This window comes from Adiantum capillus-veneris, chromosome 4 (genome assembly GCF_014529385.1).
Source record: "Adiantum capillus-veneris isolate H3 chromosome 4, ASM1452938v2, whole genome shotgun sequence".
Classification (NCBI taxonomy): Eukaryota; Viridiplantae; Streptophyta; class Polypodiopsida; order Polypodiales; family Pteridaceae; genus Adiantum; species Adiantum capillus-veneris.
This window is the reverse complement of record NC_140934.1, coordinates 106,924,862-106,996,950: the sequence shown is the minus strand read 5'-3', so window position 1 is coordinate 106,996,950 and position 72,089 is coordinate 106,924,862. Positions and strand designations below refer to the sequence as shown.

Below are 72,089 nucleotides of genomic sequence, written 5' to 3'. Positions count from 1 at the left end.
ATAGAGGGCCAAAATGTTCTTCTTCTTCTTCTCCAAAAACAAGTGACTAATGTACATAAGAAAACCTACTCACACAAATAGCTTGAACCTTGGGCATATTTACATCCAAATCAAACATTCTGCCCACACGTTTACCCTTTGTAACAAGCTTGTAGCCATTCTTGTAGTCTTCCACAAAACAACCATCTGCATTGATTAAACTTTTGGATGAGCTGGTTAACACTGTGTTTGATTTTTGTCTTAGTGAATGCTTCAATGAAGCCAATATCTATCAACTTGAGATCATGGTAAACACTTGTGTCGAACATTTGAAACCACGATATAGATTTCCATGACAGAGTCAATCCAAAGCTCTCTTTGAGGACACGGAGATCTATAACTTCCTCTACTCTTACCACTTGGTTGAATGTTGCCAAATAATCATATGGATTGCCTGATCCATTGAGATTTGCCATCCATTTTTAGAAATGATATGGCCTAGTCTTATTCTTTGATGATCCCCTATCGCTCCACTAGTTTTTTGTAAGATTCTCAATTTTTGGGTCTCTTCTAAAAATAAGAAAAATAACTTTCAATATCTATTTCGTTGAATTTTGATTGACAGTATTGGAAAGTCATGATTATGTCGGGATGTTACGGTGTGGCGTAATTTAGCTACGGTTTTCATTAGTTGGTTAGATACTGTTTGAATGGTCAAATTTAATGTAAAAATTGAATGGTAAGTGGGAGAGTTGACCATCAAAAAGCAAAGGTTTGTTTTTAGGAAAGAAAGACTCTTTTTAGAAAAGAGAGGAAGAGCTTAGTTTATGACTCTTTTCTTGGAGGCCAAACTTCTTCTTGGAGTCTCTAAATCGCGCATCGAAATCCGTATCCTCAAAATTATATATATATATATATTTAAAAAGCCGCAAACGTGCGCAAACTTATCCCTCTTTGTTCACTCTATTCTTAGCTAGTACTTTTGCCTTGAGAGCGTATATATAGACCTCTCTTCTTTCACTTTGAGGATATAGATACACTCTCAGACGCGGAAGCTCTCTTGCCTTGACGTTAGAATTACTTATCTATTATACGGAGTGGTGCAAGCTCTTCATCACCATCTCCATAAACTCTTCTCTCTCGTGAAGAAGAAGAAGAAGGATAGTCTCTCTCTATTTGCTTATTATCTTCTCTCTCGTTTCACGGTGTACACGCTCTTCGGAGGTTTTCGTGGTACGTAACTCTCATCACCGCTCTCTTGCGGCAAATCAAGAAGCCTTTCAACAACCCCAAATCGATTCTAAAAGCACGGTGAGAAACCATAAACTCCATAGTCATCATCGCTCTCTCTCTATGTCGTTTTTTGCGTAGTCACCCTCTCGGTGATTGTTTTTTCGCATACGAGTGCATGAATGGATTAACTAAGTACATACGAGGTTGCCTCATGACTGTTTCATCATGTTTTACACGTTGATTTATGTACATGATGCGTTATGTTCACGCACGTGCATAAAAAAGAATGTCGATTTATGTACATGATGCGTTATGTTCACGCACGTGCATAAAAAAGCGCTTTTCGTTTCACGTCATAGAAGCGGAAGGAATACTGTTTTGGTCATAAATCACAAATCGTTATGAATCAGCCCGAACCCTTTATACCATAGATAAAATACATCGTTTAGAACATTTTCTCTCTTATGTGTCATGTGAAAAACACGCACGAGCTAAGAGATATGGTCAGAAAACAGATTGCTGCCCACTACACAATCAAATTTTTTGACTCCAGCTCCTTGGAGAACTATATATAGATTCATTGGATGGGCAAACCCACTTAAACAATTTAAAATATTGATAAAATTTGATGATAAATGAATTTAGGTCTCCATTATCTCTTCGAAAATGCGAGTTATTAATCACTTTATTATAAGTTCTACCTACACACGTAAGAGTGCTTTGAAAGGGGGATACCATACGGCGTCGTGAGTTAACCGAGACGTTTGGATATGTTTTATGGTTTATTTTGGTGAGTTGATTTCAATTATTAGATGGCCATAAACTTACACAGGAGTATATGGTTAAACATTCCGAACCGCATAGGCAGATATAAATAAAGTGACTTCTTTTGGGTTACCGTTTGTTGTGTGAGTACCATATGGTCAAAAGTGACATGATGGAGTGATAGTCTATATTATGGAGCTGAACTTGATACATTGGTTTGAGGTCAAATACTTTCATTTGCATGTTTTGCACTCCCAAAAATGTCAGAAAGTTGTTTTTGCACATGTGTGAAGTTATGGTTTATGGTTGACCTAAAGGTCGGAGTTGTTTTGCATCATCTTTATGGTGTTGGAATGTTATCATATGATGTATGGGAACTCATGGATCGATGTGGGATGCCTTATATGCACGGTTATGATTGCTTTCCACCTTTCTAGGTCACAACTAGCTCTATGTGCTAGAGTGGTGAAGCGCAGATATGATGTATAACTTTGCATGGTTGTATGTTGTCAAAATTGGATTTTTATATTCATGATTAGTCATTGGTCGGACTCTTTTCATGCATGAAGCAATCACATCTTAAGGGTCACATGTGTGTAGACTCCGATTGATTGCATGGGATGTGTCAAACTCCAAGTGTGGGAGTTAGTCCACTGTGATTATGATTTATGGTTAAGGGCTGGATTATGGTTGATATTTTATGGTGGAAGCCGATGTGGCTTATGGTTTTTTTTTTGGATTGGGTTATGCTACCGAAATTTTTGTAGCCATGTTATGTTCTAAAGTGGTTATGCAGGATTGATTGTACCTCACCCAAGTAGGGTGGAGAGCTCACCTGTGTGATGTGATTGGATTATGGTCTATGGTTTATGGTTTTTGGATTGGATCATGAAGCGATCAAGATGGTTTATGGTAGACGTGTAAGGGTAGAGACCCTGTACAATCTAACTGTTTGAAAAAGGATTGTTTGTGCATCTCGGAAGTGCTATTGTGATTGGACTCATGTGTTATGTTTCTCATGGCAGCGTTGCTATAAGATTAGGATCACCTACATCGCTTAGACTTAGACTAAAGGGTCGTTTACCTGTGGCTTTGTTGGATCGGGGGTGTTGCCTAGGTCTTCTTGTTTTTTTTAGGCTCATCTACACAATGAGTGCATCGGGGGTTGAATGACCTACACGGCTAATGCATCGGGGATCAAAGAGGCGGGGCACCTAAACTGATATGGTTGGTGTTGATACCCTACCACCTGCTGGTATTTGGGATCCTTTCAGAGCTCAGGTTCATGGAGAGAGGCGAAGATGCCTCACCTATGTCTGGCTTAGGTAGGATGGAGGTGTTCTTGCTCACTGTCGGCGAAGTGAAATTCTCTCTGTCTGTAGTAGAGCGGAAGTGGATGGGTGGACCGATTGATCCCTGCAAGGGTCTGGTGCTCTGCTAGTTGTTTTGTCATAAACTATTTGATGTTATGGTATACCCATATTTTGTCATTGCATTAATACATGGGTGCCTGTTCCATTTAGATGGGCATTTAAAGATTCTCTATTGTCAATTTCTCATGTCTCTATGCACTCTATTTCACCCTCCACTATATTCTCTCTCTCTCTCTCTCTCTCTCTCTCTCTCTCTCTCTCTCTCTCTCTCTCTCTCTCTCGCGCAACGCGGTGTACACTTATATTCACCCTCCACAATGTTATATTTTTCTTGAGTACGCTTTCATTCATAATACCCATTCAGGGGCAGCACTAGTCGCTAGGTACCTCTGGATTGCTAGGTACCTCTGGATGCAGTCCGGCTCATGGCCTAAACTCCATGCTTGGTCGGGCGCTGAGAACTCCTCCCCTTTGCAAATGCTTGCGCAACTCTGATGTATATTGGAAATTGTATAAAAGTATAAAATTGTATATTTTGTGCATAGACCCTTGGGGAGGGGTATCTCTCACCTGGTATCAGAGCCAATGCTTAAGGTTATAGGGATAGCCTAAAGCATGATACTAGTTGGGTTAGTTATGCATCATACACGTATTCATGCATGCTGTTTGAGAAAATATACTGTATTCATGATGCATCTATAAGTGACATTTCACGGTGGCACTTGTTTGACTTGTCTTCTTGAGTGGAAGTGTTTGGTTTGAGTTATGATAAAGTGATTGAAGTGTTCAACAACGACGATGTAATTTTATTTGAATGTTTGTTTTGTAGTAACCAATGGCTCCCAGAGGGACGTTTGAATGCTTTAGCCAAGGGAATGAGGTTTTGGCCATAGTGTTCAACAATATGGCGAAACGATTGTCCAGGGATGAACGGGAACTCTTTTACTTAGAAATTCGGACCAAAGTCTTTGGCATACCAGGAAGCACAACTTGTTGGAAGAGTGTTGACCGTAGTTACCTTACCCATCACCAAGAATCCTTCCGTCAGCTCTTTATCTACATTGACCACAGTCCAAGAGATTGGTTTGCCAACCTCAGACTCCTTCAACTCAGAATATGGCTAGGCTTAGAAGACATATTCTACTACTTGGTGATGCATTCCCAAATGTTAAGGATTGCCAAAGTTTGAAGCTCTTGCAGCTGTCATAGGAAAATAAAAGTTAGAGGATAACTACAGACCACGTTGTCGCGTGGGAGGTTTGAGAGAATACCTTGTTATGAGAGTTAATTTTTTTTTTAGAGAATTAGCTCCAAGACACCCATAATATTGTAATAAAATCATAAAGATCAAATTTTGATGAGTAAAAGAAGCATAAAATTAGTTTTGATTCACATGTGTACTAAGTTTTCTCTCTTCGCTTGTTATAGATGGATCTTCTTAATTGTCTTGATGAACTCCCGAGTGATTTGCACAAAGAATCTTTTTCAATTATGCGGTTGGATTCAGTCTCTATTGGGGAATTGAAACGACTTGAGTTTCAAAGGCGAGTAGGGATTTCTTTATATCCAACACTTACGTAGCATGGGAGTTATATGTTGAAACTCAGCCCGAACATCGAACACAAGTACCTGATAGATTTGTGACCAACCCATAGCTTTGGATAAAGGAAAAGATCCAAGAAGGCGATGTTTAAGTACAAGGATATGTCCTTTAGCTTAACTTATGCTCTCTTTTGGACATACCGAGTCGTGAACTCATACTTAGTAAGAAGGTCCTTATGTTAAACCAAAGATACAGTTTTTGTGAGAAGGTCATAATTAGAGTAAGGAAGAAGTCAAATGGTGGCAACCAATTCTATTATGTACACGAGGATTGGTTCAATAGAGTCTATGGACCCATTCTCAAGTACAATCCTCACAATGTTACCATTACCTTTGATGACTACGAGAAACCAAGGTGCATTAGTGACTAGCACAACCAATAGTAGTGAACTCGAGTAGATATTTCTACAGAAATGATGTAAATGAATGACATGCCCATGTAAATTGTTTTAATGGATTATCACCCAAGGATGGGTCACGGGGGGAAGAATGGTATGAAGAGAAAGACACGACTTTTAGTGCACAAGTTGAAGTGCTAAACTTTGACACCCAAGATGTGAACAAATATAGGGGTAGAACCTCAGTTGTAAGAACCAAGAATTGATTCATTGGACCCTTTCGTATTTATCCCAAGAAACACTAGGAAGGAGCATGAGATTCATACATAACTTTCTCATGAAGGGAATGGGTAATACATAGTCTATTGCCATGGAGAAGATAACCATCCTGCAAGGTGAATGGTTCTTCTTTCTTCCCAAAGCAATGTGACTGACATTATGTCTCTAAAATCAGGGTCAATAGCATACTCATCTATCATAGAGAATAGATCATTGTGAGTAGCTATAGACACCGCATTAACTTTTGATAGTCGTGAAAGTGCATCGGCCACTTGATTGTGCTTACCAGCAATGTGAGCAATATGGAAATTAAATTGCGAAAGAAAATTTGCCCATCTCATTTGTTTGTCGGAAAGCTTGGTTTGCATCATGAAGTACTTGAGACTTTGGTGATCAGTTCGTAGAATGAATGGAGTCCCCAATAAGTAGTGCTTCCATGTGTATAGGGCTAAAATATCTTTCTCATAAATGCCCAAGACTCATTCATCAGTATTGAGCCTTTGACTCTCATATGCTATGGCATGCCCTTCTTGAAGCAAAACTGCTCCAAGTCAATCACCACAAGCATCACATTGGACCTCAAATGGCTTTGAGAGATCCGGAAGCATGAGTACTGGTTGAGAGGTAAGCTTCTCCTTGAGCTTGTCAAAAGCATTTTGCTCCTTAGTAGTCCATACATGCATTCTTCTTAGTTAAGTCATGTAGTGGTCCTGCTACTTGAGAGAATTCTGCTATGAAGCGTCTATAGTATACGCACATACCAATAAAGCTTCTTAGCTCATGTAGATTCCTTGGGTTAGACCATGCTTTTACTATCTCTAACTTTGATGGATCCATACGGATACCATCTTGAGAGATAATATGACCTAGGTATTGAATCTCTTGAAGGAAAAATTCACTTTTCTTTTGATTGAGAAAAATCTTATTCTCCCTTGATGCTTGAAAAATCACTTGGAGATGTTGCTTATGTTCCTCCAAATACTTGGAGTAGATGATGATATCATCAAAGAACACTCCAGTGAATTTGCAGTACGGTCTAAAATTTTTCTCCATTAGACGATTGAATGTAACTGGTGCATTAGTCAAGCCAAAAGGCATGACTAGATATTCATAAAGACCAAATGTTGTGCAAAACGCGGTCTTTAGGATATCTTCATCCAATATCCTATTTGATGATAGCCACTCTTAAGGTCAATCCTATTGAAGTAGGTAGAGCCTTGTAGCTTATCAAACAGATCTTCTACCCGAGGCACAGGAAATCTATTTTTGATAGTGATATGGTTTAGTGCTCGATCACACATACGGTATGTACCATCTTTCTTTTGCACTAGAAGGACTGGAGAACAAAAGGGAGAGGAACTAGGCCTCACCATCCCTTTGTCTACCAATTCCTGTACTTGCCTCATGATCTCCTCTTGTTGAGCTTGTGAGAATTGATAAGGAGGCTTGTTAGGCGGTGAGCTTCCTAGAAGGAGCTCAATATGATGGTCATCATCCCCTGTTTTTGGAGGTAAGTCCATAGAAATATAATCGATGAACACATCTTGGAATCCTTTTAGACAATTAGACAATTCTAACTCTTCTTGATTCCTACCATTTACATTTGACGAAACAATAGGAGCTTTTACAGACTCTTTGACAAAATTCATGTACACAGAAACTGAGATCTTCATTGATTTATGAAAAGCAGGAGAATTTACAAGTGGAATGGTGGAACTACACTCACTAGCATCTATATACATATTCTTTCCCCTATAGGTGAAGTAGATTCTCCTTTTAGGGAACTTCATATTGGAAGCCATGCAATCAAACCATGACGCCCCTAAAATAGCATCCTCATGTTGGAGAGGAGAGATGAAAAAGTCTTCTTTGTCGACATAGCTTTGGACATGAAGCCTCAACTTCCCAATCAAGGGAGTAACGGAGGCTTGTTGTCCCTTGAAAGGTGTGTCAGCCATTACTATATCTCCCATCTCAAAAGATTGAATGCCCAACTTGGTGGCCAACTCTGTGGATATGAAGTTGTGAGTAGAGCCAAGGTCAAACAAGATGAAGGCATCATGCTCGCTTACCTTTTCCCAAGCATAGGAAAGTGATGATCCTTTGCAATGAGCATCCTCTTTTTGATCTTCGATGGTGAAAGCCCTAGGAGTCTCACTGCGAGCATTCTTTTTGAGGCAAGAACGATAGCCATGTCCTTGCTCCCTACACTTGAAACACTTATGGTCCTTGCAAAAAGCTTCAAGCTCTTCAGGAGAGAGTTTGTTTTTGCCTTTGTAAACTCCCTTACCCCTTGGACAGATTGTTGTTGGAAGTTCGTTGGAAAGAATTTTGAGCATTGGTTTTCCCCTTTGTATCATTTTTGTCTTTGTTTTCCATGGGCTTGACATTCTATCTAGCCCCTTGATGGAAATTGATGCGTGAAGCAACCATTGTGTTTTAGGGCTAACTACTCCCATGTTCATGCTCACAAGCACAACACAGACAACATACTTATCATCCGATGACACGACTAAACCGTAGATGCACAGAGGAAATCTCGTAAGCTTGTCAGGCTGAGACCAACCTACACATATGCACTTCTATGATACATCAATCAATAACCCTTGTTGACTGCAACCCACTATATCCCTAAACGCTCACAACACCGTTTACACATCAAATGAACTCGGAATCGCTTTAAACTTGCTAGGCACCATCCTCTCACTAAAATATACTTACCTATAAGTCTAATCGCACCAGATTTTAACCCTAGTTATCTCGAATTCAATCGTGATAGACTCACAAGTCATAATCTAAAAGTGTGCGAAACCTAAGTCTATGAGTATCTATACGTAGCTAATCTCTCCCTCATTCCATAAAGTACTTGATTGTTGAAAATAGACACTGTTTGTGCTACTTACAAGCAAAACAAACTCAAGGAAGGATCGCTCGCGAACATTTCAAAAATGCGAATGCGTGATGTGGGCGCGTAGCTCTTGGAGAGGCTACCGCGATGGTGTGGTCGCATCGTGAATCCGGTGAGGGAGATGCACGTAGAGAAGAGGATAAGATCACTCTCTCTCTCTCTCTCTCTCTCTCTCTCTCTCTCTCTCTCTCTCTCTCTCCCTCAGACTCGTACGACACAGGGTTAATTATTCAAATGTTATCTCAAAAATGGTTCTAAGGTGACTTTTATACTTTAGTCACCTTATCTTGTAAAATGTACATGGGGTTCTACTCATCATAATTACAAAGTGGAAACATATCTGGGTCCCGGCGGCGGCTGACTGATTAATCTTTACATAACCTAGACAAGTGGATCAAAATGATAAGACATCTTTGATATAAAAATGGGAATTTGATAGGCTTTACAAGGTGGGTGGGCTCATTACAACAGTTAGACAAGCTGGGCTCCAACACTCCCCCCCTCCTAGTTCATGTCTACCACGACATGACTGTCTTTGTCTTCAATGTCACTATCTTTCTTCCTGGTTTATTTGATGTAGAAATGCATCGTATCGCATAGATTCGCTCGCCATTAATGGGCCAAATTTTTTTGACTTGTACATGAAGAAGCCGATGTAAAATGCTTCTTCGAATTTTTGGAGATGGTAGCTAGGAAAAAACATGAGCCGTCTGAAGTAGGCATACAAAACTGGCTCTGTAGGTGGCCCACTTAGATCATATGATAGCTCTAATATGTTTCTTTCTGTATTCATGTACTCTAAACTCCAACTTTCGGAGAACGCTGTGAGACAGGCCAAAAAAGTTCGAGCTATTTTATAAAGCATCTTGCAGGATAGGTCGGGATAGCCTCCATTCCGCAATGGTGCCCTGAAGGGTTTTCACCATGTAAGAACCGGATATTCTCTCTCCTTCAGGAGGTCCTGGCAATACTGGGTAGTTCAGCCATGTGGGATTTATGCTTTGTAAGGCTTTATGTTGGCTGTAAGTATAAGTTCTGGGCATTGGGCAAAAAGTCCTATCGTCTCTCAGCTCAGGTGGTGCATTGACTAAGTGGATCAGGTTGTTAGGATGATCCAAAAGCCATTGATGCCTCCACTTCGGTTGGCTATCTACTATTTTGCTTTGCTGGTCCCGAACCTGTAATTCTCCTTCAAATAATGGCACTTGTTCTTCCTTTGTGAGTTGTCGTTGATGTGTCAGTGTTTCATATTTCAGCAGATCATAGGGTAACATCGGGGCATTCCACTCTTCCCGTAGCTGTGTTGCTGTTTTTCCTGATATGGAGAGTCCTTGTAGCATCTCCTTCTCTAGTTTCATGGCCTTGTACCACATCATCTCTGATTGCTTTTCCATTTCTTCAGCTAGCTTGTGCTCTTCAAATTTTGTGATTGAATATTCATCTTCTTCTTGGTTGTTGGAGCCAGCTTGATCAATCTGTGTATCTGGGGCCCTATGGTCCTCTGATTCTTCCTCATAGTCATCATCACCCCCATATAGTTCTGCTAATCCAGCCAAATCTGTAGGCGCTTGCATCACGTGCACCCGCACCTGCCCTTGGGGTTGCCTTGCAGTTTGGAGACTTGCAATTTGTGCAGCCATTGTTCGATTATTGATTTGGAGTGTTTGAAATTCCATCTTCTTTTGGGCTGCAGCCTCTTCTAACTCTTTTACCATGATGTGCAAGTTTTCATTCTCTTCCTTGATGGACTTGGAAACAAGCTTTCTATTTCACCGTCATAAGCTGGTCCTTGTTGTTGTTCACTTTATAAGTCCGAGATTCACCTTTGCAATTGATCCTCAGCTCTAAGCGCACTTTCGACTATCATTAATCTTTGTTTTCTTTCCAATTCTAGCTCTCTCTTCAGTGCCGCCAGTTCTTCTTGCGGTTGGACCATTGGTGTTGCTGGTAGCAACGTTTTTTGTTTCTTTGCTCTTTCTATCTCCCTTGCCTGTATGTCTGTTACTACTCTCAAATCCTTCACTTCAATTTGTAAGTCATCGATTATGACTTGAAAATTTTTTATTGTCTCCAGGGCATCTTGCTTTTCTGCCACCAAACTTTGGATTTGTTCATCTCTATCATTGACTTCTTCAAGAAACACATTGATTGTATCTTCACAGATAGCATTGAAACTTTTTGACTCCTGTAAATTTTCCTTAAGGAGGTTTACTCTGCTTTTGAGCCCCAAGATCTCAGTGTCTTTAATGCTGATCAGTTTAAGGTTGTCATCTCTTTGCTCCTGCAACTTCAGAACCTCTTGATGGGTTGTTTCTAATTTTCCTTTTGTTTGCCCTCTTCTGATCGGCTTAACAACCGACTGTGCAGTCTCATTTGGTTTAGGAGAGTCTCCATTGATTGTAAATCCAGGTTTATAGTAGCTTCCAACTCAATTTATTGTGAGGAGGAAGCTTTTTCTCTTGTCAGATCTACCTCTATGTGCTTGCCTTTATCAATGTTTGATATTGTTCCAGTGTTTGGATGGCCATCTATCCTTTCTTCTTCTTCTTCATTGGGTGGTGTAGAAACCCGCTCATCACGATGTGAGCTTTCTGAATGCGGAGGAGAGTCAGCAAGTGGAGTTGATTGCCTTTCACTTGTCTCTGGCCTTGGAGATGGAGGTGGTGTTTCCTGATCTCGTGTAGTTGGCCTCAATTGATCTCTCAAGGTTTGGAGATCCTCCTCTTCAAGTAGCAGTTCTGGTTTATCCGTAGCATTCCTCTCTTGGATGTATCTCTCAAACCAGTCCAACTTCAAAAGCTGGATTGTGTTTATTCTTTGTTCTTAATGTGTAAGTGCTACTAGAGGGTCTCCAAGTGGTGCCTACATCGCCTCGTAAAGATCTCTAGAGTACAAAGCCTTCGAGCATTCTTTCCATCTTTGCTACCTTCTACAATCTGGTGTTGTTCTCCATTTCCGCTTTCTGCTTCTTTAGTCTCAAATCTTCTTTTTCAGCTTTTCTTTCTTCTTCCATCTTTTCCTGTGTACTTCTGTGACTCTTTCCAGCCCTCCTCCTCTAATGGTGTTAGTAAAGGCCAGTACTCACCTTTGTGGTCTGTCTTCAATATTCTCTCTTAACACCAGCCAATCGTTTTGTTGAGGAGAAGGTGGTAGCTAATCTGTCGCGCCTATGGCCTGGTATATTATTCTGGTGAGGAATTCTCCACCTGCAATGTAATTTGGCTTGTCCTACCGTAGCTTTGTGACTTCCTCAAACAGATATGATGCATGATCTATATAGAACTCATGTGTCATTCCCATAGCCCAGGTCATTGTTGTTGAGATGACCCCATGTGGTGTAGTGTATCTAGGCGGTCTCTTCCTGTAGCTCAACAAACATTGACTATATACCTGTGTCAGTTCTCTTACTTCCGGGTTTGCTATGAGTTCAAAAGAAGGAAGTTTGGATCTTTGCAAGTAGACTGTGAGATTCTTCCTTCTTTCTCTCATGTTGGCTCCCTGATCAGACAATTTTAATGCTTCTTTGATGATTTCCTTGGTGATCTAAATCTCCATTATCTCATTATCCATGCCTGCAACCCTGCAAGTTTCGTCTTCTTGAATAGTATCAATTAGTTGTTGTACCCTCTTGAAATCTATCCCCACTGGTGGTAGTGAAACAAAGTTTTACAAGCCAACTTTCTTCAGCCATGACCTTTGCGGTGATCTTTTCAGGTAATTTTGTGCCTCCTTGGGGATCATTACTGTATCCACTAAATTTCCTTTGTCGTCCACATAGGAATCTTGGTAGATTTGGAAGGCTGCTGCATGTTGCACGTCTGCAGGTATGCATGTGGCTGCTTGCTTTAGTGAATTGGGTAGAAGTGTATAGGGTATTACACCTTCCGTTGCAAGGTTCTTGCCTTTTCTTTTTCCCGGAGAAGCGACCATGGATCCTGTATTCACACAAGTAATGGTTAATGTACAAACATAGTACTTCTTTTCTAAATTGATTACCACTTAATCATGCATCTAGGTGAGCCTTCTTAATCCCAAGATGAGTTAAGGTAAAATTTTAGCAGATAGACAAGCTCTTTGAGTGTTTGAATCTGACGGCTTCAAATTAATGTTGTTGATGGAGGAGAACATGTACAAATGCCTTGAAATTTTGTGTGGTGTATGTGCATAGGGCATGTAAGGTCACTCTATAGTCACAAACTGAAAATCTGCTCATTTCCAAATTCTGCCCAGCCTATCGCGATAGACAGGCTATCTTTTGACAGGAGATATATTTTCCACATGTGACTCCACCAGTTGGTTCCTCATGTCTTGTACATGATCTGATCCCATTTCCATCTCAAGTGGATGTCAAGTGACCCCTTTTTGGATCAACTTCCATTTTTTCAGATTCCCTCCAAGGAGATGTTGGTCTATCTCCCTCATGTTGTGTTGTTTTGGGCTCAAACTTAGTGGGTAGCCCTCTTGCATCATGGTGAAGCCAATTGTTGATTCCAATTTTTGATCAGACGGCCCTTTGTCATTCTGCTTAGTCTATCGCGATAGACTAGGACTTAGTGTCATTTTGTTATAGTTTGGCTCTATAGTCATCTGTCTGCCTTCTCCTAGTTGATGTAAGGTTCCTTGACCTCTCACATGTGAATTTTAACTGTCTGCAGTTGAGGTGTCCTGTTCTGACTCTGAGTTGCTGTCAAGTCTATCTCTTCTTGTCATATTAGTCCATCTTGTCTCAAAATTTGGTGTACTACCTCCATATGCTTCCCCAAGTCTATCCTTGTTAAAAATTTTGAAAAGCCTCCTCCCAAAGATAACAGTAGTTGGTCTATCGCGATAGACTCAGTCTCTTGGTCAAGATAGAGCAATTTTGCACTTTGATTTGATATTTGGGGTCATTAGCTTTTGTTAGTACCCTTTATGAAGTCACAATCAAAATTTTACTTGTCTAAGTGTATGAGCAAGTCTATCACGATAGATTCAACTACTAGTCATTTTTACAAGTTTTTTGATGTTAGCTGACCACAATGGTGTTAGTAGGCTCTTCAGAAACACACATTAAGTTTTAATCAATTTGGAAAAGTGTACTCCCTGTTTGCAACACTTAGCTATTTCTGGAGTCGGAGTAGACCACTTAGGTGATGGTAGCCGTTCTTTTTGGTCATTGTATGACTCAGGATGACTTTCCTTTCCTTTTGACCTTCCGTATAAGCAGTCGGTTTCTCTTTTGGTGCTTACATCACCAAGAACGACCATTTGGACTTCTTTCTGGCCTATTGCTGGCGTTTGCCCTAGTGGAAGAGCTTTTTCTTGAGTGGCCACATTCCAACTCGTAGTTGACCTCTTTTGGATGTACCCTGTCACATTTGGTCACTTGGTCAACCCGTTAGAGTATCATGACGCTTTGCGTAGTTTTAGTCAGATAGGGACTTCTCCGTTTTGAAGAAGTTTTTGATGGTCTAACCATTCAGTTGGTTTGTTGAGGTTATTGGCTTGCTGCCTATGAATTTTGGCTCATTTCCAATCACTTTGGGTCAGCTGCCCTTCTGCAGGCCCTGTGAAATTAGGGTTTTTTGGGAAGCTTCCTTCACGCTTTCCGAGGTCATAGGCTTAATCCCTAAGCTATAGGCATTGTGCCTTTCAATTTTGGTTCCATTTGGTGGCCTCTAGGTCTTCATAACAACCGGTCTACAATATGTGTGCACAGGTTGTGATGGTGGTGCTGGTGAGATTTTGCGATTAACTGAGGTAAACAACACTTAGAGTCAGTGTTGACGAGCATACCTCTCATATCTGATGTCGATCTGGTGATTGTGCGTGATGGATGAGCTCCTGGAAGTCTCAGCTGCTATAGGGAGCTCTCTCTCTCTCACAATGGAAAATGACTCAAATGAGAGATTTCTAGCCTAGCCCCTCTATATGTAATCAAGACTCCGACACGAAATTTTCCCATCTTTTACTTGTGGCCATAAATTTTTGCGAGATGCGGTTTAAGCTTGCAAATTTTCTGATTTGGACCTCGTTTGCTCCAGTTCTATAATTTTTGCAGATTTCTCCTTTTGGAGGTCCCATCATGACGGTGGTCATTTTTGCTCTGTCACCTTCGCAGTCCATATTTTTTCTGTGTCTTATTTACCTTGCTCTGATGAGGCGTCTCTTCTGATGTGTTTCCATCTGGATTATGGATTTTAAAAAAAAAATATTTTTTGCTAGAAATTGGCTAAAATAAAGCAAATAAATCCCAAAATAACCCAAAAATAGCAATTCTAACCTATAAAAATATCAATGAATAGCAAAACACTTTGTAGCTCACTTTTCTCTCGTCTATGTACATTAATCGTCAACCTTGGCCTATTTTTTACTGTTTTTCGACGGTTTTTGGCCAATTTTGACTCAGTTTATAGTATATACACATTCCTAGGGGCTCATATATGATCATTTGGTCCCCAATTCTGATTAATTATGAGGGCATATTCTTCTCCCAAAAATAACACAATAAAACGCAAAAAATGGTTGAAAATTAATCACAAACATTTCCCTCTAATATATGACGTGAGTCCTCATTTGGAATGCCTCTCCCCCTCCTACTTGGAGTCCTCCCGGACGACAAGGTATCGTCAAGGGTATGTGTTGTGCATGGGCGTGAACTCGTGCTAATGCAGGCCTAGTAATGTAGCCCTATATGCATGCACAATCAATGCATTTAGAAACAAATTATGCGGTGTAAGAGGAAGGTATAAGCGATTCGCTTATTGGCATTTGTCGTTGAGGTTTCCTGTGGTAGCCTGAGTTGGTTGGTAGATTGTCTTTGCGAGAAGAAGTTGTAAATGTGCCGCTCTTTGTTTGATGGTTTTCCAATGTTTTTGAACTTGTGTTTGTGGCTCCGTTGAAGTCCATATTGTTGTATTCTTTGTTGCATGTTTTGGTTGAACATTCTTTCGTTTCCATATCTTTTTTATTACTTTGGTTGTACAGATCCTTGTGGTTGTTGTTGTGGACGCTGCGTGTTTCCGCGTGATGGATGTATGGTCTAGCTTGTCATTGTCAGTTGTAGACAACTGATCGTTGGTTTTCTTCGTCATCCATACCTATGTTGTTGGCTCGTTCTGAATTGGTAATTTTGGATGCCATACCAGTATAGTCCATTGCGGATTCTGTTGTGTAATAATTTTTCTTTGAAGCTTTGTTGGCTTTTGGTGTTTTTTCCTTTCTTCTGTCAACTGGTTTACCTGAATTAAGCTGTCTTGCTTGAGCCAAACTTGATATTTCCTCCCTTGATGAAATTGTGCCTCGGCTAGATCTGTACGTCGTACCCAGACTTGCCTAGTTCCCTGCATGATTGTTGGTTTTTGATAATACATTTCTTGCCATGTAAACTTTGTTTTTTGTTGATCAATGGTTTGCGGATGTATTGACTCTTGTCTCCACAGTGACATATATTTATCATATGATAAGAAGGGTTCTGAAAAGTTTTCATTTCTGAACAGTGCTTCATTAGTATCCAAATCAATGAATACCCTATTATCTTTCATCCACGACACTGCTAAGATACATGGCATTGCTGATCTAATTGGTGGCAGTACATGAAACTTATGAGTGTATGTGTGTCCCTACACTGTGATTGGTAACATAATAGACCACCATGTGATCACCTCATCACCCGATGCTACTTTCAACCTGTGTGTATCTGGGAATTTCGTCATTGGTCCAAGTTTCTGAAAGAGCTGAAAGCTGATGACACTCAACTTTTCCCTAGTGTCAAGCAATGCATAGATTTAGACTTGTTTTGTCCTTGCATATGCCTTTATGTAAGGACTACACCACGTATTTTCTAACTTGTCAATGGTGCTCTCGTCCTGATCCATAAAGTCTGTTATTGTCTTTACTAATTCTTCGCTTTGTATATCCGCTTCGATTGTTTGGAATGTTGAAAGAGGATATTCTTCAGTCATCATTGGTGTGACCATGTTTATTGTCCTTAGAAACTGCTTTTTCTTAGCAATGCGTTCCTTGGCTTCTTGTTGTGCTTGGTCCTGAATTTGTTGTTGCTCCTGTCTATAGGCTTTGCCATAATGCAATTGAAACAACATTCCCGGAGTTAAAGGTAGATGATACTTTTTCAAACGACACCCACTAATCCAATTCGGCATTTCTTTTCCATCGAGTGTTGACAGTTTTACTGCTCCGCTAGACAAGATTTCTTGGATCAAATAAGGCCCCATTCCTCTTTTCTTTAGCTTCTTGGCATGCTGTTTAAGGGTGTATACCAAGACATAGTCGCCCGTTTTAAAGTCCTTGTTTTTGACATGTTTGTCAAAAAACTCTTTTTGTTGTCTTTTTTTTGCATAAATGGATGCTACCGCATTGAGTCGAATCTCATCTAATTTTTCAAGGTCATCTAACCGTTTTGAAAGCTCATGGCCCGTCCAGCCCAACTGTTTATCTACCCTTAGTGTGGGAATCAAAAATTCAATAGGCAATATTGCATTTAACCCATATACCATATTAAATGGTGTAGCATTGAGTGTTGTTTTATATGCAACTCGATAAGCCCACAATGATGAATATAGCATTTGATCCCAGTCCGTTCTTGTTTCACTAACCAGTTTCGTAAGAACTGTGCACAATATTTTGTTGGTCGCTTCTGCTTGGCCATTGGCTTGTGGATGGTAGGGTGCAGATTTGGGATGAATTACCATAAAATCATTTAAGAGATGTTCGATAAATTCATTTACAAAGTGTTTCCCTCTATCACTCACCAGCTCGATTGGAAGGCCATAACGTGTAAACACATATTCATATAAAAATTGTGTCGTGTTTCTAGCGTCTACTTTTGTTGTGGCTTTTGCTTCCACCCATTTTTTCATGTAATCCGTGGCCACTATGATGTATTGTGCTTGTGAGCGATAAGCTGGTGGAGTAATAGGACCAACAAAGTCCAATCCCCATTTAGCGAATGCTCGAGCACTCATCATTGGTCTTAAAGACATTTCGTCTCTTTTAACTGGCACCTTAGTGCGTTGACATTCATCACACCTTTTTACGAATTCTGTTGCATCTTGAATCATGGTCGGCCACCATATGCCTGCAACTATAATGATTTTTACTGTTCTCTCCGCTGAAAAATGACCTCCTGCTATGCTTGCATGAGCTTGTTTCAATAATGGAAAGTAGTCATTTTCATGAGAAACTAACCTCAATTGGTCATCAGTTCCTCTTTTATACAATTGGTCATTAGTTATGGTATACCTATTCGCTTCGATTTGTAAAGCCTTTTGTCTGGCTTTAGACCAATCTCCTGGTAACTCCTTATTAGTCAAATATTCCACAATAGCATGACTACATGCGGGTGCTATTGCCACTTGGTATAATGTGGCATAATCCACAGTGGTATTGGATGTGCAAAAATTGTATTTCTTGATGTAATTAGCTACATTGCCTGCCATTCTAGGCCAATACACTCCAAGTCTTCTTAATTGTTCATAGGTCATTTGATTTCCTCGATGGAATTCCCTTGTTTGTGTATGGGCCTCCTCTAGATACGCGTCGTACTCTTCTGGGCCTATACACAACCTTAGAATCCCATCGTTTCCATGATGATACATTCTTCCTGCATGGAAAATATTTGACCAATCTGGTGCTTTTAGAATTGGTGCAGATACTAGTGCATCTTTTAGTTTCTGGAATGACTCCTCACATTCGTCGATCCATATGAAGATCGTGATTAGACTATACAAGGTTTTTTCTATTACAACGTACATGTAGATAAAACGTCGGTAGTATCCACAATGTCCCATAAATGATTGTACCTCTCATACAGTGTTTGGTCTTGGCAATTCTATGATCACCTTTACCTTGTTTTCATCAGTGGTAATTCCATTAGCCGATACTATGTGACCTAGGATCTTACCTTGCCATACAATGAATACACATTTTTCTGGGTTGAGGCAAATCCTATACGTTCTGCATTTTTCGAATACCTTTCTAAGATGATCTATATGGTCTTCTCTCAAGAGAGAATAGACACACAAGTCATCCATGTAAATATCCAAGAATATTCGCAAGTATTCTTTAAAAGCATGTGTCATTAATCTTTGAAATGTGGCTGGAGCATTGGTCAAGACAAATGGAATTACCCTAAACGCATATATGCCCCATTCTGTTGCAAACACTGTTTTGTACTGATCTTCTAGTTTGACCCCCAATTGGTTATAACCAGAGAATCCGTCCATAAAGCTATAGGCCTGGTTGCTTGCTACTCCTTCCAGGCCGTGTTCTGTGATAGGAAGAAAATAGTTGTCCCTTATTGTTTCTGCATTTACCTTCTTGAGATTCACACACACTCGCAATTTCCCATTTTTCTTAGGTACCACCACGATTGGCGACACCCAGTTTGTGTGCTCTATCTCATAAATAAATTCAGCCTCCATAAGTTTTTCTATCTCTTCCTTGATCCTTTTGGCGAATGTCTCATTGTACCTGTATGGGCGTTGTTTGCTCGGCTTTGCATCCGACTTTAGAGGGATTGAATGTTCACAAATGTTAGGATCCACCCCCTTCAGATCTTTGTATGACTAGGCAAATACATATATCACGAAATTCTTTAAGCGTTTTGATTAGTAAGTCCTCTTCTTCCTGGCTTAGATCTGTGGCAATGTAAGCAGGTCGATGACTTTGTCCCGTCTCTGCTAGGTCTATTTTCTTAGCGTTCTCTGGCCCATCATAGGACTCATTGGATTTAGGCTCTCTCATCGGTTTCTGGACCACCAATTTTCTTTCCTGAATGGTGTACTTACAATAGTAAGGAGGTACATCTATCTTTTACTTCCATCACTAGCGTTCGATCCATCGCTACTTTCCATTTCAGTTGTCCATACATTTTTCAGCTTTTATTTCAAATCATTGTATTTCTTTTCCTTCTCAACTTTCATTATAATTGGATCTCCAAAGACATCCAATATTTCTGTTGCAACTCTTTTTTTTGCTTTGCTAGTTTTCTTAAGTGTCAACAGTCTTGCCTTAAAACCTGGGTCTTCAGCAACCTTAAAAAATCTTCCTGACAATTTATCCTTAGCACAATCAACAACATGAATGTTCATAAGGAAATGTGTCTTACTCCTGAACTCAGGCATAGGTCTAATCCTAGTTGGTAGACTGTTATGGTGTTGCCTACTCTTGTATTTTTTTTGGCGTCTCACACTTTGGTTCGGGAAGTTGTAGAAGACGTTATTGTCTTGATCCTGATGGTCGTCCTCTTCCCTATTTTCCGACTTCTCGTCATCCGCATTATCTTCGTTTTCACATTGATCAAAAGAATCATAAAATTCTTCTCCATCCTGCTCGATGTCTTTAGTGGGGATGTCCACATAGCCCACCATATCCCACTATCTTAATCTCAAGTTTCGTTTTCGTTTGATTGATCCTCCTATTCTCGGTGTCTCCTTCGTTCTCGTCTTCCTCCACAATTTTGCTCAACATGTAGTATGGTACGATATCATAGCCATTCTCGTCACAAAATTGTCTTCCAATATATAGGCATTGTCTTCCAATACCCTCTCTAGTGTCCTTTCATTGTGGTGGAATTCACTACATTGAGATGCTCCACACATCCATATCTCCTTTTTCTTACAGAGTCACGCTGGGACTTCTGATCCGCTAATGGTGGATGAGTCAAATTCTTCCACAGGTGTTGTTGTGACATCATGGTAGCTATGATTTCTCATATTTACATGTGTAGTGGTTTCAGCATGTCTTAGATACGAATAATCATACCCCCAGTCCTGCACCATCTTAAGTTGCCTCATGAACGGCCTACCAAGGATAATTTCATAATTGTTTTTCTTGCTAAAATCTACTATGGAAAATGTATGTTCGTACTCTATGCCACATGAAGATACCACAATTGCCTCAAGCAATCCTATAGGCCTTTCTATGTGCCCATCCGCTAGTTGCAATTTCATTCTAGTTGTTCGTATTGCTGGTTTTCCCCATTTTTCCCATAGCAATTTGGTCGCAATGGCAATTACAGCTCCGCTATCAAGTATGGCCTTAGTCTCTATGCCGTTATACTCAACTGATAGAGTAGTGTTGCCGTATTCACCCTCACAATACTCTCCCCTCACAATACTCTCCGACCTTGTTGAGAGGCACTGGTCTAGTGTTGACTCTCTTCGGTTCTGTGTCATTAAGCTCAGTTTCGAAGAACTTAAGAGGCGTCCTTATACCAAATTTTTCAAGACATTTGCCCACTTCCGTCCACATGCTTGGCCTAATTTTTAACAATTCTGCCAATGTGATTGTACACTTGACCGGAGTGGACAACAAGTCTGTCAAGATTTTAGTGTCCAATTGATTTGACCCTCCTATTCTTTGAGAAGGTACCCTTCGAATTTCTGACCTTGCCTCGTAGTCTCCCATGTATGGCGGTAAAGTTCTGAGTGATGCTGGTCTGCTATCTTCTGATGCAACTGAACCATTATCCCCTTGAAATGATCTAGCATCTAAATCCCATGGAGGCTTATTCAAGTTCAACTCCAAGAAAGGCGCTGACTCAACTGTTTTTGTCTCATATTTTTCTTGAGCTTTTCTCACCGTTTTCCATAGCTCTTCAGGCCAATTTTCTTCCACAATAGGTGTATATGGTGGAAAATCTTTCAGTGATTCATCAGTGCTATTAGGCACGATTCTTGCATCCTCTACATCAGGCAAGGATTTAACATTTTCTATCTTGTGGTACCCTTTGTTCCGTTTTGATAGGTGTTTCATTGTTTGGTGGTTTGATTTTTCTATCCCTCACTTCCATAGGTGGAGGCTCTAGTAAAGCTTGTGCAGTTTCAATCAACTGCTTGCACATCTCTAGTCTGTGTTTTTCTATTTCTGGATATGGATATGTCATCCACCTTTGCTCTAGAGTCTGTCTGTTTTTCAATCTTGCTTCATATGCTTGCAAGATTGCATCTAAAGGTTCATTGACCTTATCTACCAATACAGACCCTCTTGAGCTTGCGCTCCTTGGTCCCTCCGTTGATTTTAGAGAGTCAGACTCTCTTTGCTGTTTAAGTTGCTCTCAAGCCATTGTTAGCTCAGCTTCTACAGCTTTCTGTTTTCGCTCATGTCTAGCTTTCATTTTTGCTCTTCGTTCTTTCCAAGGATTATCATGACTGACACTAGACTTGTCACTCTTGATTTTCATCGTTACTCTTGGGTTGATTGTCATTTTTCCTTGTTTGGGCTCTCGTCAAGACCTTAACAGGAATCGTAGTTTCGTTTCCTAACCCTCCACTGGAAGGCAATGCTCCCAACATATTCAAAGTAGTTTTTTCTCCTTTGCTTAGGTTCTTAGGGCAATCAAGGATCAAGTGACTAATTCCACACTCGGTGCAATATGCGTTGACCCTAATGATTTCATCATGAGGACAGTCCCTCAGCCAATGGTCTCCACCACAATTGTAGCATGGTCCCTTAGGCTGTTGAGATGCTCTTTGAGATCCTCTTTGTTGGTGTGCATGCCTCTATCCGCTCATGCCTCCGTTGGCTATGAACAACAATGTTCGTTCATCCAAGATATATCTTCCTTCTCCCGCTGCCTGTGCAGCAGTTGGTGGTCCTGTATTTCCTATCATACTCCATGGTTCTGGTGTGGAGGGTTCTTCCTGTGGATAATAGACAGGGTTTGCAGCATATCCATTGGGATCTTTGTAGTATGAATGCATAGGTACCAAATCCTTCTCTTCTGATTCGGTTACTATTGGTGTGTATCTTATGCCGGCTGGTCGTAATCCTGGTAGGGGTGGTTGTTGTCCCAACACTGGTTGTGGTCTTTCTACCCCTACAGTTCCTGGTAGGTTGCCTGTTTGATATCTAGGCATCGGTGGAGCTTGAGGAGATTCCGCCTGATCTTGGGGAGCATATGGTCGTTCTCTCACATATCCCTTGTTATAATAACATTCCTCCGTCCCATGATTTGTCCATTTTTGTTCAATCGCACACCATTTTTGTTCAATCTCACACCATTTTGGCTGTTTAGCTTGTGGTTTGGCATACAAGTTAATCTTTTTTAGCACTTCCTCTACAAGCTGCTCTTGGCTTAAAGCTACTTCTCCTTTCGGTGTTGTCTTAGCAGAGTTTCTTCCACTTTATTGCGAGGAGGAATCATCGTCGAGATCCTTGAACTCACCCTCTTTGTAGACCGCACAATTGTCCACAAGGTATAGATCCTCCTTGGTTAACTCATTCAACGTCGTGCTCCTCTTCATATGTAAGTCCTTCTGGAGATCTGCATTCCTTAGTCCTTGGATAAATATAAGCATAAGTCTGGACTGAGTTGGCAATTCTTCCATAGGGCAAAACTTAACCTATCTTTTTAGTCGTAGGGCTGCTTTTTGCACAGATTCTCCATCTTTCTGTTTGAATTTATGGATTTGTGAGATTGTATTATGAGATGTTCCCCTTTGTGAGAATTCCTCGATAAACTCGTCAAACACTTCCTCCATAGACTCAAAGTCTCTTCACTCCACAGAGTCAAACCAAGTAGCAGCATCATCCTCTAAGGTTAATCCAAACCTTGCAAATTGGGTAGGAAATTCTAACACCTCCTCAGGTCTAATTACACGCACAAAGGCTGCTACATGATCTCTCGGATCCCTGTTTCCCGTGTATTTCTTGTTTACCCATTTTTGCACTTGAGAAGGTCTAATTCTACGATGGTCTACAAATCTCATCATTGGATCTCCACGTCCTAGTTGATATACCTCCTCTGGTCTTCTGTAGTGGCCAGGTTCCTCTCCCAATGGTGCTCCTAAGCCATAATTTCTAACAGTTCTTGCAAGAGATGGTTCATCTCTCCGAACTCGTTCTAGGGGTGGTCTTCCAGGCTCCGTTGACCCTTGAGTCTTTGGATTACTCTCTCCTTGATACTATGAATAGAGTGGTGGTTCTTGTAAATCCCTTAGCCCTCATGCGGTTTGATAACCATCTCGGTTTTGGTATTGTTCTAATGTAGCACTCTGTTGAAGCCATGCCTCCAACGATGGCTGGGTAGCTGGTTGGTCTTGGTAGTTGAACGTCGGTTGTCGGGTAGAATGTGAGGTCGCGTCGTACTCTTCTGAAAATGGATTTGTCGACTTTCTAGGGGTGTAGGTGGATCTTGGTACTTCGTCGGGGGCATATGTTGATGCTCCTAGAACTCTTGCCTTTTCTACCTCCTCTGGGAGAATACGTTTGTATGCTCGCCCGTACCTATCAACAAAAACAATATCCTTCCCCATAGCAATTTCATAAGAGAATAAGTAAAGAACCTTGTCTTTGCTTAATTCGTTTGGGTAGGGTTCCTTACATCGAAAGTAAGAGACTATTCCCTTGCTCTCATGCTTGTAAATCCCCACATTCTCATTATAGGTTGAGACCCTGGTTGTTTTCTTATCATACATAAAAAGCGTTCAAGGTCGATCAATGTTAGGAGAAAGTTCTTGGGTTTCTCAAACCATTTTCCCTTTTTCCACGTTATCTCCATATCTGTTGTAATCCTCAGGGTTACTAACTATCAGATAGTGGTTCCCCTTTTCGTCTCCGAATCTATCTCCATCATCATAGACTCGAATTATCTCCAGTCTCTAAGGCGGTCTTTCTTCAATGCAAATACACTTGCGTCCTCGATAGTCAGAATAAACTAAGGCTCCCCTCGAGTTTGTTCCTTCTAAGAAGATTATAGTAAACTTGGTATCGTTTAAAGGATTTAGGGAGGTGCTTCCCCCTGGCATTGGTCCTTCACCGTAGAAACCTTCTTGCTATTGACGTCCCATCATGAAGAAGGACTTGTCTGACGAAGTGTCAGTATCACTACCCTCCTCAATGATCGGTGCTAATGGGTCTAGTCTTGTCTGAGTTACACTCTCTTCAGTGGACTTGGTACTTACTTGACTTTTGACACTTTTAGCTCCTGACTTAAAAAAGGCTCCTGACCTTAAATACATAAGAATGAAAGCTGGGTTGCAAACTTAAAGCTTACCTGAACTCCTTCTTCCTGTGCGGCTCTGTGATGATCTCCTTCGGGGATCTACACAAGTATGGTTAGTCTGTTCACAAGGGTTTTCCTTGAACCAGGAAAAATCTTTCAATAATGTACAACAACCACTTTTTTTATGACAACTAGTTAGTCTTCTGGTGGTCCAATTTCAAATGTGAAATGATGGTTGGGATCTATGTGAAGAGTATGTCCTAGCAGTATAGTCACAACTTGCAAAACTTGTCTGAATCACCACTTTCCGAGTCTATCGCGATAGACTGATAGATTGCTCATCATAAGTCAATTTAAAATTGTGACTTTACCTTTGAGTTCCTCTTACTCTCTAGAGTCTATCCCTTAAGTTTTATGAAGTTTGGACACTTGGTTTGGATGTTGGTCCAATTTTAGTATTTTTTTTCAGAGCCTGATTCTCTATCTAGGCCTTAGATTCACTTTCAGTGATCTAAATACCTTGAAATTTGGTGTGTATGCTATATAGGCTCTGCTAAATCTCTCCCTAGGGGAAATTTGAAAAATAAGGTCCTCAGCAGCATCTTCATGAGTCTATCGCGATAGACTCAACAAGTTCTCCAATGTTGGCCTTTCACAAGTTATCTCCATAGCTGGTTTCCCCACTCCCTGTATAGTGCATTGACAAGTTTGTGCACTGTTTGGACATTTGGTCTAAGCCTTCTTGCCCCTGTCTCTGAATTTAGACTCTAAAACACTAGTTTTGAGGTTTTGTGGTCAAGATGGTGTTCAAATTTACTCAATTTTTGTGAGCACCCTTGTATTGATGTGTTAAACCTGTGGTATAAAGGGTTTTCGAGTTGTTAGTCAATCTCCAAATTCACCAGTCAAATGTCACTTTTCTATGGCAATTCACAACTCAAATGCACTTAAAGTGATGCAAATTTGATGAAACTTCATCTTAAGCTTGTGAATAACAGTTGTACCACATGACATAATCAGTTTACCCCAGGCTAGTGGTTATATCTCTTCTTTGCCTCTTTAGGTTCACTTAGTGTTTTCTTATGACAATCACATGTTTCTTTTTGTTGGTTTTGGTCGCAATTTTTACGTTTTCTCAAGCGTTGGATCATAATTCAAATGTCTACTCTTTTCACCCCCTTAAAGAGTATATGGTGTGGGTTTTGATTTCAAGGCAAGAAAACAACCTTATTGTTTCTTCTTTTTGTTTGTTTTGCATTTTTACAGTGTTTTTTCTACACTATTTCTACACAACCATAACAAGCACTCAAAACCATAAAACCATAGCTCCACATTATCCTACCTAACTAAATCTAGCTAGTCACAGACCCTTGGCAAGACAGAGGCTTCCTAGCTATCCACTAGACCTCATATACCCTATCCTGAATCTTGTTCTAAAAGTTTAAGCTCTCTCTAGTTGAAACTAAAGTAAGCTAACCATCACACGAGTGAAGTAGATCTCCCTACTTAAGGTCTTGTGTCCCCGGCAGCGGCGCCAATGTTTTAGGGCTAACTACTCCCCTGTTCATGCTCACAAGCACAACACAGACAACATACTTATCATCCGATGACACGACTAACCCGTAGGTGCACAGAGGCAATCTTGTTAGCTTGTGAGGCTGAGACCAACCTACACATACGCACTTCTATGATGCATCAGTCAATAAACCTTGTTAACTGCAACCCACTATATCTCTAAACGCTCACAACACCGTTTACACGTCAAATGAACTCGGAATCGCTTCAAACTTGCTAAGCACCATCCTCTCACTAGGATATACTTACCTATAAGTCTAATCTCACCAGATTTTAACCCTAGTTATCTCGAATTCAGTCGCGATAGACTCACAGGTCATAATCTAAAAGTGTGTGAAACCTAAGTCTATGAGTATCTATACGTAGCTAATCTCTCCCTCATTCCATAAAGTACTTGATTGTTCAAAACAGACATTGTTTGTGCTACTTACAAGCAAAACAATCTTGAGGAAGGATCGCTCGTGAACAGCTCAAAAATGCGAATGCGTGACGTGGGCGCATAGCTCTCGGAGAGGCTACCGCCATGGTGTGGTCGCTTCGTGAATCCAGTGAGGAAGATGTGCATAGCAAAGAGGATAAGGTCACACACTCTCTCTCTCTCTCTCCCTCAGACTCGTACGACACAGAGTTAATTATTCAAATATTATCTTAAAAATGGCTCGAAGGTGACTTTTATACTTTAGTCACCTTAGCTTGTAAAATGTACATGGGGTTCTACTCATCATAATTACAAAGTGGAAACACATCTGGGTCCCGGCTGACTGATTAATCTTTACATAACCTAGACAAGTGGATCAAAATGATAAGACTTCTTTGACATAGAAATGGGAATTTGATAGGCTTTACAAGGTGGGTGGCTCATTACAACAGTTGGACAAGTTGGGCTCCAACACATGGTATAATGGATTACTTTGTTAATAGAACCAAGCCATTGAGAGTTGATATATTTGGCCATCTCTTCAGGTAATCCCGCATAGAATTGCTACCTTTGCTTGGCAAAGTCTATCTTTTGAAAGACCCTAGCCTTGAGATATAAATCCCAGAACTTGTCTATATACTTGTGGATAGACTCATGAGAGAGAAGCTTCAAGCTGAACCATTGATAAGCACTTTGTCCTTTGCATCGCTTCGCAAGGAATTGCTTCATGAAGGAAACTCGTAGAGCTTTCCATGTCCTTGGGGCTTCACCATTGCCACGAAGGCTAGCCCACCATTGACGAGCTGATTTTTGGAAGTGCATAGCTACATGGCATAGCTTGGAGAACTCTGTGAAGCCCTTGTCTCCAAAGGCCGCATCAAATTGCTGGATGAAGGCCAACACTTTGTCAGTACCAAAGGTGCCATTATAGGTGAGAAAAGAGATACTCTTTCCTCCCTCCTTGAACTTCTTTAGATTTTGTGACCTTCTCCATGCAGGGTATGATTTGTGATGTCCTCTCCTCCTGTATTTTCTAGGAGAATAGCCATAGCTTTCATCGGAAGAGGAGGAAGGTGAAGAAGAAGGAGAAGAGGGTGACCTCTTCCTAGCCTTTTTCTTCCTTTGTTTCCTCTCTCCCTTTTTGGAATGACAAGGAGAAGGACTCTGTGTTGATCTTTTCCTCTTGGGAGGAGTGGGCGATCGTCTAGACCGCCGTCTTCATGGAGCCACATCTTCAAAGGAACTTAAACTTTCATTGCTTTCTTTCTCTTTGGATTCCTTCTCTCCTATGGGAGAGAGTCTTCATTTGGGGGTGTCTTCAAGAGGCCTCCTAAGCTCTCTCTCCTCTTGGAGAGGAAGGGGAATCCCACGAGCGCGAAGTTGTTGAGTAAATTTGGCTTGCAAGGCAAGGTTTCCCATAGCTTGCTGCAACCTAGTCACGAGATAATTCACAAACATGGGAGAATCATCATTAGAACCTTCATGTGCAAAATCAAAGCTATCAATGTTCGTTCTACTCTCTTGATTATTGTCAGCCATGTTAACAAAATTTATGTATGTATTTTAGTGTATGCTTTGGCAATTCAAAACTTTAGTTGCCACTTCTCTTAGCCTTTGAAAATTGTCTCTTAAGTATCTACACCCACGGCTCGAAGTGGTTTATTATAGAGAGTAGTGGAGTAAGTCTAACATAGCAGAGTTGCCGAGGGCTAGCTCCTTTCGGACTTCTTATGGCTCAATAATGGTAAAGTCATAGGCAAGTCTAAAAGGACTCCATTATTAAGTCCAAAGCTCCCGAGGTGTGTACCATAGCCCACATAGTGGGCTCAACAAAACCGATAATAGATCCCAGCTCCACTTGTAGTAATATAATAAACAACATCAACCATTTATAGACTACTTAACACTAGTTCTGTAATTGGACACTTAAGTGTCCTGTTTTTCTACCACGTTTTGGTAATTTCTTTGTCAAGCTAGAAAGAATTTTTTTACATCTTGCTTCTACCATAGATTGGTTATGAGGGAAAGAGAACAATAGATGTTTCTCCATATCAAAATACAATCTGTATGGAGAGAATTCTGGTAAGCTCTACGACATAAATTTTTAGTAAAATTTCAAACTGTTTTGCCAAAAAAATCATGAATTTATTATATATTTTTGTAGAGATTGTTGGGAAGGCGGCTAGGGAGGATGAAGCCAGAGGAGATTCATGGCGTGGATGATGAGCAACAGAAAACGAGAGAGAGAGAGAGAGAGAGAGAGAGAGAGAGAGAGAGAGAGAGAGAGAGAGAGAGAGAGAGAGAGAGAGAGAGAGAGAGAGAGAGAGACTCAACTTGAACAAAATTGCATGCGCTGCTATTGTTATTAATCGTTGTACATAAGCCTTACAAAGTATATAAAGCTACAAAAATTCATGCAAACTTGAGTCTCTACTGCATGCCTATAAGAGGCTTTTCCCACGGGATGACCGATAAGGGCTTGAACCCAACAATCCCCCCCTCAAGCCCGAACTAGACAAACCACTCTCATTATACCTCGAGTTTCTGGTATACTTGTCAATTGTGAGTTTTAGGTTCTCTCACAACCAAGGATTTCTGGTGTATCCTTAACCTGGTGCTAGGTCACTAACCCCCCCTTGAACAGATAGGGTGTAGGTCAAAAATTTAGCTACCGAAAATGGAGTTTTTGGTTCACTGCCAAACCTTGGGTTTAAGGTGTACCCAGTAACCTCATGAGAAGCAGTAACAAAATAGGGACTTGAACAAAAACTGATATTTTGGGAGGTCTTACCACTCATGTGTGGCAGTGTCTATAACCCGTACAACTTATCATGGCAATAGTTGAAATTTTATAAGCTAAAATAAGGCTTTGATTGAAAAGTGTGATGGTTTTGACAATAGAAAAAATTTGACAAATTTGTGATAACATAAAAACAAACTGGTACTAGAGAGAACATTACTCTTTAATACTGCTTCAACAAATTCAAGCAGAAACCGGCATTTATTGTCCAAATAGCTTTCACAATGCACGATCCATCTACACATTGTGTATCCACTTCATCCAAGCTTCATCCGAGCCACAACTTGATTGTAGTGGCCAGCCACCAGCAAGCATAAGCAACCTATTCAAATAGTGCTCCACCATAGCCTCGACCGTCAAGACTGTATCAATTGATTCTTCCAAAACATTTTGGTCATACCCTTCGGAAAACCCCGATACACGTGAGTCACATAAACCTAAAGTAGAGGATATTTTCTCTCTTTGCTTGGATTCTGTTGGCATGATTGCATTGCAAGGCAACTCACCTATAAAAGCAACCACTGATTTTGGTAGGCTACACACGGATGAGGCCGAGCGTGAATAGACTCGTGGGAACAATGGCTTGTAGAGGAAATAAGGTTAATTGGGTGTGAATCGGGTGCAAAACAAAAAAACGATGACGAGCTCTCTGTTTGATTGCAGGCGCCGACAACGCAAACGACAGAGGCTGGAGCATGCGCAACGGGCTGAGAAGGCGGAAAGATCAGGTGTTTTAGTGTCGATGGCAAATTTTGCTTGCAGCACCTGTAGGTATGCCGCTTAAGTGCCTGAAGATCCTTGCCTGCAACGCTTAGCAACACCACCAAGTTCCTCACATTTTGAGAAGTAGCCTATCTGCCTGCGACGAGCGCCAAGCCTATTCGAGAGCGTTTCGAGATGCAGAGGTGGTATTTAGGGTTGTGCGGCCCTTGTGGCGATTGTGATGTCGCCCCTTGGGCGTTTTTCCTAGCTTGTGAGGTGAACTCCATGTATCAGCTGCTTTGCTAAAACTTCTACTATTGAGCCTATGCTGCCAAAATTCCCACAAGGCTCTGTCTTGCCTGTTGTAACAAAAGCGCCGGCTCTGGGTTGATTCAGCACATCCCCTTGGGCTACCTGTTGAGAAGCTGACCAAGTTCATTGGCTAACCATCCACGAGTTTCTATCTTCTTCACGATCTCCTTCTCACAGCAAGTCTCCCTAGAACGGAACCAGCAACTCTGATACCAATTGTTGGGAAGGCGGCTAGGGAGGATGAAGCCGGAGGGGATTCATGTCGTGGATGATGAGCAACAGAAAACGAGAGAGAGAGAGAGAGAGAGAGAGAGAGAGAGAGAGAGAGAGAGAGAGAGAGAGAGAGAGAGAGAGAGAGAGAGAGAGAGAGAGAGAGAGAGAGAGAGAGAGAGAGAGAGAGAGAGAGAGAGAGAGAGAGAGAGAGAGAGAGAGACTCAGCTTGAACAAAATTGCACGCACTGCTATTGTTATTAATCGTTGTATATAAGCCTTACAAAGTATATAAAGCTACAAAAAGCCATGCAAAGCCTATAAGAGGCTTTTCCCACGGGTTGATCGACAAGGGCTTGAACCCAACAGACACTACAAGAGGCTCTTCATATTAGCGACGCTTATAGCGACGCTCATAGCGACGCCGGCTGGGGTAAAAAAATAAACGAGCGCGCCCAAAAACTCAGATCTCACATCTGAGTTTTTCGGCGCCCTCAAGCAAGGAGCAGGTAACGCTCTCCCTCACTCTCTCTCTCTCTCTCTCTCTCTCTCTCTCTCTCTTTCTTCTCCACACACACACACACACACACACACACGAGGAGAGGAAGGAGAGCCAGGTATGCTCCTTCCCTCTCCTCATTCTCATGTTCCCTTCCCCTCTTTCTCTCTCCCTCTCTCTCTCTCTCACACACACACATACACACACACACATAGAGAGAGAGAGAGAGAGAGAGAGAGAGAGAGAGAGAGAGAGAGAGAGAGAGAGAGAGAGAGTACAAACAAAAACAAAAACGCACACACACATACATAAACAAAGAATGCACACACACATTGAGAGAGAAAAAGAGAGAGAGAGCATGCATAAACAAAAAACGCACGCATTGAGAGAGGAAAAGAGAGAGAGAACATGCATAAACAAAAAACGCACACATTGAGAGAGGAAAAGAGAGAGAAAACATGCATACGATCCAAAAAAACGCACACACATTGAGAAAGAAAGAGAGAGAAACTAATTTAACGTCGTAGGAAACTAATTAAAATTAAAAGACCTAAAGATCTAGCCGACGAGGAGTTGAACTCAAGACCTATTATTCAAGAGGAAAATGGCATAATCAATCTATCATATTTGGCATGGGTGATAGAAAGGTTATACCATTTATCTCTTTTTATTGGCACACACATCCACACACGCGCACACACACAAGAAGAAGAGAGTTATTACGTCGTAGGAAACTATCTTAAAAGACGTTAAAGATTAGGTTATATGTAGACTTACATTAAATTATATTTAGGTTTATTTTTAACTAGATTTACATTTATTTAAGCTAGATTTAGATTTATGTTATATTAGATTAGATTTAGGTCTCCATAGACTGCGATGCCTGCATGAAGCGGGTGAAGAAAGCCCTCAATGGAATATAGGGTATTGCTGCCTTCACTCATGGTGGGCTCCGTCGATCCAAAAGTACTGGTGAAATGTCTTCAAAAGATAGGGAAGAAGGTGGATCTTCAGGGCGGCAAGAGTCACTACATCCCCGACACAATGACCATCTAGACAACCTCTAGTCATTAGACTTACGTTAAATTAGATTTAGCTTTATTTTTAGTTAGATTTACGTTTATTTAGATTTACGCTTATTTACGTTAGATCGAGTCCACGCAAGAATTACTTACGGTTTAGGGTTTAGAGTTAGACGAACAGTGAAAAGATCTACTGTGAAAAGATGTTAAGATGAAGTGAAGTGCTACAGCTAGAGAAGAGGCAAAGGGGTTTTGTCCACTACATGCAGTATCATGTAGACGTGGGTGTCTAGATTTCTTGTACCCACAAATATAGGTATTGACCAATAAAGACGAGATTATAACCCGGTGGTTCTGATCTCCGTGCACCTCTAGACCGAGGTGTGCGGGGATTGGACATGACTAGAGAATGTGAGGTAAAGAGAGAGAGAGAGAGAGAGAGAGAGAGAGAGAGAGAGAGAGAGAGAGAGAGAGAGAGAGAGAGAGAGAGAGAGAGAGAGATAAGACGAAGAATGCCAATAGAATATTAAATTTTTTGTCCAGGTTATAAGTTTTTTATCTTCATTATGAGTAGCGACGAGGATGTGGGACCGTCCAACCGAAACACCTATCTCTCAACGAGGGTCTTATGTCCTTGTAATCAATGCAAGCATGCTGTGCGACGGACAAGACGTGTTTCTTTGCATCACGTTCGCGAATTTGGCGAGTTCGATCCATCTATTATAGATCGAGTTGTTGCCAATTATAACTCGTCGGACTCTGACGCTGGCCAACAAGCAGCAATCTTGCAACCCAATAGACGTGTTCGCAGGCGCTTTGGTCAAGCAGCATATGTGAGGCCACAAGATGTAGCCTCTGACAGCTCGGGGGATGATCATGCAGAGCACATTCCCAACGAGGCAACGTTTGAGCCCGAGATTGATGAAATGATCGAGACGATCATGGATTCAGAAAGGCTTATCTATGATGATATGAAAAGTGAAGCCGATACGCCATTGTATAATGGAGCACGTATGTCTAGATTGAAAGCACTCCTGGTTCTTCTCAACATGCAGGCAAAGTTTGGATGGAGTGACACTAGCGTCACAGCGCTTTTCAGGTGATCTATTACAATTAGTTTACTTTAATAGAACTCTAAATGCATAATGATCTGATAGATTTTTACGCGACTGTATCATATTTTTATGTTGTGTAGATTGCTGAAAGAGCACATACTACCAGCTGGCAATGTGATGCCAGATTCCCGAGATGAAGCAAGAAAGATTTTGCGAAACTTGGGGATGGATTACAATTCTATCCACGCTTGTCCTAATGACTGCATTCTTTTCAGAGGGGAATACATCGACATGGAGAAGTGTCCGAAATGTGATTCCGAAAGATATCGAGTAGATCTCCACGGGACAAAAATTCCACAAAAGGTTTTGCGACATTTCCCTCTGCTTCCTTGCATCAAGCATTTCTTCGAATGTAAGTCCATGGCCGCCCTAGCATCATGGCATGAGGAGAATAAATCTTTGGATGGTGTGCTACGAATTCCTGCAGATTGCGTAGCGTGGAAACATATAGATGGAACATGGTCGGATTTTGCCAGGGAAGCTCGAAATTTGCACTTAGGCCTGGCTATGGATTGCGTAAATCCATTTGGTCAAAGATCAACATCTTACAGTGTATGGCCCGTTGTCATCGTCAACTACAACATTCCCCCGTGGTTGACTATGAAGAGGGGGCACCTATGACTAAGCTTGATTGTGCCAGGGCGATATAAAGTGGGGAATATGGATGTGTATCTTCGTCCACTATTGGAAGAGCTACAACAATTGTGGATTGGCATAGAGGTGGTGGATATGAGCCGACACACAGAACGACGGAATGCTTTGATAAGAGGCATTCTAATGTGGACCACGCATGACTATCCCGGGCTAACAGAATGCTCAGGTGATCTATTGACACTCCTCACTCAGACACTGTAAATCTTGTTTTTTCCCATAGTTGATCTATTATCATGTGTATACATGCAGGGCTTCAAACAAGCGGATACAGAGCATGTGTCACATGTGGACCTAGACTGAATGCACGTAGGGCACCCTCACTGAAGAAGCAAATCTACGAAGGTCATCAAGCGTATCTTCCAGAGAATCATGTGTTACGCGACGGCTTTTTGGGAAGAGAGCCACCAAGGATGTATGCACAAGCATGGTTAGAGCAGAAGGAGATGTGCGATGACGGATTGCCTCCAGGGATGAAGAGACTATCTCTATGGTACAAGTTACCATACTGGCCCCGACTCATGATCAATCACTTGCTTGATCCAATGCACATATTCAAGAATGTGGGTAATCTACTATGGGACCATTTGACCGGCAAGAAAGATACTTTGGGAGCCAGAGTTGACCTTAGAAATGTGGATCGTATGGAGCAATATTGGCCGCAAACAGCGTCTGATGGATCGATAAAACTCCCTAAAGCACCATGGATTCTCACAGGAGCCCAAGAACGCAAAGTAAAAGAGACCATTCGATCTTTGCGGACCCCCACTGGCGTAATGCACTCGCTCCGAATGTGTTTTACTAAAGAAGGAAAGCTTACCGGTTTGAAGTCACACGATTGGCATAAAATGTGTCAGGTACGTTCATAGTGGACTTTAATATCATTGCATAAAATGTGGACTTTAATATCATTGCTGCACTTACTTTACAGTTTATTTTACCAGTTTCCATTGAGAGATGTTTGTCTCTCGACATCCGTAACACAATCTACAAACTTGCAAAGCTGGTGCAATGGATCTCACAAAAGGAGATCAACGTAGACTCCATACCATTCGCCAAACTAAATGCTGCGGAGCTTGTGTGCATGTTTGAGAAACATTTTCCTACTACAATGCTAACCATTCAGGTGCATCTTCTTGTTCACATAGTTGATGAGGTGGAAATAGCTGGCACAGTTCATTCCAGATGGATGTTCTTCTTAGAGCGTTTCATGAAAACGCTTAAGGGATATGTGCGTCAAAAGGCACGTCCGGAGGGTAGCATGGCAGAAGGTTGGTTGGTATCAGTGTCCCTAGTGTACATTGGAGAGTGGCTAGACGGATTTGATAAATCCCGGGACACGCTATGGCGAACCATAGATGATGAGTGCATATCTGGGATTGTCATGTGCAATCTCGGTGTTGAGAAGAAGATGACGGAAGATCTAGAGGCTAAAATCAACCGATTTTGCATGCTTCACAATCCAGTGATGCAAAAGTGGATTTCACAATATGAGGATGCAAAGCAAGAGCGACAAAGGGCACGAATCGAGTGGAGACGGGGAAGACGACCACTGATGCACTATCCAGCGGTTCTGGAGAGCCTACCAACCTTCATGAGCTTAAGATGGTTGCACAACCAATTGAAAAGCGCACAACAATGCGGTGACGAAGTGACTGAAGAAGAGTGGGAGTACTCTCGGGGTTGCGCGACCAAGGTAAGTTTGCAATGTACGACTAGCAAGTGACTTTATTTATAAACGTTTGAACAGCCACTCATAATCTTTGTTCGTTGTAGTATAAGTCATATACAGCAGCATGGTGTAAAGGTCGACATTTTAGGGTGGAACGAATTGACAAAAAGCGTTTTACTCAAGATTGTGGAATCATGGCAAAATTTGAACAGTCTAGTCGACGACGTTCCTCTGATGCAGATCCTGTGGTGGCGGAACTCACTTACTTCGGCACGTTGCAAGAGATTTTGAGGATCGATTACAGAGGATTTTTTGTCGACTTGTTCGACGTGCAATGGTTCAAGATAATCATGGAGGGTCGCAACGCTACTGTGCGTAGAGGAGAGTCTGGTTTTCTTGAGGTGGATTCTACTAAGAAATGGGCTGACCTAAGAGACACTTTTGTACTACCCGAGCATTGTGAACAAGTAAGTATGTAAATAGTTAATATCCCCCTTTTACAAGTTATGTGCTTGAAAGCTCTCATGTAAGTTATGTGGCTCTGGCAGGTAATATTTCATCCTACAAAGTCTACATCAAACTGGTGGTACCTCATAGAGGTAGCCCCTCGTAGTGCAAGGACGTATGAAGGCTACCATGTGCCAATCACAACGACATCAATGGAGGAGATCAGAGAAGATGCTCAATCAGAAGCCGCTGCGGTGGTGCCAGACGAGCATCAAGATGCTACTACTCTATATGGGGTGCATGCAGAGGAGCTACAAAATGAAACAGAGGATATGTGTTTAAACGGAGAGCTCTATATAGTTATAGGAAGTTATGCTGAGTTATGCGAGGATGAGAGAGAGATCTCTTAAAGCCACAAATATTGTATTTGAACAATTTTGCTCCGTGTTGTAAAAGCTCTGGCTCTCTAAGTACCTTCCATGGTGTATAACGCTCTTTTCTACTCGCGCTCACATCTTTTGATTGAAAATTCTGAGTTTTCGACTTGCCTCTTCTACCACTCGATTCATTGCGTCATTGTATTTATATGCGTCATTAAGTCATTGTATTTAATGGTCTTTGCGTCATTGTCTACTCTATTCATTCAATATTAAGTTTCAATATTCGTGTGTTTAATGCAGGTATGGATGATGAGGAGTTTCTTTCTTCTTTGTCACCTCAGCAGAGACAGTGGTACGTGGAGCGTCATCGCTCTGGCGCATCATCACGCGTTCCTACTCCATCCGCATCTCCCTCTCTTTCGGAGCATTCGGCGCGCTCCGAAGCTTCGGCGTCGACGAGACGAGCTTCACACTCGTCTAGACACCGGCGCTCTAGTGGTGGCGGTGGCGGTTGTTGTGGGGATTCCGCCACCGATGCCTCCACACCGCCTCGTGTTCGACGAGGCTCTTTACCCTCCCCTTCTTTGCCTGCCCCCACACCAGCTAAAGCATCTCCATCTACGCCAGGTTTTGCACGGCTGACTGTTCCTAGAAACTACACACCTCTACCTACTCCGCCAGGAGCCACCCCACGCGACACTCCTTGCTTCGGGGCCCAGACGCCGGTGGAGACACCTGACGTCCGTACCCCCATCGACACGCCGCTAGAGACCCCTGCCGGGACACCCAGGTTCACGCGTCACCGGCTAGAGGGCTTGCCTTACTCCGTCGACATCAGCGGCGGCATCATCATGGATGATGACGGCAAGAAGGTGATCTCGCGCATGCGTGGTCTTTGCTCTCAGCTATTTAGACACTACATACTAAACAAATGGAGTGAAGTACCAAGTGATTTAAAAAACAGAGTCATCAGCATACTTCATGATGAGTTTTCCGTTCCAACACGGGATCAGCGCTTCAATGAAGACCTGATGAAGATTCAAATGCGCGAATACTGCAAACACAAGCGTTCCGAAGTGCAAAAAGAAATCAAGAATGGGTGGAACAGGCCAGATTGGCTGGCCAAAGAAGATTGGAAGAATGCGAAGAAAGCAGCGCGCGAGAATCCCGACAAGTGGAAGCAACAAAAGGATGCAGCCAGAGCGCGAGTAGAGGTAGGGAGCTCGCACCACTTGGGGAGCGGTGGATGGGCATCATTTGAGGCCGATTTTGTAAGTGTTTTCACATTTCTCTTTATGCATGTTCGATAGTTTAGGGTTTATGAGTTTTTTAGTTCTAACATAATGAAATCTTTGTATGTTTTGACAGTGGTTGATGACAGGACGTGATCCCACACCGTACGAGCGCGAGTACGCAGGCAGGAAGGGCTTAAATGCCCTGATGGACATTCTCAGTTCTCGCGGCGGCATGGTTAGTATTAGGGTTTACTCTTTTTTATTTTTTGTATTGTTTTATAAATGTCGTTATATGTTTATACTTACTGAAAGCTGTCTTATTGTCTTTTTTTGCAGAATCCGACAGATACGACGCTTGGACGCGATGAGACGTCTGACTAGACGACGTCAGTTTAGCCGTAGCTAGATAGCATTAGTTTAGGGTTTCTCATAGCTTATGTATCATGAGACGGATTTTATACGTCTTTTTGAACCATGTATATTATTACATTTGTGACCGCAGTTCCTTTTGCCAATCAATTCTTTATGCCTACGATGTTGTACAATTGTCATTATTACATTTTCCAATCAATTCATTTTGCTTATGATGTGTACAATTGTCAATTTTGCAAACAATGCGTCTTGTGGGTGACTATTTTGGGTCTATTATCTACTTTTGCACTTTTTTAAAAAAGTGAATCAAGTACAATATGGTTGATGGGTGGCAGGGCATTTGAATGCCCTGCCACCAAAAAAAAATTCTCTCGGGCGTCGCTATAAGCATCGCTATTTATGGCTCTGTAGCGTCGCTATGAGCGTCGCTATAGTCTTCTGTGTAAACGTCGCTATAGGCGTCGCTATATAGCGACGCTCATAGCGACGCATATAGCGACGCCTATAGCGACGCTCTCGTAGCGACGCTCGTAGCGACGGTTTTAGCGACGCCGGGGGTTATAAAAACCCAATGTATTTTGGTCGCTAACAGCGTCACAAGAGCACACAACCTCTTGTAGTGAGAGATGGCCTTTTTAATGTTTATAAAAGCCAAGTGTTAGCAGTTAGTGTTACAAAACAATGGAATGCACTTCAAAGATAAGTTTTCAAGTCACATGCAAGCTATAGACATAATTTCATACTTGAGCACGTGCTGAATAAGGGCAGAACTTTGGTCTTCCAAAGGTTCCCTCATGAAATTGATACTATTCTAGTGCAATTTGACAACTACAAATGACTTTATATGTTTAAACCAAGAAACTACGTATTTTTTTAGGCTCCCTAACTCAATTAGATCTTGTTTCTTGAACTCTATCTCGAATTGTTTTTTCGTACAAAAACTCTTTAAAGTCTTGAGTTCTCCATAATAAAATTAGAACCAAGGTTTTAAGCTCCCCAATTGTGTATGTGCCACGTACTTTGATACATCTAGTTGATCTACATGGAAAGTTTGTTATTATTTGAGGTTTTGAATGCTTATGTCTCAAGAATGAAAATATGAAAGTTTTCTCTTATGCAGTTTTGAATATTTAAAATGATCCAATAATTGTTGCATACCAAAGCCCTTCTACTTGCCACCTTGAGTGCTCAATTGAAAGGGCAACCAATGTATCACTTTATAAAACTCACAAATACATCAGAAACATATTTTTCTTTGTATACAATGATATGCTTGAAATAACGATATCAAACACATGGAAATTTCCATTTTTTTATATACTCCAAAGTCAAATTTTTAGCACATGAAACTTTCAATTATCTATAGCAAAATTATGGAAGAGTCACCTAAAATTTTCTACAAGGTCGCTTCATTTTTTCTTGATCTTATAAAGGCAATCTTGTCAAAGCATCAATCGTAGTCTTATAAGGGTCAACTTGATAAGTAGATTTCTTGATCATGATAGATTCTAAAATGCAAGGTTATATTTTTAAAACAACCTCTAGCTAACGTATTTAAGCATATCAAGAGGGTTTTCTTAAATAAACCGTCTAATGCATAGAGCATTTAGTTTAAATTTATTAAAAAGGGACACTTAAAGTGTCCTATTTTTGTACCAAACTAGTGTTAAGGACCTCTCTTCTTAAGCAAGAAAAGAGAAACCAAATGCTCTGATACCAATGTAATGGAATTGGCCTATTTAACTTGAGAGTAGCGGAAATTAATGAGAGTACTTTTGAGAAATTACTTTGTGAGCCTAGCGGGGGTGAATATAATTGAAGATAGCAACATAATCATAACAATTAGTTAACTTGGCATGAACAATACTTTTGCAAGGGAGAGAGTTGAGAGAACATGACAACAGTTGAGGACCGGATTTATGTGGAGCCGGTCCCAAGTGATGCAATGAAGATAGAAAGCTTCATGCATCACAAGCATAACATAAACTTTGAAGAAATATTTAACTATCCCAAGCCTCATTCCCAAGACCTCAAACACCTTTGAAGGTGGAGAGAGCTATCAAGGAATGAGGGTAGGAAAGAGGAAGAAGAAACATTTCATAGGAGAAAGAATTAGTTCCTCACTTATCATAACTCTTCTTGCGATCATGCATAATAGCATAGTAATGAAGATGGAGAAGATGAAAAGTTTAATCATTGAAGCATAGCTCTTGGTTGGATTTGCACTCCATAGCCAAGAGTGTTGGTGTAGGTTCTCAACCTCTACTTGCTTGGAGAAAGAGAGGGATCTCTTGCACTTTGCATAGCACACAATGAGAGTGTGTGTGTGAGTGTGTGTGCATGAGTATACCCCCTAAGCAACCCCCTTTCTTGCTTTGGTCGACCTTGTTAAAGAATATGATGTTAAAGAATATGTCCATTGTGTTATGGACGGCTACACACTGACTATACTATGTTGTAAATATACTTTGGATAATAGTTCAAAGAGTAGAAGAGAAGAGCAGCATGTTGAATGGCAGTTGCTACAGGGTAACGATTGTGTGTGTCTCGATGTGTGTTGGTGTGTGTGCGTAGTCTTATTTCCTACCTTCTCCATCACCTGCGTACTCTACAAAGTGGTATCAGAGCTCAGTTTAAGGAGCTACAGTCAATACACAGGTTTCCGTAACTTTGGAAAACAGCAAAAAAGAGAGGTTTTTTGGTCATAACTCCCTCACCTGAACTCGAAATACAGTGATCCAGAAGTCTATCTTTATGTTTTTGGGCATTCCAGACGCAATGACATACTCAAATTTTCCAAAATCTATAATTTTCTACATCAAACAACCAGCTCACACAAGCATAGGAGATGTCCAGTTTTGCACTCGGCAGTAGATCTACATGTTACAGGTGAAGAATTCAGCATTTACACAGGTTTTGGAGAACGACATAGAGCTTTTGCATCATGATATTGTGTTATCAAAGATTATGTTTGGTTGTTGTGGGTTCGTTATGGACAGCCGCTTATGTAAGAAAGGTTGTGGGAAGAAGTTGAGGAAGTTATATTGTCAGATTGAGTACTTTGTGGTTATATATGGATATGCGGTTAATGTATTTTGGAAAACTGCAGCTTTTGTGAGGGTCGAGTGAGGTTTTTTGAAGCCTTGCCTTGGGAGCTTTGGTACCTTTGGCAAGGTGGATTAGGTGCTGGAGCGAACCCCCGACTGGCCCCGCGAAAGATCTCATATGTCGTTTACGACTATGGGAAGAAGGTGGATGTATGGATATGTGGTACAGGACAACGTATGGATTGCATTTGCATACAGGTCCATGTGGACATTGTTTTAGAGTATTTATGCATAGTACTGAGTCAGTTTGTGGCAAAGTAAGTCAGTGGATTCTCCCTTGGCAGTGGTAGATTTTCTGTCAGTGTTTATGAGCACTTTGGTTGAGATTGTCACTTGAGATATTGTCCAAATACAAACGAAACTTTGCCAAAATTTTGTCAAAATCCTTTGGAAGAAATTAAGAGAGTGAAGATGGCAGAAAGTTCAACTCAAGTCACACAGATTGTTGGAGAGAAGTTGACTAGAGAGAACTATAGCATATGGTCTTACAGGATGGAGAACTTTATCATGGGCAAAGGTTTATGGGATTATATTACAGGTGAACAAGAGTGTCTCGAGGTTGGTTTGGAACCAAATAGAGAGAATGTTGAAGCACATAAAACATGGCAAGCAGGAGTAGAAGCTTACAAGAAGTGGATCGAGAATTCAAGGAAAGTGATGCATTGGATTTCACTATGCATTAGTGACTTCTTTATACCACATGTGAAGAAGGCTCAATCTCCAAAGGAAGCATGGGAGACACTAGCAAGAATGAACAGCTCCAATACAGAACCACGAAAAGTTCACTTGAAGCAAAGGTTACATTGTGTATGGCAAGGAAATAGATCCATATCAGATTATGTGACAGAGATAAAGCAAATACAGGAAGATTTGCGAGCATGAATGTTGAAGTTCCAGATGATGACTTAGTTTCAGTGACATTGAATGGTTTGGGACCGGAATACAAGTCATTGGATACATCTATATCTATTCGAGGACACATGCCTGATTTTGAAGAGTTAGTAAACCTTTGTTTGCAACACTACAAGAGGCTCTTCACATTAGCGACGCTCACACAGCGACGCTCAAAAAAAAATTCCCGGCGTCGCTATGAGCGTCGCTATGAGCGTCGCAAATTTACAAAGAAATTTGCGACGCTCATAGCGACGCTTATAGCGACGCTCATAGCGACGCCAGCTGGGGTAAAAAAAATAACCGAGCGCGCCCAAAAACTCAGATCTCAGATCTGAGTTTTTCGGCGCCCTCAAGCAAAGAGCAGGTAACGCTCTCCCTCACTCTCTCTCTCTCTCTCTCTCTCTCTCTTTTTCTTTTACACATACACACACACACACACACACACACACACACACACACACACACACACACACACACACACACACGAGGAGAGGAAGGAGAGCCAGGTATGCTCCTTCCCTCTCCTCATTCTCATGTTCCCTTCCCCTCTTTCTCTCTCCCTCGCTCTCTCTCTCACACACACACATACACACACACACATAGTGTTTTTGAGAGAGAGAGAGAGAGAGAGAGAGAGAGAGAGAGAGAGAGAGAGAGAGCGAGCGAGAGAGAGTGCTAAAACGCACACACATACATAAACAAAGAATGCACACACACATTGAGAGAGAAAAAGAGAGAGAGAGCATGCATAAACAAAAAACGCACGCATTGAGAGAGGAAAAGAGAGAGAGAACATGCATAAACAAAAAACGCACACATTGAGAGAGGAAAAGAGAAAGAAAACATGCATACGATCCAAAAAAACGCACACACATTGAGAGAGAAAGAAAGAGAAACTAAGGGAGCGTCGTAGGAAACTAATTAAAATTAAAAGACCTAAAGATCTAGCCGACGAGGAGTTGAACTGAAGACCTATTATTCAAGAGAGAAATGGCATAATCAATCTATCATACTTGGCATGGGTGATAGAAAGGTTATACCATTTATCTCTTTTTATTGGCACACACATCCACACACGCGCACACACACAGGAAGAAGAGAGTTATAACGTCGTAGGAAACTATCTTAAAAGACGTTAAAGATTAGGTTATATGTAGACTTACATTAAATTAGATTTAGGTTTATTTTTAACTAGATTTACGTTTATTTAAGCTAGATTTAGATTTACGTTATATTAGATTAGATGCGGGTCTCCATAGACTGCGATGCCTGCATGAAGCGGGTGAAGAAAGCCCTCAATGGAATATAGGGTATTGCTGCCTTCACTCATGGTGGGCTCCGTCGATCCAAAAGTACTGGTGAAATGTCTTCAGAAGATAGGGAAGAAGGTGGATCTTCAGGGCGGCAAGAGTCACTACATCCCCGACACAATGACCATCTAGACAACCTCTAGTCATTAGACTTACGTTAAATTAGATTTAGCTTTATTTTTAGTTAGATTTACGTTTATTTAGATTTACGCTTATTTACGTTAGATCGAGTCCACGCAAGAATTACTTACGGTTTAGGGTTTAGAGTTAGACGAACAGTGAAAAGATCTACTGTGAAAAGATGTTAAGATGAAGTCAAGTGCTACAGCTAGAGAAGAGGCAAAGGGATTTTGTCCACTACATGCAGTATCATGTAGACGTGGGTGTCTAGATTTCTTGTACCCACAAATATAGGTATTGACCAATAAAGACGAGATTATAACCCGGTGGTTCTGATCTCCGTGCACCTCTAGACCGAGGTGTGCGGGGATTGGACATGACTAGAGAATGTGAGGTAAAGAGAGAGAGAGAGAGAGAGAGAGAGAGAGAGAGAGAGAGAGAGAGAGAGAGAGAGAGAGAGAGAGAGAGATAAGACGAAGAATGCCAATAGAATATTAAATTTGTTGTCTAGGTTATAAGTTTTTTATCCTCATTATGAGTAGCGACGAGGATGTGGGACCGTCCAACCGAAACACCTATCTCTCAACGAGGATCTTATGTCCTTGTAATCAATGCAAGCATGCTGTGCGACGGACAAGACGTGTTTCTTTGCAGCACGTTCGCGAATTTGGCGAGTTCGATCCATCTATTATAGATCGAGTTGTTGCCAATTATAACTCGTCGGACTCTGACGCTGGCCAACAAGCAGCAATCTTGCAACCCAATAGACGTATTCGCAGGCGCTTTGGTCAAGCAGCATATGTGAGGCCACAAGATGTAGCCTCTGACAGCTCGGGGGATGATCATGCAGAGCACATTCCCAACGAGACAATGTTTGAGCCCGAGATTGATGAAATGATCGAGACGATCATGGATTCAGAAAGGCTTATCTATGATGATATGAAAAGTGAAGCCGATACATCATTGTATAATGGAGCACGTATGTCTAGATTGAAAGCACTCCTGGTTCTTCTCAACATGCAGGCAAAGTTTGGATGGAGTGACACTAGCGTCACAGCGCTTTTCAGGTGATCTATTACAATTAGTTTACTTTAATAGAACTCTAAATGTATAATGATCTGATAGATTTTTACACGACTGTATCATATTTTTATGTTGTGTAGATTGCTGAAAGAGCACATTCTACCAGCTGACAATGTGATGCCAGATTCCCGAGATGAAGCAAGAAAGATTTTGCGAAACTTGGGGATGGATTACAATTCTATCCACGCTTGTCCTAATGACTGCATTCTTTTCAGAGGGGAATACACAGACATGGAGAAGTGTCCGAAATGTGATTCCGAAAGATATCGAGTAGATCTCCACGGGACAAAAATTCCACAAAAGGTTTTGCGACATTTTCGTTTGCTTCCTCGCATCAAGCATTTCTTCGAATGTAAGTCCATGGCCGCCCTAGCATCATGGCATGAGGAGAATAAATCTTCGGATGGTGTGCTACGAATTCCTGCAGATTGCGCAGCCTGGAAACATATAGATGGAACATGGTTGGATTTTGCCAGGGAAGCTCGAAATTTGCGCTTAGGCCTGGCTATGGATGGCGTAAATCCATTTGGTCAAAGATCAACATCTTACAGTGTATGGCCCGTTGTCATCGTCAACTACAACATTCCCCCGTGGTTGACTACGAAGAAGGGGCACCTATGGCTAAGCTTGATTGTGCCAGGGCGATATAAAGTGGGGAATATGGATGTGTATCTTCGTCCACTATTGGAAGAGCTACAACAATTGTGGATTGGCATAGAGGTGGTGGATATGAGCCGACACACAGGACGACGGAATGCTTTGATCAGAGGTATTCTAATGTGGACCATGCATGACTATCCCGGGCTAACAGAATGCTCAGGTGATCTATTGACACTCCTCTCTCAGACACTGTAAATCTTGTTTTTCCCCATAGTTGATCTATTATCATGTGTATACATGCAGGGCTTCAAACAAGCGGATACAGAGCATGTGTCACATGTGGACCTAGACTGAATGCACGTAGGGCACCCTCACTGAAGAAGCAAATCTACGAAGGTCATCAAGCGTATCTTCCGGAGAATCATGTGTTACGCGACGGCTTTTTGGGAAGAGAGCCACCAAGGATGTCTGCACAAGCATGGTTAGAGCAGAAGGAGATGTGCGATGACGGATTGCCTCCAGGGATGAAGAGACTATCTCTATGGTACGAGTTACCATACTGGCCCCGACTCGTGATCAATCACTTGCTCGATCCAATGCACATATTCAAGAATGTGGGTAATCTACTATGGGACCATTTGACCGGCAAGAAAGATACTTTGGGAGCCAGAGTTGACCTTAGAAATGTGGATCGTATGGAGCAATATTGGCCGCAAACAGCGTCTGATGGATCGATAAAACTTCCTAAAGCACCATGGATTTTCACAGGAGCCCAAGAACGCAAAGTAAAAGAGGCCATTCGATCTTTGCGGACCCCCACTGGCGTAATGCACTCGCTCCGAACGTGTTTTACTAAAGAAGGAAAGCTTACCGGTTTGAAGTCACACGATTGGCATAAAATGTGTCAGGTACGTTCATAGTGGACTTTAATATCATTGCATAAAATGTGGACTTTAATATCATTGCTGCACATACTTTACAGTTTATTTTACCGGTTGCCATTGAGGGATGTTTGTCTCTCGACATCCGTAACACAATCTACAAACTTGCAAAGCTGGTGCAATGGATCTCACAAAAGGAGATCGACGTAGACTCCATACCATTCGCCAAACTTAATGCTGCGGAGCTTGTGTGCATGTTTGAGAAACATTTTCCTACTACAATGCTAACCATTCAGGTGCATCTTCTTATTCACATAGTTGATGAGGTGGAAATAGCTGGCACAGTTCATTCCAGATGGATGTTCTTCTTAGAGCGTTTCATGAAAACGCTTAAGGGATATGTGCGTCAAAAGGCACGTCCGGAGGGTAGCATGGCAGAAGGTTGGTTGGTATCAGAGTCCCTAGTGTACATTGGAGAGTGGCTAGACGGATTTGATAAATCCCGGGACACGCTATGGCGAACCATAGATGATGAGCGCATATCTGGGATTGTCATGTGCAATCTCGGTGTTGAGAAGAAGATGACGGAAGATCTAGAGGCTAAAATCAACCGATTTTGCATGCTTCACAATCCAGTGATGCAAAAGTGGATTTCACAATATGAGGATGCAAAGCAAGAGCGACAAAGGGCACGAATCGAGTGGAGACGGGGAAGACGACCACCGATGCACTATCCAGCGGTTATGGAGAGCCTACCAACCTTCATGAGCTTAAGATGGTTGCACAACCAATTGAAAAGCGCACAACAATGCGGTGACGAAGTGACTGAAGAAGAGTGGGAGTACTCTCGGGGTTGCGCGACCAAGGTAAGTTTGCAATGTATGACTAGCAAGTGACTTTATTTATAAACGTTTGAACGGCCACTCATAATCTTTGTTCGTTGTAGTATAAGTCATACACAGCAGCATGGTGTAAAGGTCGACATTTTAGGGTGGAACGAATCGACAAAAAGCGTTTTACTCAAGATTGTGGAATCATGGCAAAATTTGAACAGTCTAGTCGACGACGTTCCTCTGATGCAGATCCCGTGGTGGCGGAACTCACTTACTTCGGCACGCTGCAAGAGATTTTGAGGATCGATTACAGAGGATTTTTTGTCGACTTGTTCGACGTGCAATGGTTCAAGATAATCATGGAGGGTCGAAACGCTACTGTGCGTAGAGGAGAGTCTGGTTTTCTTGAGGTGGATTCTACTAAGAAATGGACTGACCTAAGAGACACTTTCGTACTACCCGAGCATTGTGAACAAGTAAGTATATAAATAGTTAACATCCCCCTTTTACAAGTTATGTGCTTGAAAGATCTCATGTAAGTTATGTGGCTCTGGCAGGTAGTATTTCATCCTACAAAGTCTACATCAAACTGGTGGTACGTCATAGAGGTAGCCCCTCGTAGTGCAAGGACGTATGAAGGCTACCATGTGCCAATCACAACGACATCAATGGAGGAGATCAGAGAAGATGCTCAATCAGAAGCCGCTGCGGTGGTGCCAGACGAACATCAAGCTGCTACTACTCTATATGGGGTGCATGCAGAGGAGCTACAAAATGAAACAGAGGATATGTGTTTAAACGGAGAGCTCTATATAGATATAGAAAGTTATGCTGAGTTATGCGAGGATGAGAGAGAGATCTCTTAAAGCCACAAATATTGTATTTGAACAATTTTGCTCCGTGCTGTAAAAGCTCTAGCTCTCTAAGTAGCTTCCATGGTGTGTAACGCTCTTTTCTACTCGCGCTCACATCTTTTGATTGAAAATTCTGAGTTTTCGACTTGCCTCTTCTACCACTCGATTCATTGCGTCATTGTATTTATATGCGTCATTAAGTCATTGTATTTAATGGTCTTTGCGTCATTGTCTACTCTATTCATTCAATATTAAGTTTCAATATTCGTGTGTTTAATGCAGGTATGGATGATGAGGAGTTTCTTTCTTCTTTGTCACCTCAGCAGAGACAGTGGTACGTGGAGCGTCATCGCTCTGGCGCATCATCGCGCGTTCCTACACCATCCGCATCTCCCTCTCTTTCGGAGCATCCGGCGCGCTCCGAAGCTTCGGCGTCGACGAGACGAGCGTCACACTCGTCTAGACACCGGCGCTCTAGTGGTGGCGGTGGCGGTTGTTGTGGGGATTCCGCCACCGATGCCTCCACACCGCCTCGTGTTCGACGAGGCTCTTTACCCTCCCCTTCTTTGCCCGCCCCCACACCAGCCACAGCATCGCCATCTACGCCAGGTTTTGCACGGCTGACTATTCCTAGAAGCTACACACCTCTACCTACTCCGCCAGGAGCCACCCCACTCGACACTCCTCGCTTCGGGGCCGAGACGCCGGTGGAGACACCTGACGTCCGTACCCCCATCGACACGCCGCTAGAGACCCCTGCCGGGACACCCAGGTTCACGCGTCACCGGCCAGAGGGCTTGCCTTACTCCGTCGACATCAGCGGCGGCATCATCATGGATGATGACGGCAAGAAGGTGATCTCGTGCATGCGTGGTCTTTGCTCTCAGCTGTTTAGACACTATATACTAAACAAATGGAGTGAAGTACCAAGTGATTTAAAAAACAGAGTCATCAGCATACTTCATGATGAGTTTCCCGTTCCAACACGGGATCAGCGCTTCAATGAAGACCTGATGAAGATTCGAATGCGCGAATACTGCAAACACAAGCGTTCCGAAGTGCAAAAAGCAATCAAGAATGGGTGGAATAGGCTAGATTGGCTGGCCAAAGAAGATTGGAAGAATGCGAAGAAAGCAGCGCGCGAGAATCCCGACAAGTGGAAGCAACAAAAGGATGTAGCCAGAGCGCGAGTAGAGGCAGGGAGCTCGCACCACTTGGGGAGCGGTGGATGGGCATCATTTGAGGCCGATTTTGTAAGTCTTTTCACATTGCTCTTTATGCATGTTCGATAGTTTAGGGTTTATGAGTTTTTTAGTTCTAACATAATGAAATCTTTGTATGTTTTGACAGTGGTCGATGACAGGACGTGATCCCACACCGTACGAGCGCGAGTACGCAGGCAGGAAGGGCTTAAACGCCCTGATGGACATTCTCAGTTCTCGCGGCGGCATGGTTAGTATTAGGGTTTACTCTTTTTTATTTTTTGTATTGTTTTATAAATGTCGTTATATGTTTATATTTACTGAAAACTGTCTTATTGTCTTTTTTTGCAGAATCCGACAGATACGCCGCTTGGACGCGATGAGACGTCTGATTAGACGACGTCAGTTTAGCCGTAGCTAGATAGCATTAGTTTAGGGTTTCTCATAGCTTATGTATCATGAGACGGATTTTATACGTCTTTTTGAACCATGTATATTATTACATTTGTCACCGCAATTCCTTTTGCCAATCAATTCTTTATGCCTATGATGTTGTACAATTGTCATTATTACATTTGCCAATCAATTCAGTTTGTCTATGATGTGTACAATTGTCAATTTTGCAAACAATGCGTCTTGTGGGTGACTATTTTGGGTCTATTATTTACCTTTGCACTTTTTTTAAAAAGTGAATCAAGTACAATATGGTTGATGGGTGGCAGGGCATTCAATGCCCTGCCACCAAAAAAATATTCTCTCAGGCGTCGCTATAAGCGTCGCTATTTATGGCTCTGTAGCGTCGCTATATGCGTCACTATACTCTTCTGTGAGAGCGTCGCTATAGGCGTCGCTATGAGCGTCGCTATATAGCGACGCCTATAGCGACGCAGATAGCGACGCTCTCGTAGCGACGCTTTTAGCGACGGTTATAGCGACGCCGGGGGTTATAAAAACCCAGTGTATTTCCGTCGCTAAGAGCGTCACAAGAGCACACAACCTCTTGTAGTGCAAGAAGAGGTGAAGTTAGGCAAGTCAGGTCCTTCTACATCAAATAACAATTCCAGAGATTAGGTTTTTTACTCTAGAGGTTGTGGAAACAATAGAGGTGGAAGAGGAAACTATGGTCGTGGAAACAATGCTAGAAGAGGTCAATGGTAAAACCAACAAAGTCAAAGTTACAATGATTATAGCCAAAGAGTCAGGGGGAGAGCCCGACCTCGTGGACGTGGAGGTGGACGATTTGTACATCCTCAAAGAGATGGATATTGTAACAGATGTGGCATTTATGGTCACTTTGAAAGAGAATGTTACACAAGGCTAAATCAAAATTGTGATCGTGGTGGAAGAGGCCGAGGTTATAGCAGACATGGAGGAAAGTTTGCTGGATACAATCCTCATGATCAAAATATACATGACAATAGATCGAGTGGACATTTATTTCCTATGGAGCATGTTGTTGGAAGCATGGTGGAGCCACATCATATGGATGATTGGTATTTAGATAGTGGTGCCACAAATCATATGACATCATGGTGAATGGTTTGACAGAAAAGAGAAATTAGAAGAGTGCACGACAATTGAGAAGATCAGAGAGGGTGCATTATCCAGTTGATAGATTGTCATACAACGGTTACATGCGCACACATTATGCATACATGGTTTCACGTGTGAAACATAAAGAGCCTACATGTTTTCAAGAGGAAATTGGAAAGTCAGAATGGGAGTCAGCTATGGATGAAGAGATGGATGCTCTTGTGAAGAATGACACTTGGGATTTGGTTCGCTTGTCAAGTGGAAAGAAAGCAATTGGTTCAAAATGGGTATACAAAGTCAAGTACAAGTCAGATGGTAGTGTGGAAAGATACAAAGTGAGGCTTGTTGCTAAAGGTTATGCACAAACAAAAGGTCTTGATTATGATGAGACATTTAGTCCAGTTGTTGCAAAGATGACAACAGTCAGATTGGTGATAGCAATGGCAAGTATGTTTGGTTGGAAGTTACGGCAAATGGATGTGGATAATGCATTCTTGAATGGTGACTTGGAAGAAGAAGTTTATATGATACAGCCAGAGGGTTATCAACATCCAGAGTTTCCATATTATGTGTATAAGTTGAAGAAAGCATTGTATGGTTTGAAGCAAGCATCTAGAGCTTGGTGTGAAAAGATAACCAGATTCTTGAAGAAGATTGGATTTAAACAGTCTACTGCTGATCACTCATTGTTTTTGAAGCATGTTGATGGAGAGATCGTCGTTATTGTTATCTATGTTGATGACTTGATTCTCACTGGAAGTCATGATGAGCAAATTTTGCATGTCAAGAAGAGTTTGTTGAGAGAATTCAACATGAAGGACCTTGGTGAGTTGAGATATTTCTTGGGAATTGAAATTGTCAACACTTTATTAGGAATTTGGATGATACAAAGACAATACACATTGGATATGCTTGAGAAGTATGGAATGACAGTGGAAAAACCGGTTGATACACCTCTTGATCAAAATGTGAAGTTGTTTGATGATGGACATTACATTGAGGATGTCACTATGTACCGCAAGATGGTTGGAAGCCTTATTTACTTGACAATAACAAGGCCACATTTGAGTTATGCAGTGGGTGTTGTGAGTCAATTCATGCAAAAGCCATGTAAAAGTCATCTTGATGCAGTGAGACGGATTATGAGATATGTGAAAGCCACTGTCAGTTATGGAATGTTTTATGAAAAGAATGGGAAGCTTTGTCTTTATGGTTACACAGATGCAGATTGGGCAGGAGATTTTATGGATAGAAGATCTACAAGTGGTTATGCATTTTCGATTGGCAATAGTATGATAAGTTGGAGTAGCAAGAAGCAATCAACTGTAGCATTATCAAGTACAGAAGCTGAATATCGTGGAGCAGCTTTGGCAGCATGTGAAAAGTCATGGTTGAGAGTGCTTATGGTAGAATTTGGTTGAGAGTGCTTATGGTAGAATTTGGTTTTGACTATCTTGACAGTGTCATTATATATTGTGACAATATTAGCAGCATCATGTTGGCAAAGAATCCAGTCTACCATGCTCGCACTAAACACATTGAGGTACATTATCACTTCATTAGAGAAAAATTTTTGGCAAATGAGATTGATTTGGTGTATGTGAAGACAAATGATCAAGTTGCGGATATATTCACAAAAGCTCTTGGAAAGGAGAAGTTTTGCTACTTTCGTGAGGCATTGGGAATCCATCATATGCAAGCTCACTCTGAGCTTGAGGGGGAGTGTTAAATAATATGATATTAAAGAATATGTCCATTGTGCTATGGGTGGCTGGACACTGACTATACTATGTTGTAAATATACTTTGGATAATAGTTCAAAGAGTAGAAGAGAAGAGCAGCATGTTGAATGGCTGCTGCAGGGTAACGATTGTGTGTGTGTTTGTCTCGATGTGTATTGGTGTGTGTGCATAGTCTTATTTCCTACCTTCTCCATCACCTGCGCACTCTACAGACCCCCCCTTGTAGCTCATGCTTGAAGCTCATTGGACCCCTCCGGGCCTAGCCAATCACAAGCAGGGGGCAATACAAGCAACAAGGGTAGCCTTGGCACAAGTGTCCCCCTTTCCCCTTTGAGAGAGAGGACTTTATAAATGCAAAATCAATTAATTAAATCTCCAAATTTATCATTGGACCCCTTGGGTGGCCAACCAATAGGCTTTAGGCACACCATGAGGGTAACATGGGTAGGAGCTTGACATGTGCCCTTGCTGCCTCGTAAGGCTTGGGGATACCTTGAGTGTGTGTGTGTTCTCTCACTATCATTGGACCCCTTGGGTGGCCAACCAATAGGCTTTAGGCACACCATGAGGGTAGCATGGGTAGGAGCTTGACATGTGCCCTTGCTGCCTCTTAAGGCTTGGGGATACCTTGAGTGTGTGTATGTGTGTTCTCTCACTAGCCCCTACAATATGGGCTCACCCCCCCTTATGTAGGGCTCCTTTTGACTTTAGGTGCTCAAGCACCTTACTCATCAAGCATGACAAAGCACTTCTAGCTTTGGGGTGTTCTCACAAGCATATCAAGCAAGCACAACAAAGCACCTCAAGCACCTTAGTCATCCAGCAAGATACGCACCTTAATCATCCAGCAGGACAAGCACGACAAGTACCTCAAGCAGGACAAGCACAACAAGCACCTCAAGCACCTTAATCAAGCACGACAAGTACCTCAAGCAGGACAAGCATCTTGAGATTGGGTTGGGTTCCCACCTCAAGCTCAACCCTAGCTTATTACCTAAGGTCAAAGGACTTTTACACACATTATTGGAGGTCTTCGATGAAGCTAACCCTAAGGTCTTATGCTCAATCGGTTAGCCTTGCTCTTTGATAGACCATCTCCCATTTGGGCCCCTTTATCATTGGCCCCGTGTTGAGATAGATCTATAAGAACATGTCTATATCTTAACCCTTGTTCCCATTTATTCTCCCACATTAAATGATCAGTTTAATATGATAAAATAATTTGGGTTGGTTAGATATTAGATTTTATGACAAAAAGACAATGTCTCTCCTCATAAATCTATCCTCAAATGCCCCTACATCAAGACGAAGTGACCCATTACAATTCCATGCTCTCAGTTTTAGTGTGGTCCCATAAGTCTTGCATCATCATGCGGAGCAGCACTCCAATAGCACCACCCTTCCATCTCAGTAGAAAGCAATCTTAGTCTTTTCCCTTTCCACTCTAATATTTGGAATTACCTCTTGCATGTGAGCAATCTGCAAGAGCATGAGGTCATCTTCAAGAAAGATGTCCGTCTTCTTAAGAGTTGGTCTCTTCTTCAAAAAGTCCTTCATGTTGTCCATGGAGGGGAAACTCAAGACAAGTGACCTGTCCTTTTAGGTTTCCCCATTTCTTCCACTTTTCTTGTTGCCCACTCTCCAAGCTCTTGCATGCGTCGTCTCATTAACCCCCATCATGGTCATGAGTTATTTTACCTCTTCATCAACATTATCTTGGTCTTTGAGGCCACAAATCATCACATGTAAAGCCCGCACACGCCTCCTTTGCTCCTCTTCTAATGTCAAGTTAATGATGGTGGGTGTGGGGGTTGTCTCCTTGTCTATTCCTTTCTTGGCGATCTCAATTCATTTCTCTGCCTCATCCCCTTTTTGTTGGGTCCTTGTAATGACATCCACCCATGAAACCGTCATTGCTTTGTGTTTCTTATCTCCTTCTTTGATGGCTTGCTTTTGTTCTTTAATTACGCTGAGTTCATCAGGGTTGAAGCTTGCCTTCTTCAAGTGTGTGCCGTGATCGCTCTCTGCATGCTCCATCTTGAGTAACACTATCTCCTCATCTTGGGCCGTCACCCAACTCTCAAGTGCATTTATCGTACTTTCTTGGACCGACACACGTTCTTCAAGTATCTTTATTGTGCCTAGGAGCTTGCGATTAATCTTGTTCATGGTCTCGCACATTTCCTCTTTGCATTTTTGAATCGCATCCTCCAGAGGGTCGTCTTTGCCATTTTGCTTCTTCATGTTTGAGAGGGAGAGACAAAAAGTTCATGAGAGAGGGAAATGCACACTATGTAAATATGTGGTTCCTCATTATACATACATGGCATTTGTTTACACTCTCCACATCATCCATAAATGCGCACTCAACATCTATCACAATCTCTGCACTTTTTGAAATTTTTGAACCGCAATCTAAAATTCAGAAATTTCTAAATTTGCCTGAAAAGAATGTGCCAATTGATGAAACCAGGGGGGGGGGGGGGGGGGGGGGAGAGATGGGAAACTCTCATACAACATGTAGGTAACCCATTTGTAGCACTTTCGAATTAGTTGGAACTGAAAAAGCCTATACTCGCCTCTTCTAGCTTAAATAGGGTAAACATTATGGGAATGGGGAAGGAGCACAGGCAGTGGGCTGCGGGGCAGTGACTCCGGAGTCTAGAAAATGCTTCTTCGGATGCATTGATTGTAGGATTTTTCCCATAGGAGAAAGCTCTATTGTGTGTTCAACAAATGCAAAGCGAGGGACTCTCTCCAAATGCAATCACCTACGCATGCATCTTGAAGGCATGTGGCTCTATGAAATCTATGGATATATCCACAAAAATTCACAATTACATTATTAGTCACAGGCTGTTGAAAAAAGATGTCGTTTTTGGCATTGTCTTGGTGGATATGTATGCCAAATGTGGTGCACTTGAGAAAGCACAAAAAGTTCACAATTACATTATTAGTCAGAGGTTGTTGAAAAAAGTTGTCGTGCTTGGCACTGTCTTGATGGATATGTATGCCAAATGTGGTGCACGTGAGAAAGCACAAAAAGTGCTTGAGGAGCTCCTGTCCGGAATGTCGCCTCTTGGAATGCACTGATTGTGGGAAGTGTGCAAGAAGAGCAGGGGACAACAAGCTCTGGGCCATTTTAGCGAGATGCAAAGGGAAGGCCTTTTTCCAAATGGATTCACCCATGCTTGCACCTTGAAAGTTAGTCACCTTATGCAAGACCTTCACATAGGTTTGAGAATTCATGATGAAATTTATAGTCATGGGCCGTTGGAGGGGAATGTCAGGTTTAACAATGTTTTGATCAATATGTATGCCGAATGTGGTGCCCTCATGAAACTACACAAAGTTTTAGATGAGCTTTTACTACAAATTGTCGCCTTTTGGAGCACGTTGATTGCTAGATACGAGCGACGTGGTTGTTGCAAGGCAGCTCTCGGCTATTTTAACCACATGAAAAGTGAGGGTTTCTCACCAGATGAAGTCTCTTGGAGTGATTTTATACGTGGATATGCCAAGCAAGGGTAGGCAAGGATGCTCTAAAATGTTTTTCCTAGATGCAACACGACTTGGGAATGTTTTTGACGACCAATTTGTCTGAAATGTTGCCCCTTGAATGCATGGAATGATGGGAATGGCGTCTCTTGGAATGCAATAGTCATGGGATATACACCACACGAGCAGGGCTAGAGAGGTATAGGCTATTTTCAACTTCCTATCCAAAGTGTGGACTCTTGGAATGCACTAACTGCAAAATTCTCCCATGAGGAGAAAGCTCTAGTGTGTTTTCAGCAGATGCAAAGCGAGGGCCTCTCTCCAGATGCAATCACCTACGCATGCATCTTGAAGGCATACGGCTCTGTGTAAGATGTTGATATGGGCACAAAAATTCATAGTTATATTGTTAGTCAAAGACTTAGTCGATATGTATGCCAAATGTGATGCGCTTGAGAAAGCCCAAAAAGGGCTTGAGGAGCTTCTTGTCCGGAATGTCGCCTCTTTGGGATGCACTAGTTGTAGGATGTATGCAACAAGAGCAGGGAAAGAAAGCTTTGGGATATTTTCAACGAATGCAAAGCAAGTGTATTTGTCCAAATTCAATCACCTATACTTTTGTCTTGAAGGCTATGCTTATATCTTGAAGGCATGTGGCTCTATGCAAGTGGCTCTATGCTTATATCTTGAAGGCATGTGGCTCTATGAAAGTGCTCGAAGAGCTTCGTGTCCCGAGTGTGGACTCTTGGATTGCAAGATTTTCCCCATAGGGCAGGGCCAAAAAGCTCGAGTCTGACTTTAGTAGATGTAAAGCAAGGGCCTCTCTCCAGATGCAATCACCTACACATGCATCTTGAAGGCATGTGGCTCTAGGCAAGATGCTGAGTTTTAAAAACGGGAGTTATGTCGTTTAATATAGCTTGTGTGCTTTTCACCACTGCCATGCCATCATCCTTTTCTTCTATTTTTAGCCTATGGCTACCTCCACGCTGTGTTAGTCTCCCAACTTGGATCACCTTTCCTCATCAAAAATTTAGAAGTGACACACCCATCTTTGGTTGTTCTACCATTAGAGAAAGTTTTGGCAGGCTTGCAGATCTATAAGTTGTATCCACTTGCTGAGTTGATCTTCCATGGAAAACCTGCAAGATTTGCGTTCCATGGTAATCAAAGTAAACCCCAAGCTGATCGTACAAAGCCACACCCAAACGGAATCTTGGGAGGCTCTTTCTTCTCACGTAAAGCAGGTTAGTTTTGATTGCCAGTATATTTGCAAGAGCCCCACCGACCTTGGAATTGGGCGGAAAATCACACAAAAAGGTCAGTTTCTCACATGCATTTGTGATTTGTTGATTTGTTGATTTGACGGCTCTAGATTGACATCTAGTGTTGTGGCTAAAACTTTGATGCATGCTTCCCTTGCAGTTCCTAGTGAATGAGGCTCGTTTCTTGACCCTGGTAATAGCTTGGATCACCCAAGGCTCCTTAATGAGGTTCAAAGTCAACCTCAGAGCTATATAGATGAATGTGACCACTCAACTAGAGAAGCACTTCAGAAGTTCATAGTACAAAATGATCTGGCAACAATACATTGGAAAATTCATTGATTTGCATGCATGTGAACTCTGGGAATCTTGCCCAAGCTAGTCAAATTTTTAGAATTTAAAAATAACTTTTTGCTTCTACCTAGGGTGCCATTATTTTGGCCCATGCTAGGCTCGATGAAAGAAACCAAGCTATTTCTCTTTACCTTGAATATCTAAGAGCGATTTGCAAAATGGAGAAAGGAGAAGCATGCCACTTGGCATTGGTTGATTGGACAGGAAATGGTAGAAGGTAGAGGCTAAATTTAGCACGAGCTTCGTGCAAAAAAAAAAACAACAATATCTGCTTTCGCCGCACCAAAGAAGGCAGACAACGATCGATATGGGAAAGTGGGAAAGCTTGCAAGGGGTGGTGAATTAGCCCACGCTTGTTGTCCGGAATGGCGTCTCTTGGAATGCACTGATTGCAAGATACACACAACAAGAGCAGGGACAGAAGGCTCTACATTGTTTTCAGCGGATGCAAAGTGATGGCCTCTGTCCATATCACTTTGCCTCTGTCCAGATGAAATCACCTACTTATGCTTAAAAATTCATTGTTAGTCATGGGATGTTGCAAAATAATGTTGTGCTTGGCAATGCCTTATTCGATATGCATGCCAAATTTGGTGAACTTCAGAAAGCACAAAAAATGTGTGAGGAGAATGTCATCTCTTTGGAGTGTATTGATTGCGGGATAAACACAACAGAAGTAGGGCCAGATTACTCTAAGCTATTGTCAGCGGATGCAAAGTGAGGGCCTCTCTCTTGATGCAATCATACCCACGTGCATCTTGAAGGCATGTGGCTCTATGCAATATGTTGACGTGGGCATAAAAATTCACGTTGATATTGTTAGTCAGGGGCTGTTGAAACAAGATGTCATGCTTGGCAATGCATTGGTTGACATATTTGCTAAATGAGGTGCGCTTCAAAGAACACAAAAAGTGCTTGAGCATCTTCCTGTCCAAAGTGTGGACTCTTGGAATTCATTGATTGTAGGATTTGCCCCAGAGGGGCAGGGCTAGAAAGCTGTAATTTGTTTTCAACCGATGTGAAGCAAGGGCCTCTCTTTAGATGCAATCACTTATACATGCATCTTGAAGGCATGTGGCTCTATGCAAAATGTTGCTATGGACACAAAAATTGCCTTAGTCGATTTGTATGCTAGAATGTCGTCTCTTGGAGTGCATTGAGTGCGGGATAAACACAACAGAAGTAGGGTCAGATTACTCTAAGCTATAATCAGCGGCCGCAAAGAGAGGGCCTCTCTCCTGATGCAATCATATCCGCTTGCATCTTGAACACATGTGGCTCTACGCAATATGCTGATGTGAGCATAAAAATTCACGTTGATATTGTTAGTCAGGGGCTGTTGAAACAAGATGTCATGCCTCGCAATGCGTTGGTTGACATATTTGCTAAATGAGGTGCACTTCAGAGAGCACCAAAAGTGCATGATCAGTTTCCTGTCCAAAGTGTGGACTCTTGGAATTCACTGATTGTAGGATTTTCCCCACAGGGGCAGGGCCAGAAAGCTGTAATCTGTTTTCAACCCATATAAAGCAAGGGCCTCTCTTTAGATGCAATCACTTATGCATGCATCTTGAAGGCATGTGGCTCTATGCAAAATGCTGCAATGGGCACAAAAATTACCTTAGTCGATATGTATGCCAAATGTGGTGCGCTTGAAAAAGCACAAAAAGTGCTTGAGGAGTTTCTTGTCTGGAATGTCATCTCTTGGAATGTACTGATTGCACCATACGTGCAACAGGAGCATGGCTATAAATCTTTAGGGTTTCTAGAAGCTCCAAGTGGCTCTAAGGGTGGGCAAAGCGGCTCTTTTATGGGTTAGAGGTGGAAATCAGAAGGTGGGACTAACTGCGAGGGTTGAACAACTGTTTTGAGCTGGCAATGGGCACAAGTTTGAGGGCTAGCATTGGGGTTGCTAAACAGGGCCTATTGTAAGTGCAACGTTTACAAAATAAGGAAGTCCCTCTAACACTAGAGGAGAAGCATAAGTCCCCCTTCAACACTGGAGAGGATAAAAGTGGCGGGGGAAAGGCCCGTTCCCTACAATATTATTATAAATGTGGAGTATGGTGCCAACTCCACACCACACATATGGTTTTTTCTTTTTTTGATGGGCACAAGCATCGAAATGCACACAATGCATGTCTCTATCTTTAAAAATTGCAATGTGAAAGTTTTCTTCTCCAAATATCTAATAATGCAAAATTTCGTTTATTTGCGAGGTTGTAGAACTTTCGGCAAAAGGGATGCGACTAAACCATCACAATAAGCTATGCCGTTTGGTAAAATCGCTTCTTGAATTCTTAAAAAATTCTTATAGTGAAGCAATCAAGGCAAACTAGTTATAACGAGATACTCAACTCATGATTATTGGCAAATGGTCTTTATATGTAACAGTTCTTAAAGCATGCTTTGTTGCTAAAATCCATTTAGAGACTGGCATGTAGGTGCATGCTTGTATTGTCACGAATGGTTTTGTTGGCGGTACGCTGGTTGACGTGTATCTGAAGGCGCAAAATCTTGATGTTTCCCCAACGCTCCTCGAAAGTTTGACACACAAAAATGTTGTAACATGGACTACACTGATCACAAGGTACGCATATCATGGTCAAGCAGAGGAAGCACTTTATTGTACAAAGAAAATGGAGTTGTAGGGTCCTTGATCGAACGAAGTCACCTTTGCTGCCCTTCTCAAAGCATCCTCTAGCATTGCAGCTGAAGAGTAGGGCAAATGGGTACGTGACCAAATTATCAAAAGGGCCTAGATATCAATCCATTTATTGGTAGTTTCCTTGTTTGTATGTTTGCCAATGTTAAATAACAAGTCTGGAAATGAAAAGCACATGAAGGATTTTTTTATCATGGTAAGAAGAAAGAGCTGGTGGTCATCACGTACAACATGCCATGTCATCATTCAAGTGCAATTTTTGGAAGTCTGCCACATCATTAGTATTTGTGTGTGTGCCGGTTCTGCTTTATTTTAATCATTTATGTCACTTGGGGCCCCATCGGACGGGGTCCCCATAAGTTGGTAGGACTTCTTTGACTACTTGCTCTTCTTAGGGTTTAGGCCCCTCGATCGGCATGTGTGAGCTAGCTCCCTTCATTAGGCTTTGACACATCAACAGTTTGTTATAGATAGAACATTTTTGTGATTAAGTTAAACAAAAGTGAAATTGTAGAGAATAAGAAACTTGAGAGAGTCCCAATAACCCTCATGACTAGAGCCCTTGATACAAATGAGGGCCATCAAAGCAAAAAAATCCAAAAAATTTTAGAGATTAGTCAGAGAAGAACATTTGGGGTCAAATGCTTTTGAGGGTAATTGTGGGGATTTTAGGGTATTCCACTACTCCAACGTACCTAAGCTTATCAGGCTTAGCAAGTAAGGGAGGGGTTAGATGTTGAGGGCTTTGATAGGTACAAGGTGGAATGGCACATGGGAGAGATCTAAAGTCAAGAAAATGTATGTACAATGTGTCAAAGGGTGGCAATGTCAAAACCCTTGTTTCTATTATATGGGTGCATTAAAGGAGTTGAATCTTGCTAATTGAAGAAAGTCCGTGATAGACACTCAAAAGATCCCAAATTTTAACTAGTTTTGGATATTTCCCTCTCAAACTATCCACATGTGCACATGACATGTATTTGTGAAGAATTATTGAGAAGACTGTGTATCTTTATATAGGTTTTGCATAATTATTACGACCTTTATTAGCCAAGTAGGCTCCCATAAAAAGTATTGAAAGGGTCTTGTTAGATATTGGACTTCATGATGCAATGTGGTGATTGAAATAGACACAAAGAGGTCATCTAGTGGAAACAATGTTGCTTAAAAGGATTCTAATGGAGGGTAAAGGCTAGGGACTTCATGAAATTCCATAGAAAATTGGGGAGGGATGCATCCAATATTCAGTCCAAAAATTACTACGTAATGCTGTGAAGGACCATGGAGTTATGAACTTGATGGCATAGCAAGGTATCATAAGATAGAAGTGTAGGAAGTTCTGCATGCAATCTCTATTACTATGATAAACTCATTGGGAAAACCATAAACTCTTCAACTTCAATAAAGAGCTCAATAAATTCAAGAAAGCTATGAGAAAGAGCTTGGTCTAGGAGCTTAGAGCACTTTACAAACTAAATGGCAAGAGTTGTTAATGTCCACATAATACTGGTCATTTACTCCATCTTGAAATAGTTGCAAATATGTTTGTTAATTTACTTCACTTCTTCTACATAAAAAACTATATGAATTAATTTTTTTGTGCAACATATCCTCTACAATCACACTCCTTGTTGGTTTATGAAGAAACATGGGATTTTGTCAATTTGGTCTACCCAAGGTATGGAGAAGTCCTACCATCAAGCAAGAAACAAGTTTCTTAAGCACACACTAGACATGGAAAAGGGGAGAAAAAATCAAATAGCTTGCTTGAAATATTCCAATGGTTTTGTAGACAAGTGTGTCATCGAACAAAAACACAAGTAGCCAAAGAATTATTAGAGAATTCAAATATTTTTGTACAACCATACAAAGGAGTAAGCAAAAAATACAAGATGCATACAATAAGTCATCTACAAGTGAATGCTTTATACAATGGCTTGCAACAAGGTCTAATTTTTCCTGCTTGAACCAACATACGGCCTTTGAGTCTCAACTTTCAGTCATTTCAATCCTTCCCCACCACTCGAAAAATTTCTACTTCTTGTAACCTTGCAACTGCATGCCTCCATCACCAATAGAGGCTTTCCAAAGCTCAATAAATAAGTCTCGTCTTTATTCTCTAGCTTTTGTGGCACCTCCAATTATTTTTGTATCTGATGGAGCTCTTCCTCTATCAAAAGTCCCACTTCTTCATAGATTTTTAAACCATTAAGCATGAAGGGAGTGCATTTGCCCGTGCGTGCATGCATGCAAGAAGGGGAGGAAGAGGAAGAGATCCAAGCTGGAGAAAACACCACACTACAACATTATGTATGTTTTTCTTTATTAGTATATGTGTGCAAGAGTTAATAGTTAGGATGCTAGTCACACGGGTGGCTGCAAGCCTTTACCCCAACAATCTTTTATTTAAAGGCCAATGTGGTTGTAAGTGGCTATGACCAAAGCTAGGATGCATATCCGTGAAGTACAACAATTTCACCCTTGTAAAAACATGTTCACCTTACACCCATTCAATGAAATGTGCAAACCACTTCATATCCAAGATATTTATAAGAAAATTTGTAGGGTTGTCATCAGTTTGGACCTTAACAAGATCCAATCTCCTATTCATCAATCAACACATCCCAAATGAGATGATACCTCAATGTGTTTTGACTTGGAGTGAAACACAAGGTTTCTTGCCAAAGCAATGACACTTTGACTATCACAAAATTGAAACTTGCTGAATGTTTAAATCTCCCACTAAATGTGCCAACCATATAGCTTCCTTGCTGGCATCTGACGTTGCATCATACTCAACATCTATAGTGAAAGAAGACATACACTCTTGGAGACGATCTCCATGATCTCCAAGAAATCATTGGAAAATTTTTGAGGTCTTTTGGAAGGCCAATAAGTGGAGAGAGAAAAAAATGCGCATCCAATGAGAACACTTCAAACAAGACGTTCAAAAACTCCAAAAATGAGCTTTAAAATGGCTATTTTGCTGAAATTTGGGGCCAAAAAAAGCCATTTGATAGTGAGAATGGCCTTTTCACCATAGTCAAAATCAACCTTCCACCATTAATGTTCCTAGTGTTTTCAAAAATTGAAAAATTTTGGGGACCCGGATGACAGTAGGGGTCTCTCCTTACCGAGAAAACTTGTCCCTACTTTTGAAGAAGCCGCTCCCTTCCCTCCTAAATCCTCATCTTCATCTCTATCACCATCTTCAATTCGACTATCAGCAGAGTTACTCCTTTCTCCTTCATCCTTCTCTATTATGGATGAACCTCGTAGGTATAGTACTATTCGATGCTTCACAACTCTCAGCTCCACCAATAGTACATGTCCAACTCCAAGGAGGTTAAAGTCTTCTATTTTCTCTCAATCGTCATTTGCAACTTAATCAATGCTACTAATAAATGTATGGAGATAAAGATAAGCAAGGGATCTTGGGTGCTTGTAGAAGGAAGAAACCTCAATAGTCCAATATGTACAAGTCTTCTTGAAAGGGTCGAGTAATGGATTTCAAAATTGAGGTTGGGAGAAAGACTATAAAAGAGGTCTTTGTGCAACATGTTTGGAATCATGGTGATATTATGTAGCATGGTGGTGACTGTTCCTCAGTCAAAACTCCTAGAAGAAATTGTAAGTTATGCAGCTTCTTCCTCATTTAAAATCCTCTTGATCTTAATAATTGTTTCTAAGTTTCTTTATAACATTGTTGCACTCTTGTAACCCTCTTCCTATCAAGAGTGGGAGCCTGCGGAGTGTATCATTGTCCTCATGTATGTTGTACATGCTCACATTGGACTGATTCACTATGAGGGTAGAAGACATGGGAGCCTAGCTGATGCTGGTATTTTCTTCTATGACCATTAAATCTATCAACTTGAAAGCAATCACGGACTAGGTTCCTTGATTTACTTACCTTTGGAGGAGGACTATATTTATATAGATTGACAAGTTTTTGGCTATGTTGCTCTTGAATAAGTTAAAAGCAAGCTTTTCAAAGATGCACTAAGGCCTACTCTAGCGACAAAGCTCGTCAAGATAGTTCTATTCATCCCTATTATGATGTTCATTGAGTTGTTTGGTTCACAATACATTAGAATTTATAGGACAATGTTGTGCCATAGTCTCAACGTTGTGTTTTGTAGTGGCCTTCTTGACAATGGTTGGCATACAAAGGAGTCAACATGTATTGTCATTAAGATTGCACTTGACAGCTTAATAGTCAAGTACATGATATCCACACAATCCTTAATACTATCATTCTGGTATAAAAGATCTCGACTTATCAATGGCACGCTTGTGCCGATGGATCAAGAGGCAGCTAGCTTGGAAGGACATAGTGTGATGCACATAGAGGTCACTGACATTGATGAGAACGTGTTAACAGCTATAACCATTCGAGAGATCAACACGTTGTCCCAATTGTGATAGGATATTTTGCAAGAGAGACTAGTAGAGATAGACCCAAATTTCTTTTTCATTCTTAGTGGATGTAAGTTTCTGTGGAGAAGGGAGAAGGTGATTCAGTGCCGTGACATTTTAGGTGTGAGGTCCCTGCCCCTTTTTGAGAGGAGTGGATCACCTTTGATAGGTCTTCAATCTTGAGAAAGAAAAACCAACGGACATTGCCTTAGCTACTATGTAGCCACGGGCCTGAACCGTTAGTGAAGGATTGGTCCTATCTCGCTATGGCGGAGCGTGACCAACCCTATCTAAAAACTATCTATAATCAATTATACCCAAAGGTATAAATCTTAGAGTGACCAACCTATGCACTTTTTTCCCCATATTTCAGAAGCACAGCCGCCAAGGTTTGTCTCTTTTAAGATTTATGACTATTAAAAAAAACAATTTCTACCGTTGGAAAATTACCTGACTCATTCGGTCCACCCGTCCATAGAATGATACCATGAGGGTATCATTCTCCCACTTTCCACACTGCACTCACCCTTCTTGTTATCTAATTACTACCACACTGTTTAAAACATACATGTTCCTTTACTTTATTTACGATACTTGCTCGTCGTTAAGACAATCCTTCAAACAGTATTACAAACAATAATCAAACAAGAAGTCGTCCAATTTTAAACCAACAACCCTTGGATTAGGTTCACTTAAGAATCTCTACTGGCGCTATTATGTCCGATCGGTATATACATTATTTATAAAAACCCTTGTCATCATGAGCGTCCCATACCGCTCGACAAGTACTCGTTGTACTAATCTGGACGTACTCCCGCCACAACAACAATGGTGCCAATTGGGCGTCATCCTCACGCCACGAAAAAACCACACTGCAGTATCCAGCTGGGCTAATCTGGGTGTACTCCCACCACAGCATCAGTGGTGCCATCCTGGGCGTCATCTCACGCCTCGGCAACTGCCACATAATGCCAACGCTAATAAGTAGAGAGACTTGAGAGAAACCATACCGAAGGTTTTGGACAAACATTCTTTCCTATAGCAACCAGTTTAATCAGACATTCTTTCTCACTTGTCAAACATATGCCGAGTTTCTTGGGGTAAAGCCCCTTGGTTTCTTTTCATAAGGTAAATAATATATTTCTATGGTCTCGCATATGCAATGATGCCTAACTTGAAACTACAATACTAACCTGTACCATAGCTCCGATTGATCCGATTGGTGGAGACATAGCATGTTCTGCAAGAGTTCCCCCGTTACTTGTACCGGCTTCATGATCATTAGCACCTTGGGTTTGAGTACGCTTTGGAGCCATTTTTTTGTACTACACTTTCGTTATACACTTAGAACTTTAAATTGGTCAATTTCTCTAGTAATCTCCTTGAAATCTAAGGTCATTTTTACATATAAGTAACCTTGTTATTTTTCTTGAATATTACTTTACTAAAATTTTTCAAAGAGAGTCTGTATTTTGAACCCTCGTCAACTCGGATTCACACTTAGTGTTGTTGTTCTACATATAATTTCTATACATCAAAATATTTACTAATCTTAATTAATAAAAAATTAAGTGTGTAAACTATGAGTGAAAGTTTAGGAATGGATTACTTTTATGCATGACATTTCTAATCCAATTCTAACTTCAATTTCTATACTTCAACTAAATTAATTTTTAGTACTATTTAAAATACTAATCTAATTGACAATAACATTGGTGAATGAGAATTTCATCATACATAATAAGAGTGTGATGAGTACTCTTATGTATTAACTTACAATTAACTATGCATAAGTTAATAGTGAAGATGTACTAACTAGAGAGAGTAGGAATACTTAGAGAGATTAGAGTAAGAGAAAACATACACACACATCTTTTCTAAAGTTAATTGAATCTTACTAATCCATTAGAAAGATTAGAGTAAAAGAGAACACACACACATCCTTTTCTAAAGCTAATTGAATCTTACCAATCTATTAGAGAGATTATAGTAAGAGATAACACACACACAGATCATTCCTAAAGCTAATTGAATCTTACTAATCTATTAGAGAGATTAGAGTAAGAGATAACACACACACATCATTCCTAAAGCTAATTGAATCTTACTAATCTATTAGAGAGACTAGAGTAAGAGATAGCACATACACATCATTCCTAAAGCTAATTAAATCTTACTAATCTATTAGAGAGATTAGAGTAAGAGATAGCACACACACATCATTCCTAAAGTTAATTGAATGCTTACTTAATATGCACCTTACTAATCCACTAGAGTTTTTTCTCTTTAGTGGTTTGTGGACGCCTTCTCTCTAAGAGAAGTGGCAGCATTTTGTGAGCGCTATAGAGGCAATCTCTATGTTTAAAGTGTGAGTATGGATGCTCTATTGATAACAGAAAAAAAAATGTCCAACTTTTTTTCTAAAAGAAACAAAAATATATATAAATATATTTTCATTAAATTTTATTTTTTTATTTTTCTAAAATTCATACCCACGTTCTTGGTCCCCTTGTGGTACCCATCAGCTTAACCAATTTGTCCTCATCATCAAGAGATAAGGCCACACAGCCCCCCCTCATTAAGATTAGTCAAGACTAGCCTCTCCTTTTCATGTGACAGTGTGTCCCACTTTGTCCCCTCCTATGTGAGTCCAGGTGAGTCCATGTGCCTTCATGTGTCATCCATGTGTACTCTTTTGTCTTTATAATTATTATTATTTTTTCTTAATGATAATTTACTTTATATTTTTAAGTTAAACGTTACAGTAGTAAGAAAAAATTCTACAATCAGTAGATAAGTCTTGCAATAAGTTAGTTAGTGATTCGCATAAGTAAACATGTCAGAATTTTGTAGCATAAATTTTGAATTCTAGGTTTTCTCAGCCTACAATTCATAATTTGAACTCGAATATCTTAAATAATGAGTGATGGTAAAAAAATTTCAAATGCGTAATAGAAGTTGTGTGAAATTCGAAAATAGAGACCTTACAATCTCCCCAACTTAGAATTTGAGATGCTCTCATCTCAAGAACAGTGAAGGGTACTCCTTAAGAAGGGTTGTCTTATCTTCCCAAGTAGCATCGTCTACAGGGAAATCCTTGCATAAGATAAGATATTTTTTGATGGATCTATTCCTAAGATTTCTCTCTTGAGTTTCTAGGATAGTATCAGGTTGGAGTTGTAAAACATCTTGAGCAGGTAAAATGATTTGGTCATCATCAAGGACATGGTCATGGTTATATACATAAGGTTTTAACAGACTTACATGAAATACATCATGCACTTTGAGATGAGAAGGGAGTTTTAGTCTATAAGCTTGATCACTTACAACCTTGATTATTTCGTAAGGTCCATAATATCGGTAGCTAAGCTTCTTATACCTTCCGAGAGACAGATTGCTCTTTTTGGGCTTTACTCGTAAGAAAACCTTATCACCTTCCTTGAAAATGCGTGTTAGCGGGTACGCTGCGACGGACGATGGAGCACAACGAGAACACAGACCAACAAACTGTCAATCCGATGACGTAGCTGACCCGACTAGGGCATGGAGGAAATCTCTGGGTTGTCAACCCTGAGATAGACAGTAAAAACACTCTACAGTCACTAATCCTACCACAACACTACCATAAAGCAAAGAAACAGATAACGCATCCTACGAAACACTACAAGCTCGAATCAGTCTCAAATCATATCGGAATGACTCAAAATCGAAGGGCAAGACTCACAAGGATATATCCTATATGGCCAAACACCTAAACCCTGAAAACCATAACTGTAAGACCTCTAATCGCTATCGCGATAGACTCAAAACAGTAATTTCCAAAGTGTCCGGAACTGATCTACAAAGACATCAACATGAAGAGCTTCTCGCCCTGATTTTAACGACTACTTGATTATTTAGAACGGATATCGTTTGAGGTACTTACGACCAAATATAGTTCGTAGCAGGCAGGCTCGCGATGTGGTCCTCGGCTTGCATTGCTTGCGTCAACGCAGAGAGCTCCTTGATGCTAACACACTCCTACTCTCATATCTGAAATGTGATTAGTGTGCGCGACGGTGTGTGTACGTGAAGCTCATTACTGTGTGCTGTAGAAACCATGACTGTATATTAATTGAGATAACGTAATGTGTTTTTTACAAAGCTTTAGGTATCAGCTTATATACCAAGCCTTCAAACCTAATGTACGGCCAAATGACCTGAATTGTCTCTATGCTTCTACAGAGCTTAATTACAAGAAACTGAGTTGGCTTTACTCATTATACAAGCATCTGCGGCCAAAATACAAGTGCCGATTTAAAATATGAGGTTCCCGTAAACATTACAAAAGTGGCCGTCATGACTCAAAATATTAATTACGGGATATTCGATGACGTCCATGAACTCGTATCTTCATATTGTAGCATCCATCTTCATCTTCATTACTTCATCACCATCTTCATGTGGAATCTTTACAAAATCTTTGAGTAATCTTAATGGAATCTTTATGAAAATGTTGTTTAAAGGGCGTCCTTTCAACGCTCTCCTCCTCTGAATTCTTGTCGTCCTCGACAAGACCCTATGTCTTTGCTGGCCTTGACGATTTCGTGATGTCTTGGTGTTGGTTGAAGTTGTTGTGGCAACCTCTTATGCAGTTGGTTGCTTTGTGTGATGTTAAAGCTGCCTTGAAGTTGTACCTGTAGTGTATCTGAAGCCTGGAACTCTCCCGCTTGTTAGGAAATAAGACGTAGCTAAATAGATAATTGAGTAGATTACTTAATGGAGAGAGACAGATTTACATACACGAGATTATAGAGTAGAGAGAGAGAGAGAGAGAGAGTACACACGATATACGTGGTTCACCCAATGTGTGCTACGTCCACAGGAAAGCAGCCACTCAATGGATTTAGTACTTCAAAACAAGAAGTAGTTTACAAAGGGATTATACCCTTAATGGAGCTCCCGCCTTGCTTCACTCTCACCACCTCACACTCACCTTGTTGCATCAACTTCACACTATGAAATGTGTGTAGAAATGGCCTCCTTTTATAGGCCAAAAGGGCTGCCCCCTCTCATGAGAGGCAGCCATGTGTGAATAAGTCCAAATCGGACCCTCCAATCCGTCCATGTGTGGCCGCCCTTGTGTAGACAAATCTGCTTTTGAATTCGGCTACCGGCCATTGAATTCAGCCACCGGCCATTGACTTCCGACCAACGGCCACCGGCCATTGACTACCGGCCACCGGCCAACCGACCGGTTGTTTTCCGACCACTTTCCGGCCGCCGTCCGACCATAATATTCCGGCGAAAAGAAATATTCCGGCGAGGAAAAAAAAAGTATCAGGGGCGGAAGCCCACGAGACCCCTAAAGTTGCCCCTGATTTTTGGCCGTCGTAAAAATTTTGGTTTCCGGCAAGTGATTTTCCTTCACGCACGATGGCTTCTACTCATAATGGGGGCCTTACAAATGTGCCCTTTTACCACAGAAAATTACAAGGGTAAATCAGACTCCATACTTAACAATCTCCCACTTGGAGACTGATCTCCAAACCAAACCTGTGACTGCTTTCCATCCTGGCTTCTTATCCTTGAATGCCAATTGAAGATGAGCAAAAGCTCAACTTCTCCTTGTTGACCACCTTTGTAAACATGTCTGCAGGATTTCACTTGTATGCACCTTTCCTAGCTTTAGTTGTCCCTCTTCCAAAAGAGTGCGTATGAAGTGATATCTCACCTCAATGTGCTTTGTCCTTGAATGCAAGGCTGAGTTATTTGCAAGATGGATAGCGCTTTGACTATCACTGTACAAGACACAATTGTCTTGTTTGAATCCAAGTTCTTCTAAGAATCTGTGAATCCATAGAATTTCTTTGCTTGCCTCCGTCATTGCTACATACTCTCCTTCCGTGGTACAAAGTGAAACCACTTTCTGCAGCTTTGAAGCCCAACTTACTGATGTGCCTCCAACCGTGAACACATAGCCAATAGTGCTCCTTCGAGTATCTTTGTCACCTACCATATTTGCATCAGCATACCCTTCTAGAAAAATATCCGTTCCTCCAAAATACAAATCATTTGTTGTTGTCTCTTTTAGATACCTAAGTATCCACTTCACAGCTTGCCAATGCTCTTTACCTGGGTTGTCCACGAACCTACTCACAACTCCCACTGCATGTGCAATGTCTGGCCTTGTCCAGGACCATAGCATACATTAGAGAACCTACCGGTGCAGCATATGGAACTTTAGACATATAGGCTATCTCGTCTTGTGTCTTTGGACACATATCCTTTGTTAGTTTAAAATGACAAGCCAAAGGTGTAGAAACTGGTTTTGCATTTTGCATTGCAAACCTTTCTAGTACCTTCTTGATGTAATCTTCTTGAGATAGCTTTATTGTCTTCTTTGTCCTATCCCTTGATATTTTCATACCAAGTATCCTCTTTGCAACACCTAAATCTTTCATTGAAAAAGATTTAGACAGCTCCTCTTTTAGGTCTTTGATGTCCTGCATGTTAGCACTTGCAATCAACATGTCATCAACATACAACATTAGGATGATGAATTTCCCATCTCCCAAATTCTTCGTGTAGACGCAGTGATCCGAGTTGCATCTTGTGAATCCATGATCCAACATCCATCAATCAAACTTCAAGTACCATTGTCTTGATGCTTCCTTTAAACCATACAAGCTCTTCTTTAATCTGCAAACCATTTTCTCCTTACCTTTTATTTCATACCCCTTCGGTTGAATCATGTAGATTTCCTCCTCTAAGTCACCGTGAGGGAATGCCGTATTTACATCCATTTGCTCAAGATTTAGATCATGAGCAGCCACAAGGCTTAAGACAAGCCTAATTGAGTTTATTTTTACAACAGGAGAAAATATTTCATTGAAGTCAATACCTTTCTTTTGAGAAAACCCTTTTACCACAAGCCTAGACTTGTACCTTTTCTTCCCGCCTTCTTCTTCCTTCACCTTGTACATCCATTTGTTTTGAAGTGCCTGCTTACCTTTAGGAAACTCAACCAACTCCCATGTTTGGTTGCGATGTAGTGAGTCCATCTCCACTTGCATGCTCTTCATCCATTCTTCATTGGATTCATGTTGCATAGCTTCTTCGTATGATTCTGGCTCTCCAGAATCTGAGATCAAGAGATGGTTGAAGGAAGGAACAAACCTTTCTGGAGGTCTACTTGCTCTTGTAGATCTTCGGGGAATAGGTTGAGGCTCCTCATTTGGTTGACGTTGTTGCACATTGTCACCGTTTGCAGTCCTTGAGTCTTCACCGTCCTCAAGCTCCATGTACTCATCACATGTTTCTTTTGTTTGTTTTCTTTCCAAGTAATCTTTGTACATATTTTGTTCGTTAAAAATTACATCTATACTCCTTAAGATTTTACCATCTTCATGATTCTATAGGCGATCCCAAAGTCACCTTCTCCATAGCCAATGAAGAAACACTTTTTGGACTTTGCATCTAGCTTTGATCTTAGGCTTCTATCTATGTGCATGAAAGCCTCACACCCAAACACTTTGAGAAATGCATAAGTCACCGGTTTACCTGTCCATGCCTCTTCTAGAACTCCCCCATCCAATGCCGTTGAAGGTGACCGATTGATTAAGTACACAGACGTACTTACAGCTTCTGCCCAAAGCTCAAGCGGTAGACTTGCATGTAGCCGCATGCTTCGTGCTCGCTCCATGATTGTCCTGTTCATCCTTTCCAAAATCCCATTTTGTTGAGGTGTCCTTGGGGTTGTCCTTTGCCTCCAAATGTCATTGCTAGCACAAAAGCTTTCAAAAGCTTGGCTGCAATATTCGCCTCCATTGTCGGATCTGAGGCATTTAACCTTGGTACTTGTTTCATTCTCCACAAAGTCTTTCCACCTTTGAAATATGGAAAATACATCAGATT

The 72,089-nt window shown here is 41.3% G+C and overlaps 2 pseudogenes; one reads left to right on the top strand and one right to left on the bottom strand.

The window, feature by feature from the left end:
* Window positions 1–22,975: 22,975 nt before the first annotated feature.
* On the bottom strand, window positions 22,976–23,953 carry LOC147459754 (uncharacterized; annotated as a pseudogene).
* Window positions 23,954–56,623: 32,670 nt separating this feature from the next.
* Window positions 56,624–59,893, top strand: LOC147459753 (uncharacterized; annotated as a pseudogene).
* Window positions 59,894–72,089: the final 12,196 nt, after the last annotated feature.